The 64,953-nt window shown below is 42.9% G+C and overlaps 3 protein-coding genes and 1 long non-coding RNA gene across 9 annotated transcripts; 1 reads left to right on the top strand and 3 right to left on the bottom strand.

Moving 5' to 3' along the window:
• Positions 1-4,557: 4,557 nt before the first annotated feature.
• Positions 4,558-17,590, bottom strand: apaf1 (apoptotic peptidase activating factor 1). 4 transcript variants are annotated; one of them, XM_058078302.2, is made up of 27 exons: positions 17,434-17,589; positions 16,764-16,944; positions 15,801-15,990; positions 15,536-15,733; positions 15,037-15,226; positions 14,822-14,934; positions 12,291-12,422; positions 11,824-12,062; positions 11,113-11,280; positions 10,900-11,031; positions 10,722-10,835; positions 10,466-10,650; positions 10,275-10,401; positions 10,074-10,199; positions 9,866-10,006; positions 9,665-9,790; positions 9,435-9,581; positions 9,237-9,365; positions 8,511-8,636; positions 8,302-8,445; positions 8,116-8,241; positions 7,913-8,038; positions 6,307-6,438; positions 6,107-6,232; positions 5,900-6,025; positions 5,473-5,619; positions 4,558-5,409 (listed from the first exon to the last, which is right to left on the bottom strand). In XM_058078302.2, exons 2-27 carry the CDS (start codon positions 16,905-16,907, stop codon positions 5,260-5,262), a joined length of 3,804 nt encoding a protein of 1,267 aa, XP_057934285.2. In that variant the 5' UTR covers positions 16,908-16,944; positions 17,434-17,589; the 3' UTR covers positions 4,558-5,259. The 4 variants fall into 4 exon arrangements, 2 of the variants coding, with proteins under 2 accessions (XP_057934285.2, XP_078643402.1); XM_078787276.1 differs by having other exon boundaries at positions 15,536-15,728; positions 16,764-16,952; positions 17,434-17,586; XR_013625102.1 differs by lacking the exons at positions 4,558-5,409; positions 5,473-5,619; positions 5,900-6,025; ... (8 more) ...; positions 9,665-9,790; positions 9,866-10,006 and having other exon boundaries at positions 10,179-10,199; positions 10,466-10,645; positions 17,434-17,590.
• Positions 17,591-18,026: 436 nt separating this feature from the next.
• Positions 18,027-24,694, bottom strand: tcp11l2 (t-complex 11, testis-specific-like 2). Of its 2 annotated transcripts, none has more exons than XM_058078304.2 (10): positions 24,571-24,694; positions 22,673-22,841; positions 22,462-22,594; positions 21,148-21,268; positions 20,836-21,059; positions 19,898-20,034; positions 19,643-19,815; positions 19,398-19,579; positions 19,144-19,316; positions 18,027-19,080 (listed from the first exon to the last, which is right to left on the bottom strand). In XM_058078304.2, the coding sequence occupies exons 2-10, from the start codon at positions 22,827-22,829 to the stop codon at positions 18,821-18,823; spliced, it is 1,560 nt and encodes a 519-aa protein (XP_057934287.2). In that variant the 5' UTR covers positions 22,830-22,841; positions 24,571-24,694; the 3' UTR covers positions 18,027-18,820. The 2 variants fall into 2 exon arrangements, with proteins under 2 accessions (XP_057934287.2, XP_078643397.1); XM_078787271.1 differs by having other exon boundaries at positions 22,673-22,859; positions 24,571-24,668.
• Positions 24,695-25,059: 365 nt separating this feature from the next.
• On the bottom strand, positions 25,060-33,344 carry scyl2 (SCY1 like pseudokinase 2). 2 transcript variants are annotated; one of them, XM_058077414.2, is made up of 19 exons: positions 33,182-33,344; positions 32,094-32,290; positions 31,859-32,016; positions 30,725-30,869; positions 30,487-30,636; positions 30,187-30,408; positions 29,988-30,104; positions 29,780-29,905; positions 29,044-29,220; positions 28,929-28,940; positions 28,725-28,847; positions 28,536-28,649; positions 28,333-28,465; positions 28,137-28,255; positions 27,559-27,659; positions 27,407-27,476; positions 27,247-27,333; positions 27,041-27,163; positions 25,060-26,959 (listed from the first exon to the last, which is right to left on the bottom strand). In XM_058077414.2, exons 2-19 carry the CDS (start codon positions 32,268-32,270, stop codon positions 26,375-26,377), a joined length of 2,739 nt encoding a protein of 912 aa, XP_057933397.2. In that variant the 5' UTR covers positions 32,271-32,290; positions 33,182-33,344; the 3' UTR covers positions 25,060-26,374. The 2 variants fall into 2 exon arrangements, with proteins under 2 accessions (XP_057933397.2, XP_057933398.2); XM_058077415.2 differs by lacking the exon at positions 28,929-28,940 and having other exon boundaries at positions 33,182-33,343.
• Positions 33,345-34,751: 1,407 nt separating this feature from the next.
• LOC131132290 (uncharacterized) lies at positions 34,752-36,016 on the top strand. Its single transcript, XR_009130344.2, has 3 exons — positions 34,752-35,252; positions 35,351-35,456; positions 35,568-36,016. It is a non-coding gene; the product is annotated as an uncharacterized LOC131132290 (long non-coding RNA).
• Positions 36,017-64,953: the final 28,937 nt, after the last annotated feature.

Raw genomic sequence — 64,953 nt, 5'->3', positions numbered from 1 at the left:
AGCTTGCAATATGCTTAGAGTAATAATAATAGACCATCATCTATCAGCAAACATCCATCATGTATTCATTTTTGGACAAACTTGATTATTTTGATATTATTTTAAATTCTTTTCATCTAAAAAATATGAGGCCCTGACAAAGTTTTGATATTATTAGCCCATTGCAGAACTTCATCCGTTTTCCTGTTGGTGCCCGAGGCTACAAAATGTGTCAATGTGCAAAAGCGTTGAGTCACTTTGAGTCCTCTGACTGTCTTTGAGACATGCAAATGTACCAGTTGTCCCAAAAGTCATCTCGGATTACATCCGGAAGCAACCGTCCCTTGGGCCAATTAACTGCAATGCACCCACCTCCACCTACCCGGTGCTGGAGGCCCCACGGGAGAAACTATATGCAGGAATTCAATTCATGAGAGAAGAGAGTTATGGAAGCATTCCTCTTGGAATGTGATGAAAAATAACAGCGGAGCTATGCAAGCTGCTACTCCAAGCCTTATTTTTTCCAATTTCTTTCCTGTCGCCCTCCTATGGAAGCAAATTATGAGATAAAAAGTCATAAATATGAGATATGATGCCATAATCATTAGAGATAAGTCAACATTTTTGATTTAAAAAGTCAAAATTTTGGGATGAAAAGTCATACTTAAAAGGAAATTATGAGAAAAAAAGTAAATTTTGAGGTAAAAATGCATAGTTATGACATCACAAATGTAAATTCATTCATTTTCTATTGCTTATGCTCACAAGGTTCGTGGGGGTGCTGGAGCCTATCCCAGCTGTCTTCGGGCTAGAGGCGGGGTACACCCTGGACTGGTCACAAATGTAAATGAGATTCATTCATTCATTTTCTACCGCTTTTTCCTCACAAGGGTCGCGGGGGTGCTGGAGCCTATCCCAGCTGTCTTCGTACACCTGGACTAGTCATAAATGTAAATTATAAGATAAAAAGTCAATTTTTAGGTAAAAATACATAGTTATGAGATAACCAATGTAAATTCATTTTCTACCACTTATCCTCAGAAGGATTGCGTGGGTGCTGGAACCTATCCCAACTATCTTTGTACACCCTGGACTGGTCCTAAATGTAAATTATGAGATAAAAAGGTCAATTTTGAGGTAAAAATACATAGTTATGAGATAACCAATGTAAATTCATTTTCTACCGCTTATCTTCACGAGTGTCGCGGGTGTGCTGGAGCCTATCCCAGCTGTCTTTGTACACCCTGGACTGGTCCTAAATGTAAATTATGAGATAAAAAGGTCAATTTTGAGATTAAAAAAATCAATTAGGAGATAAAAAGATAGTTTTTAAGATAACAAATCCTAACAATGAGATGAAAAATATAAATTATGAGATAAACTACGCCTGTGCCGAATGTGTGATGAAAATGAAGGCTCCATTGAAGGCGGCATTTCAACTTTTTTCTCATCATTATGACTTTTTATCCAGAAATTGGGACTTTTGATCTTTATATAGTTAGGACTTTTAATCACATATATTTAAGAGTTTCCTATGTCATGTTTTTTTAGGGGACTTTTATGTCATAAGTACTTCAAGGCTAACAAAGACAATGATAAATAAGAGCAGTGCTTCACAAATAGCGTTCCATTTTCCTGGTTTAATTTTTAAGTACAGTACAATTAAATGAATAAATAATACTACAGTTTCTCCAGTATTTCAAATCCGTTGCATGACGGAAAATAATTGAGAACTGCATGGGAGCAAAGCAAAGCAAGGGTGGAATGAATTTTACAGTAACTATGTCACAGGAGAAAGACCCCCTGGGGTTATGCGGAGATCACATGCTAATATGCTGCTCCAAATGACACAAAATAAGCTTTTCTTCTTGGACAGAGAAGCCCCCCCTCCCCTGTCCCCCGGGCCCCTTTCTCATCAAATTCATCATTTTCCACGGGAAGCCTCTTGGAAGCCGTCCAGAGAAAGCAGCTTAACACGGACATGACCCACGCATGTAGACTGGCATACATTTAGGACTTCATTTCCTGTTTCCTGTAAAGCACACGCATGCAACGCCAAACTGCAAACCAAAAAAAATCTCGATCTCGTTTTTGCATTTTTACCGCCAGGGACATGAAGGAGTCAAATGGGGGCAACTGAGGAGAGAATGGCAACAGTTTCATCAGAACAATAAAGTCTTTAGAGGAGAAAATTACACCCCCCATTTTCTCTTCTGTGTCCCTCCCCCAGCTCCCTGGCTTGGAAGTAGTCATGGGATTTGTCATACAGTCCAATCCGGCACTAAAGGTGAACACAATCCTTGTTGTTTTTAGCTCAAGGGAACGGCCTCCAGCACAGAATCAGACGTGGAACGTAGCAAGGGACTTTTCATGATATTTTACAAACATATTAATTATGCGCTGACAAATAACCCCCCGTCCCTCACAGGGAAGATTCACTACTATTTTCTGTCGACTTGCTAATCATGCTTTGTGTGCAACAACTGGAAATACCGGCAAGCATTTTCGCAAGAGGTGTCTGTAATTTATTTCCTGCACTTTGCCTACCACGCCATCTACTCCCCGTCCTCCTCGTCCACCTCCACCACCTCCTTCTCTTTCTGCTCAATTTTTCTTGCAATCGTGTCCAAGAAAGGAACTGGGTGCATTCATGTGTGGGTGCTGAGGTTTGCAGCCTTGCTTGCACCAAGCTGCAGATCAGCTTGGGGATATTTATAGAACTCTTTAGACACCTCCTGCTCCTGTCAGGGTCACTGTCGGGATTTCCAACACACACACACACACACACACACAGGAAGCAGACCTGTTAGTGGACTGCATTGCAGTGCCAATTTATAACCAGTAGAGGGGAGTGTGTTGTGTTGACACCGTGGGCGGTCAAAGGTCACATGCAGGACGCAGACCTCATTATATGTGTGAGCAGACACACGAACGCATCATTCAGCTGCTGCTGATGTTTTGCTAGCTTGAGTGGTGCAATGGGTGCAGACTTTTCAGGACGGTGCCCTTGGGCCCAGTGCCATTTCTCTGCCTCAGTGCCTCCCTCCCTTCGCTCCTCTCCTGAACTTAAACTGCCGCACTACAGAGAAAAGTTGAACTGCGCCCAGCTTCCGGAGCAAGCAGCACGCATGCATGTCGACTAACTGCCTTTGGTTAATGTAGGTGTTTAATTCCGGCTTCCACATAGGGGAAAAAAAACAAAACTTTGTTCCATTAGCGAGGCATTGTGGCGTTGTATTGATTACTTCCGCGTTAAACAGGATGCCTAACCGCTCTCAATGTGTTGGTTTTTTTTTTTACACCAATACTGACTTTCAATGATAGGGAAGCAGAATGTTTGAAATGGCACCAATGCTGCAATATTGACTCACAATAACAACTGCTTAGGCTTTCACAATGCACTTTACATAGAACAGATAACAGTCCTGGCTGTTGATATATTTTCTTTTTTTTTTACTTTTGTTCCACACTGCTGCTGCAAGAGCACTTTAAAGGGCAGCAAATCACACAAACACTCATCCTGAGAGGGGACCATATGGAGGGGGGGAGGAGAAGGGGGGAATAAAAGGGAGTCTTTTGCAGAGCTTTTGTACTTGCCAACACAATGAAGGCTCTGTGTGTGGGCTAATTACGCCCTCTGGTGGCACACATAAGTTCACGCAAGTGTGTCCTACTTCTTCCTGTGCAGACACTGCCTCCTTGTGGTGGGATTGAAAGTAATTATTTTTCCATTTGCGGTTTTAAGTCAAGGAAGATTACACCCCTAAAGTTGGGGAAAGTTAGGACAATTAATTGAACAAATTTAGTTGGTTGTGTTTTTTTTAATATAGTCAGATTTCAACAATCTCTTTACCCTATTGACGGATACCCCCCTATACCAACACGAAATGGTTTGGTCCACTACCTTCACCGTCGGCCATTATGTCTACTTGTCTGTATTTTTGTGACATCTCCATCAGCATTGTAGTGAATCAAAGTGACTTACCCCCGCCACTTCATCCGGTGAGCCGAGTTCAGGTCGAATTCCGGTGATGAGGAAAGCAGTTTCGCTTATTTGCTTGGATCACTTAAGTAAACAGTTTGGCATCTAAAAAAATATGCGTTGAAAAGAAATGCATTTGGATCACAAATATGTCTCCTCGAAAAAAATGGCTAGGTGTTACATTCTCTCCCGTCGTATCACTTTGCGTTTTCTCTGTCCATAATTGTTGTGTACTTGTCCCACGGTGCATGTTTGTCCGCGCGTGTAAAAACTGTGGTCTTATGTTCTTTTAGTTGATACAAAAAGTTATGTTTTATCTGTTTTTTGTTACTAAATGCTTTTGTTATACCCTCCAACACCGTGGTGTTTTTTATTAAGCTACATTAGCTTGCTGCTGCCGATGTGGCGCCATTTGCCACTTCCGGTCTATTTCTTACTTCCCGTTTAGCAGTGCTAACCAACAGCTGCTAACTTTAGCATTAGCTTCTGGCTGTGTTCTAGTCAGCTTGTTTCACATACTTTTCTTATTTTATTGTACAAATGAAACATTGAATTGCATTAAAATAAAACACATGAAACAGCCTTAAAGTCTGCTGGTGAAGTTTTACTTCGAGTTCTCACATATAAATATGCTAGCTAGCATATTTAGTCATAGCACATGACACATTGATTATTTCAATGGCTCATCAAGTTCATTACACTCACATAGTATCACAACAATATATATAGATCCTGAGCAGGATGAAGGGAATATGGTGATTGGACTTTTGAAGCACCAGTTGGAAGAACACGTAATAACAAAAGCATGTACAAATTGTGTCCTTATTTGTATTTGGGGTTAAGGTTAGCGTATTGAACATCTCTAATAGATTACAGCAAATAAAAAGGCTCCATTTAAACTGTCATTTCATCATAGAAAACGTGTACAAACAGTTCAGAGGGATGATTATCACAGGCTTTCATTTATCATGAAACCTATACATCATTTGGATAACGATACTCATACAGAAAAAGGCAGCTGTGTAATCACACAATGACAAAAATAAAGAATAAGCACTTAATGACTTGCAGCTGTGTAATCGCACAATGACAAAAATAAAGCATAAGCGCTTAATGACTTGTTGTGGCTCAGAAGAAATTCACAAAGAGTGGAAAAAAACCCTCATGTGCAATTAATGTTTTAAAAAATGCTGTTATTAAGCACTGAATCGCGTCTTAAAGATCCAAAAGACCTGATAGATGTAAACTTTTGTTACGCTGCTGTTGGTGGCTGAATGTTGAAGCCGGTGTTGAAGCTGCTAACTGCTAACCCTCTGAAGGATGTAGAGGATCCCGATGTTGTCGATGGTGACGAACGTGGAGAAGTCGGGCGACGCGTGGATCCTCTTTAATGCGCTCCCTGTCGGGTAGAAGGTCTGCAGGGCTTGGCCTTGCTCCACGTCCCACCACTGAATGACAACACGAAGACGAATAAAAACACTTGCAAGTGTGAGGTGTCCGTGTCAACGTACCTTGACGTATCCACCAGTGGACACCAGGAGAGTGTCGTCAGGAGAGAAGTGCAGGTCGGTCACCCAGCCCCCGTGCAGCGAGTCCATTCCATCCTTTCCGTCTCGTGAGCAAATTTTCAACAAGGAGCCTTCCTTGACGCTCCACAGCTGGCAAAATTACAAATGAACAATTTTTTTGTTTTAAATTTTGAATTAAAATTATTTTTTAAATTAAAAAAAAATTAAATTTTTAAAAATATTTTTTAAATATTATGATTATTCTCACAGATTCACAATTTTTTAAAATATTGGTGGAAAAACACTCTCTCTCCAAGAAAGGCAATTTTTCAAAGACATTTTACAGGTGTGTCCTGTTCGCAGGGGTCTTGGAAGATAATCTCTACAAATAGAGGGTATCTTATTCGGTATCAAGTCTTTGGAAACCTACCCGTATCTCCCCGCCGTCGTCCCCAGTCGCGAGTCGGCGCCCATCCCAGGAAAATCGGCAGCTCCTGACACAGTCTTGGTGTCCGTGCAACGTGTGGAGACACTTCCAGGACTCGCAGTGCCAAAGCTTCAAGCACAGAAGCAACACTCATTCATGTGGAGTATGGCAAAAAAAAGCACATTTATTCTCCACGTCAGTTCCAGATACCTTCGCTGTCTTGTCAGCAGAGGCGGTGGCGAAGAAACGTCCATCTGGGGAGACGTGACAGGACAAGACGGCTCCCCGGTGAGCCTCCACTTCCTGCAGCTTCTCTCCGCTTCCAAGATCCCAAACCTCAAGGAGAGAATGATTACTTCTCATTGTTTTTTTTTTTACATTTTAATGACAAACAGTGTGCAAGTGCTCACCTTGACCGTGCTATCAAAGGACCAGGACAGCAGTCTTGTCTCAGCATGTGAGCTTGAGAGCAGAGAGAAGCCTCTGACCTGCTCCTTGTGGCCTTGCAGGACGGTACACTCAGATGTCTGCCACCTCCACACCTGCATGGGCGCCACACACCAACAAATTTATCAGTAATTGCAACTGTATTTACACTAGACCAGGGCGTGCCCAAAGTGCGGCCCATGGCACATTCTTGGACAGCTGGACAATGTAAGAATGCATAGTTAATAAAACAAGAATATTTTAAAAGCTGAAAAATGACAAAAAGTCATAATTTTAAGAGAATAAAAAATAACATAGAGTTGAAATATTATACAATCAAAGATGTTTGAAGTCACAATATTATGAGAAACAAACAAAACAGCAAATAACACATTTTTTTGGAAATTAGCTTGGGGTTTTCCTGAATTTGTGGATTATTTCCAGTCTTATTTGAAGCTGTTTTGAGTATTCTACTGTGTAAGGTGGCGACTGGCATAAATTGCTTGCAAGAGGAGAGACTGCAATTACCGTATTTTCTGCACTATAAGTTGCTCAAGGCCAAAAATACATAATTAGGTAGAAAAAAAACATACATAAGTCGCACTGGAGTATAAGTCGCACAAGGCCAAAAATACATAATTGGGTAGAAAAAAACATGCATAAGTCGCACTGGAGTATAAGTCGCACAAGGCCAAAAATACATAATTAGGTAGAAAAAAAACATACATAAGTCGTACTGGAGTATAAGTCGCACAAGGCCAAAAATGCATAATAAGGTAGAAAAAAACATACATAAGTCGCACTTGAGTATAAGTCGCTCAAGGCCAAAAATGCATAATTAGGTAGAAAAAAACATACATAAGTCGCAATGGAGTATAAGTAGCACAAGGTCAAAAATAAATAATTAGGTAGAAAAAAACATACATAAGTTGCACAAATGCCAAAAATGCATAATTAGGTAGAAAAAACATACGTAAGTCCCACTGGAGTATAAGTCGCACAAGGCCAAAAATGCATAATTAGGTAGAAAAAAACATACATAAGTCGCACAAGTACAGAAATGCATAATATATGGAAAAAACATACATAAGTCGCACAAGGCCAAAAATGCATAAATAGGTAGAAAAAAAACATACATAAGTCGCACTGGAGTATAAGTCGCACAAGGCCAAAAATGCATAATTAGGTAGAAAAAAACATACATAAGTCGCACTGGAGTATGAATGCTTATTCAGCTACACAAAAAATAAACATGAACAGAAGAGGTGTCTAGTGTTTATGTAACATAAACAAGTTTTTTTCATGTATAAGTCGCTCTGGAGTTTAAGTCGCAGGAACAGCCAACCTATGAAAAAAAGTGCAACTTAGTATAGTCTGGAAAATACGGTAATTAAAAGTCACGTCTTTAAGAATCGTGGCCCATTTTCAGTCCTTGTATTTAATTTCTATGATGATATGTGTCGGTTATCGGTTATGGAGTCATTCTATGTGCATGCATGAGTGCATGCAATGCTGCTGTGCACAGGCCCACTCCTTCTAATCACATGGTGCTTTAAGTGTGAAGTAGGCCCGAGGTGAGCGTGGACAAACCCTGATGGTGGTGTCCTCCGATGATGTGATCAGCGTTTGGCCGTCGTGAACAAACTGGCAGTGCAGCACGGTCCTGGTGTGTCCCTGCAGGGTGGCAAGCACCTTACCAGAGGGTATGGCCAGCACCTGGACAGAAGGAACGACCAGGAAGTGTTACTCTGTACTCATTTGAATATGATGTTTTGTTTTGTTTTGTTTTAAACCTGCACGATGCCATCTTCTTGACCGAGAGCCACAGCGAAGGGCTGCCGACACAAGCATGTACATCGTATACGCGACGCCTTCTCCTCCGACTGAAACAACAGCACGCCTTCCCTGCCGTCACGTACCTGATACACACCCCACGTAAATATACCGCAGTGGCACCTTTGAATCTGCTGCCGACTCACCTGCAGCCTGTTGCAGTTGTCTGCAGCCGAGATTACCACTTCCTCAGATTCCACCCCTCCTGCTTTGCCCTCACGGAAGTAAACGTCAGAGTCCCTCTTAAGGCGCACCGCTGATGTGGTGTGCACCTTTTTGGTCTCCCATAACTGCAAGGAAGAGATGTTTCCATTTCTTCACGATCATGGCGAAGCACGGTTTAGCACGTCTTTACCCTGATGGTGTGGTCGTCTGAGCAGGAGAGGAGCTGCGAGCCGTCGAGGGAGAACTGGACTCGCTGGACCCAACTCAGGTGACCGCTGCAGTCGGCCATTTTCTTATTGGTCTCCAAGTCCCACAGCTGGAAGAGACATGGATCACTTTTAGTTGTCTAACTGTGGGTCCTCCACGGGCCTTTATCTCTAATCATTTTACAACCTTTTGAAATAGTAATGTGGCTGCACAGCGGTCGAGTGGTTAGCGCGCAGACCTCACAGCTAGGAGACCTGAGTTCAATCCCATGCATGCGTGGGTTTTCTCCGGGTACTCCGGTTTCCTCCCACATTCCAAAAACATGCTAGGTTAATTGGCGACTCCAAATTGTCCATAGGTATGAATGTGAGTGTGAATGGTTGTTTGTCTATATGTGCCCTGTGATTGGCTGGCCACCGGTACAGGGTGTACCCCGCTTCTTGCATGAAGACAGCTGGGATAGGCACCAGCACCCACCATGACCCTCGTGAGGATAAGCGGTAGAAAATGAATGAATGAATATTTTGTTGAATAAACTAAAGGATTAACCACCATATTTTAGAAGGTCATGATCAGGTTTTCTATGCTCTATCTAAAAAAATATTTGATTTATAAATCCGAGGTCACAAAAATTCACTTATCACGGTCGGGTCTAGAACCAATTAACCAATTAATCAATACTGTGATACTATGGATGGTGGTGTTGTACCTCCACCGCGTAGTTTGAGAATGCGATGGCCAGCAGGTTGCTGGTGGGACAGGCGTGGCAGTACTGCACCATGCTCAAACGACCCGGTCTGATCTCCAACAGCATCTGCGACGTCTCCACGTCCATCACCTGTCACACACACACACACACGACATTGAAGCACAATCACTATGTGGAAGCAATGTGCACAACGCTCACCAAAACGGCGCTTCGGATGGCGCACACGACACGCTTGCCATCGCCGGTCCAGGTGCTGCACTTGACGGGGACTACTTCACTGGCGTCTGTGCACCACTGGCACACGTTGATGGTCTTCCACTCGTTGGCGGAGGACACCTGAAAGAGCTGCGTCGGCGCAAAGCGGTAAATTATGTGTTTTTGCCAAGCTTGCAACATTGAAGATTAATTATTGTGACAGTGTCAATCACCTTAACGGTACCGTCGTTGGAGGAGGTGGAGAGATAGGTGTCGTCAGGGGAGAAACAGCAGTGGTTGACGGGCTGGAAGTGGCCAAACATGGTGTTCTGCGAGGAAGGTTTGTTGAGGTTCCACAGCTTGTCAAGAACAGGAAGGAAACACCGTGTCAATTCCCTGAGCAAAACCGTACACGCTGGTGGCGTTCTGAGCACCTTGACGTTCAAGAAGTTGTCATTGGAGCAGGTGGCCAGCAGGAGGCGACCGGTCGTGTTGGTAAACTGACAGTGATTGACCTGCTCCTCATGTTCCTCCTCAAAGGCTCTCAGCAGCATAGCGCGCTCCACGTTCCACACCTGAGACGACGCAAAGAAGGTTCCTTCTCACAAATAAAAGTTAAGAGTTAAAAAAGGGCGGCTTTACCTTCACTTTACGGTCGCTGGAGCAGGTTGCCAGGAGGCGGTCATCGGGGGAGAAGGCGCAGCAGAGCACCTCGTCATCGTGGGCATGAATTTCTGTGAGCTTCTCGCCAGAAGTGCTTCGAAAGACCTGAAGACATGTGGGATATGACATCATATAGAAGAGTACAGACTTCCTGAATTGTCGTTTCTTCGACTCGGATACCTTGACCGTCTTGCTGGCGCCGCAGGAGGCGATCTTGGAGCCATCGTGGGAGAAACAGGCGGCGTAGACGGAACTCTGCTGAGGTTGGATCACCAAACGGGATAGACTCTCCACGCTGTTCTTATTTCTACACATACAAACTTCGCTAAGTATCACAAGTGGGTCAAAAACAGGCTTTCTTCCTCGCTTACAGCCAATCAAAATAGAGCTTCCCACTTCTGGCCTGGTCCCGTGCCTTCTGCAGAGCCTGCTTGTAGACCTCCGAGGCCTGCGGCTGTGACAGAGCGAGCTGGAGCACATCGGGAAAGGGACGCTGCTCCAGATGGTGGCCGCTCAGGGACAAAAACTCCTGGAAGTGACCACGCGCTTCGCTGTTCTGATAACGGGGACATGTTTTTTTAAAAAAAAACACTCTGTATTTACTTTCATACATATTATATTTAAGACCTTTTTATCCAGAACGGGTCCATAGTCCACAAAGTCATTAATCAGGTGAGCTGGACCCAGTATCTTGGCCTTGACTGTGACCCAGTCCAGAGAGAACATGAGGGTGAAGAGCTCCTGGATTTGAAGAGGAGTTGTTATCATCATATATGGATGGCGTGTGTGTGTGTGTGTGTGTTACCTGGGAGAGGTTGGCTTTAGCCATGTGGTAGGTCAAGAACCGTATCCAGTACAGGCACTCTTCATCTCCTGATGTGGGCGGAGCTTTGCTGTAGTGCTGCTGGTACTGACGCACCACCTTGGTGTGAAGGTTCTGAAGCGGAAAAACACACACACATATGTTAATAAAATCCACATCAAGACTCACAAACAAAGACTTGACCTCCGTTCAGACCTCTAGTTGGGTGCGGTTCTGCTCGACCAGGAAGTCCAGCTGGAGGTCGTGGAGGTAGTACAAGTACGGTCTGTTGTGACTGTCCACAAAGAGAAGAGATTTGTTGACAAATTCCTCCAGAATGTCCTCCACCTCCTCCGGCTCCTGGTCCCACAGGACCGCCAAGACCTGGAAACACCGACAAAGAGACCCAGAGAGTCACATGGATGAAAAAAGTGGACCTAGATATGAGCATTCAATCAGTAGTATGAAAAATGTTTAGGCGTCCAAAACAATTATTGGACCCATATGAGGGAATTATGATGTCATACTGATACATGATAAATAAATAATACCGATAACCAATCGTTTTAAAACTGTGCAGGTGAGCAAATCAAGCACTCATTTTTTCTCCTACTTTTCACAAAAACATCAAAGGCCAAAAAAAACAAGCTGTGTACTAAAAATGGCCCCTGGGCTGCATGTTGGACACCCCTGATGTTGAACATTTTATTGTTATCGTGTCCTTTATGAAAATGACTTTTCATCTGACCTGGAAATGTAAAATTTTTTTTTAATTATATTTATTTATTTTTTATTTATTATTATTATTATTATTATTATTATTATTATTAATAATATTATTAATATTATTATTTATATTATTATTATTATTATTAATATTATTATTATTATTATTATTATTTCATTTTAGCCTTCCTGAGGACTTACCTTTGCAGGAATCTTGACGTCCTTCTCTAACACAGCGAGGTCCTTGTACAGCTCTCGATGTTCGTCCGGAAGCACCTCGATGCTAGCGGACATGGCCTGGTCCAGCGCGTCGTAGTCGTACGAGGACGACTTCCGTATACGCTTGAACTGCTTCTGCTGAAGCTGGGCAAGGTAGTAGCGCCAGCGGTTGGGTTTCTCTTTGAGCAGAGCTCCGATCAGCGAGACCACCAGAGGAGAGCCTGTAAGGAGAAATTAGCAATAATTATTAGCAGATTTTCTATCTAGCGATCTAGCTTCTTCTGCTTATCCAAGGTTGGGTCGCGAGCACAGCAGCCTAACCAGGGAAGCCCAGACTTCTGTCCCAGCCTGGTTGAGTCTACCCAACATGTCCCGGGTCTTCCCCCGAGAAACTCCTTTTGGCCGCTTATACTTGCATTATTAATGCCAGATTTAATATATACAATTACCTTTACATTCTCTCACAATGCTCCGAGCCTCCTCAGGTAGTCCCTCAGGTGTGCTTCTCGTGTACAGGGCAAGAATCTCCAGTGCCTTTTTGTCATCCAGGCCGCTAGCAACCTCTACTTCATACTTAGCTCCTGGGAAAACAGTGTCGTAAAGACGTTTTATGGTAACGGTAATGGTTTAATTTCATTTGAACATGCATCAGATTACAATTGAATGCATCCCATAATCAGTTCACAGTTCCACATGTCCAAAAGGAGTAGGAAGAAGCAAAGCTTATTAAATCCTACCCCTCCATCTGGTACTTTTACAACCAGTAACTGTTACATTTGTTCACTTCCTGCTTTCCTAGTATATTTTTTTTAATGTATTTTATTAATTTTTATTTATTATGTTTTTTATTTTTGTATTGATTTTTGTCACGTACCGAAGTAATGGTAATGGTTTTATTTCATTTGAACATGCATCAGATTACAATTGAGTGCATCCCATAATCAGTTCACAGTTCCACATGTCCAAAAGGAGTAGGAAGAAGCAAAGCTTATTAAATCCTACCCCTCCAGCTGGTACTTTTACAATCAGTAACTGTTACATTTGTTCACTTCCTGCTTTCCTAATGTAGTTAAAGTTTTTTTGTTGTTTTTTTTGTTTTAATTTTTTGTCATGTACCGAGTGTACAAGGTGATATGACCATCCAATGACAAAATGGGTACCATAGTAAGCGTCAATATATATATATATATATATGTACAGTGAAGAAAATAAGTATTTGAACACCCTGCTATTTTGCTATTTCTCCCACTTAGAAATCATGGAGGGGTCTGAAATTTTCATCGTAGGTGCATGTCCACTGTGAGAGAGATAAACTAAAAAGAAAAATCCAGAAATCACAATGCATGATTTTTTAACAATTTATTTGTGTGATACAGCTGCAAATAAGTATTTGAACACCTGTGTATCATCTAGAATTCTGACCCTGAAAGACCTGTTAGTCTGCCCATTAGAAGTCCACCTGCACTCCATGTATCATCCTGAATCAGATGCACCTGTTTGAGGTCGTTAGCTGCATAAAGACACCTGTCCACCCCATACAATCAGTAAGACTTTAACTTGTAACATGGCGAAGACCAAAGAGCTGTCCAAAGACACCAGAGACAAAATTGTACACCTCCACAAGGCTGGAAAGGGCTACGGAGCAATTACCAAGCAGCTTGGTGAAAAAAGGTCCACTGTTGGAGCTATCATTAGAAAATGGAAGAAGCTAAACATGACGGTCAATCTCAATCGGAGTGGAGCCCCATGCAAGATATCACCTCGTGGGGTCTCAATGATTCTAAGAAAGGTGAGGAATCAGCCCAGAACTACACGACAGGACTTGGTCAATGACCTGAAAAGAGCTGGGACCACCGTTTCCAAGGTTACTGTAGGTAATACACTAAGACGTCATGATGTGAAATCATGCATGGCACGAAAGGTTCCCCTGCTTAAACCAGCACATGTCAAGGCCCGTCTTAAGTTTGCATATGACCATTTGGATGATACAGAGGAGTCATGGGAGAAAGTTTTATGGTCAGATGAGACCAAAATAGAACTTTTTGGTCATAATTCCAATAAGCGTGTTTGGAGGAAGAAGAATGAAGAGTACAATCCGAAGAACACCATCCCTACTGTGAAGCATGGGGGTGGTAGCATCATGCTTTGGGGGTGTTTTTCTGCACATGGGACAGGACGAGTGCACTGCATTAAAGAGAGGATGACTGGGGCTGTGTATTGTGAGATTTTGGGGAACAACCTCCTTCCCTCTGTCAGAGCATTGAAGATGGGTCGTGGCTGGGTCTTCCAACACGACAACGACCCGAAGCACACAGCCAGGAAAACCAAGGAGTGGCTCCGTAAGAAGCATATCAAGGTTCTAGCATGGCCCAGCCAGTCTCCAGACCTGAACCCAATCGAAAATCTTTGGAGGGAGCTCAAACTCCGTGTTTCTCAGCGACAGCCCAGAAACCTGACTGATCTAGAGAAGATCTGTGTGGAGGAGTGGGCCAAGATCCCTCCTGCAGTGTGTGCAAACCTGGTGAAAAACTACAGGAAACGTTTGACCTCTGTAATAGCAAACAAAGGCTACTGTACCAAATATTAACATTCATTTTCTCAGGTGTTCAAATACTTATTAGCAGCTGTATCACACAAATAAATTGTTAAAAAATCATGCATTGTGATTTCTGGATTTTTCTTTTTAGTTTATCTCTCTCACAGTGGACATGCACCTACGATGAAAATTTCAGACCCCTCCATGATTTCTAAGTGGGAGAAATAGCAAAGTAGCAGGGTGTTCAAATACTTATTTTCTTCACTGTATATATATATATATATATATATATATGGCACACCATGACTGGTTGAAGACTCTTCATCCTTGTATTTAGCAAACATCAACTGCTTGTATTGTTTCTTGAATTGGCTCGTTTTAGAAAGTAGAACTTGATGAACTTGATGATGAGATGAGCGGAGGCAAGCGGAATAGAGCACATACCGCTAACGGAGTCAGCCAGGCTTCTATTTCTGGTGGTCAGCAGTATGCGACAGTGGATATCAAATGCTTTCAACACTGTGCCGTCCCAGATATCATCAAGAATCAGAAGAGACCTGGAGACCCACAGGGGGAGTGGGAGGTGGGGGGGATACACATCATTCAAAACTCAGAATTCTGCCGTTATTGCAAGTATTCAAGCATGAGTGAAGATTAACCTGGGGTATCTGCGCAGCATGAGGAAGCGCAGGCGCTCCTTGGCCTCGTCCAAAGAGGTGGGAGGCCGGTGGAGGACTTGGGAATCCAGGCTCTGCTCCAGGCGGAAGCACAACGCTTGGATCTTCACCAGCAGGTCGGCTTTGTCCAGCTGGCCGATGGACAGCCAGTGGACGCCTCCTGGGAAGGACTCTGTACATGGACACGTTTGTTGCTCACTTTTTGTCATCTATGGTGTCCATAGAAATTACTCTCACATGATGACGCATTTTAATAGTATTATTATATTATATTATTCATTCATTCATTTTCTAATGCTTTTCCTGACGAGGGTCGCGGGGGGTGCTGGAGCCTATCCCAGCTGTCTTTGGGCGAGAGGCGGGGTACACCCTGGACTGGTCGCCAGCCAATCACAGGGCACATATAGACAAACAACCATTCACACTCACATTCATATTATTATTATTATTATTATGGTGTGTCCAACCACCAATTATTCACCTTCAATGAGTCGCTGGTCTCTGACAGCTTCAGCAGCTAGAACAGATTTACCCGACCCGGCCATTCCGAACACCGTCACCCAGCCGGGTTGCTTTTGAAGTTGGTAGAGTTTCTCCCGGATCCGGTTGACCAGTTCTGGTCGGCTGACAAAGACCACGGGCCTCTGAGGGACCCCGCCTTCGCTGAGCACTGCCTGGACTGTCACAAGAGGAAGGAATTAAGATGACACATGATGTGACGCCGCAGTGTGAAGTTGTTTTCTCACCGTCGGATAAGTAGCGATCTGAAGAAGCCTTATACAACTCAGGCGAGGCACCGGGAAGGCCGCCGTGGAGCAAACTGGCCAGATCGTCGTACGCCTCCTTGACCAGGGCGTTGTAGAAGGAAATGAAAGCATTGTTGTCCTTCTTGAGGAGCAGCTCCAGCAGCGCCACCGCCTGATCTTTCCTGGTTGGCTGAATTTTGTCATTAAGATTCAAGAATTAGTCACAAATTTGAGTAAAACACAAATATGATCATGGAGAGCAGGGGTGTCCAAACTTTTTCCAGCGAGGGCCAGATTGTGAAAGATTTTGTTGGGCAACACATGTAAATATGCTAAGATGTTGTACACATATATTTCATGAAAAAAACTGCATCTATGGTTTGTCATATACGTGAAAAAGCCTTTTATTAGTATCTATTCCAACTTTTTTCTTAAATAATCTTTGTAAATGTTCTTTTCATCATATTGACTCTATTCCCATATTTTGACTTTATTCTTACGACTTTTTCCCCTACTAATTTTCCATTTGTTTCTCTATATTATGACTTTTATAAAATAACATCTTTTATTAGTATCTATTCCAACTTTTTTCTTAAATAATCTTTGTAAATGTTCTTTTCATCATATTGACTCCATTCCCATATTTTGACTTTATTCTTACAACTTTTTCCCCTACTAATTTTCCATTTGTTTCTCTATAATATTATGACTTTTATAATATAACATCTTTTTTCTTTGTTATCTGAACTCTGTGCTAATAAAATATTATTTTTACGTAATATTTTGAAGTAATATTACAACATCATGTCATAGAATTCTAATGAGACTTTTTTTCTCTTAGTATTTTGACTTTATTCTTGTTGCTGTTTTTAAAAATATATATTTTTAGAATGTGGATGGGTAAAAAAAAAAAATAGCCCCCGAGCTGCACTTTGGACACCACTGATGGTGAGTTTGGCCAACCATGGTGCTGATGCGCTCCTCCTCCTCCCCGGTCAGCACGCCGTCACTGATCATGTGATCCATCAGGTAGGAGGGCTTGATGTCCTGCTCCAGGTTGCGGCGGTAGCGAAGCAGGCAGCTCCGGGAAACTTCTTCCAGCACCATCTCCTCCCGGTGCACGGAAGCAACGCAGGAAGTTCACCGTTAATACTGCAAGGTCATATTGTAGTGTTATCTGCTTGCAAAATGGGATTCTAGTCACACAACCATTTGGTTTCATGCAGCAATTTTATATGTATAGTGACAAGTTTAGCAACTTCCGGAAGTTGTGTTTTCTAAGTATCACAATGAATGAAAAACCTAGCTAGCTATACTGCAATTAAAGGCAAACAAATTTCATACATATCTTAGCATTAAGCGCTAACAAAATATCATGTAGTGTAACAAAATACACGAGGAAAACCATGACTACGCATATGCGAAACAAGTAGTGGTAACTTTTTTAAATTGTTTGCATCTTTATTTGATATAAGTCGACTTATCCCCTCAATATAAACTGTCCTGTCAAACAAAAAAATGAAACAAAACTGAATTATCATTCATTTTACAACTTAAACCAACACTTCTTTCTACATGTCGAGACACGTTCTCTGAAAAGAAACAAAGAAAGTAGCCAATGACGGATACTTACGAATTTCTTATTTTCTCAGCTGGGAAGGTTATTTATAAAACTCAATATAGCTCTAGTTGTAAATGACTATATAACAAAAACAAAGAGTAAAACGAAATTATACTACTCGCCATTGCAGCCTCACACCCAATTCTGACAGCCTACTTCCTGGTTCAGAACAACAACAACTTGCCCGGCGGGAGATTGACCAATAGTGTGTTAGTAGTAAATCACGTGATGTATGAGGTAATCCGTTTTCCTTGTTTGTAACTGGGCAGACTGTGAGGCCTTTAAAGACTGTTGGAAATCAGGAGGCTATTTACCAATTATATTATATTGAAATTAATATTCATTCAAACAAATGAACAAACCTTTTTTACGACATATTATCATTCAAAATTATGAAATCCCTCCAACTGACTTTATGATTTACGTCCATATAAAGCAGAATAATAATAGTGAACAATCTTAACAGTATTGTTATGGTTTTTACGAGTACAAGTAAACGTACCAGAGCTGCCTGGAGACAGGAAAGGATGTTTATCACAGGGTATTATTGCACTGAATAGGCAACATTAGGGTGAACTAAATGAAAGCCCACAATTTTGTGTGTTTTTACTTATTTTTATTATGTTAACTGTATTACAGAATAAAACAGTAACAACTTCCCACATATTTTATGTAAACATAGGTAAATAATTGCTTTTCTTTGTGCATCTTTGAGTCCACATTGAACACAGAATCCCTCGGAGTTCAGCACCTTTTGGTTCAATCAGCCACTGCGGAAATACTGTAACAGCTACAGTACCACATCAAGTAACGCAAAATCCAACCAGTCACACCAAATCGATATAACACAATCTGAATAAGATGACGTACACCTGTCAGACAGTCCCACAATTAAACAAGCAAAAATGATAAAAATGCATTCATGCAGACAAATATATATTTTTAAATCCCTAACATAGTTTAAAAAATGGCTCCTTTAAGAAGCTAAAGGAAGAGCAATTAAAATATGAATTCCATGAGGAGGGTGCTATGTTGTTTAATAGTATCTCTTTAAATTGTCCTTGCTATACTTATTATATAAAACCTTTAATAGTCATAATTTGTTGTATGTAAAGAATCTGAAACGCTACTGTGCGGCTCTTCTAAATATAATATCTATATTCTTATTGGATGTAAGAAATGTACCAAAACCCTGCCCTTTTACTGTCAAATGACTAGAAATATGAAAATTCTAGAATATAAGTTTAAAAAAACAACAAGAAAACGGATTAACGTAACACTGCAGTACTTCCCACTGCTAAATTGTAGTTTTGCAGCTAGCTGAAAGGACGGAAGTCCGGTTTGCTGTTCTGGTGTGACTAGTAAAAGGACGAAAAAATACGCTGCACGGAGACGAGGTTCAGTTGGAGGTTACGGGGTCCTGAGCAGAGTCCTGAGGAGGAGAAGCTGGCGGACTGCTGTTGAACATCAGCTTCCTGATGATGTCGGCGTAAAAAGGTCCATAGACGGCCTTGTTGTAGTGGACCAGGGAGATGAACTTGGCTGCCAGCGACGCTAGCTCAGTGCGGATGGCGGCCAGGCCGGCTGGTGTTTGTTCAAGTCTGGCTTGGGGTTTCGGGTCACAGATGAGTACAGTGAAATACTGTCGGACGCGGTCCTCTGCGGGGGCACACAGGACACATTAGGACCCGCCAGTCAAAAAGGTAACTCGACAGAACGTACCAACTAGAGTGCGGATGGGGTTGTCTTTCTGGGCAATGCTGCAGATCTGCCCCGTGAGTGTGGCCTGGAGCTCCGGAGTCAGCGTCGGGTAGTTCCTCTCCGCCAACGACTTGTTCAGCTCGTTGCAGATCTGAGCGCTGACGCCCACCAGCGCCTCCTCCAGGTTGAAATTCCTAAATACGGAGAAAACAGGAAGAAACTGAGTACCGTACGCCACCGCACGGCCGACATGGGCGCCATCTAAGTGTACTCACGGGTTGTGCATGTCGTCCAGCAGCACGCTTGTCATCCTCTTGAGACGCTCCGACAAGGGCGACAGACCCTGGATGGGCCCCCCGATGGTGCTGTAGACGATGAGCAGCACCTCGTTCACCGCCTGGTACTGCCTCAGCTGACCCTGAACCTCCCGCAGACGCATCTCATCAGTCATCCAGGTCTAAGAGAACCAAAGCAATTTCAGTGCAAGATCTTTTCAATGCATTACAAAGAAAAGTCAAACCTCAGGGAGCGGGTGCTTGCTGGAGTCCCATGAGAGCATGTGGAGGAAGGCCACATTGAGGACCTGAAAGGGTCCGGGCACCCATTTCTGTCCTTTACTTCGCTCGCTTGTCTCCTGTGTGAGCAGCTCCTCCAGAGACATTTTGATCCAGGCGGTGGTGTTGTCCAAAGCACCTGGAGGAGGTGGACTCGGGTCACTTGTCGCGGTCAGGAGCTGAGGAGAAGGCCCGAGGAGAAGGAGTCGTGGCTCACTCACCAGGCGTCTTGTCCAGGATGCTCTGGAACTTGGCCCTCTCGTATTCGATGCTCTGCTTCTGCATCACGGGCCTCATGTTGTCAATGGTGAAGTTGACCATGTCGGCCTTCATCAGGTCCAGCACACGGAAAATCTCCCTAGTGTGGAACGTTTAAAAACTTGACATTGTACTCCCACGGTCACCTTCACACTAGTATTACACAATATAGTAGACATAATTCGAGAAAATTTGCCATTCAAAAACATTCTTCCGGACGAGTAGACAGGAAGCGACGTTGGGGATTCAGAGTTGAGTTTCAGCTGTCTGGTGCTTGTGTTACTAGTGACACCTAGTGGCCAGTGTAGACTACAGTTCCTCAAAGCCTTTAATGCCTTAAACTATATTGGTATTTTACTTCATGTCGCCATTTTTATGGAAATGGTTTAATTAATTTAAACATGCATCAGATTACAATTGAATGCATCCCATAATCAGTTCACAGTTCCACATGTCCAAAAGGAGTAGGAAGAAGCAAAGCTTATTAAATCCTGCCCCTTCATCTGGTACTTTTACAATCAGTAACTGTTACATTTGTTCACTTCCTGCTTTCCTAATATAGTTTAAGGTTCATTCATTCATTCGTTTTCTACTGCTTTTCCTCACGAGGGTCGCTGGGGCGCTGGGGCCTATCCCAGCTGTCTTCGGGCGAGAGGCGGGGTATACCCTGGACTGGTGGCCAGCCAATCACAGGGCACATATAGACAAACAACCATTCACACTCACATTCATACCTATGGACAATTTGGAGTCGCTAATTAACCTAGCATGTTTTTGCAATGTGAGAGGAAACCGGAGTACCCGGAGAAAACCCACATGAAATAATGTAAAATTTAAAAAAACGACCAATTACTGCTTCGTACGGTCTTTACATGACGTTGCTCCTTCTGTTTTCAGTTACCTGAACAGTGCCACGATGTTGTCCGTGCTCTCCCGCAGCTTCTTGATCTCCTCATCCCTGACGGGGGCGCACAGCTTGCCCATCACTGTGATGACATAGGAGGCCAGGCCCGCGATGTCCACCGCATCGTTGTCCACCTGCTGTCGGATCAGTTCCATATCCAGCACCTCTGTGATCTGGGTCCGCATGCGGTTGGCTCCCGGGTTGAGGAAGGACAGTAAGATCTGTGCGACGAGGGGGGACGGATTGAACGCTTTGAATGGATGGGGTTAGCGTGGAGGTGATTTTGGACTACGAGCAAAGCAAAACAACCTCTCGGATTTCCTGCAGCAGTCTGATGGCTTGCTGGTACTCTGGCGGGTCGTCGTTCAGCTCAGACTCCAGGACGTCCCAGAAGGCCTTGTGGACATTGTCACGCACCCTCTTCAATAAGCTGCACATAGACGTGAACACGCATTCATGAAAGAACATGTTTTTCTTAACTCTAAGCAGTTATTGTAAGTTTTCTTGCTAAATTATATTTTCAGAATGAATAATAATAATAATAAATAAAAACAAAAAATAAAAAAATAAAATAACAAAATAATAAAAAAATTAAGATATAATAAAATAATAAAATAATAAAATAATAAAATAATAAAATAATAAAATAATAAAATAATAAAATAATAAAATAATAAAATAATAAAATAATAAAATAATAAAAAACAAAAAAAAGGTGTGGGCCCTGAATGTCCCCCTGGCCACACTTTGGTCATCCGTGCCCCAGAATATTAATGTTTCATCTGTGCTTTGTGTATTGCTACATAAAGTCATTTTCACTATTGCGCAAGAGCTGTAAAGACCTTCTTTGAAAACTAACACCACCAGTTTTGCCGGTTTCTACCGGCTGCCGCACGCAGTTGGTTTTATACGGCGTGTCGCTGGAACGGTGCCTACACTGCGAGCCTGGACAGGAGATAATTAGCGGCCCTGACTTGTGCAAATATTTGCAAGTGAATGTGAGCCCAAGTCATGACACCTTTCCCTGACAAAGTGACATGATGATGATAATACTCCGTTCCAACGCCATATTCTTACACTCGCACATGCGTATCACACTGATGGGCAGGGTGCATTCTGGAACAGCGGCGTTTCAACCTTGTCATTTTCGAATGGAGGTCTACCACTGGCTGGTTGAATGGTTCGCCCTAAACAAAACCAATACACAAAACTTCTTCACTGAAGTCTCTGCAAATAGTACTTGAATTTTCTTATATTTCAGTCTGCAACATTATGTTGCCGAATTATGTGGTCAAAACTCTTTTCTGTATTTTCAATCTTCAGTAAAGCAATTGACTGGACTCTTTGCTCTTTTTTGCCTTGCTCTTTTATGCGGTGCTCGAGTCCCACTCACGCAGGGGTGGTACCCTTACCCTAGGTTGATAAGTGGCGTGTAGGTTTGTGTCTGTATCTAACTGTATCTAAGAGGAGCCAGATCAGAAGACCCAGGTCAAGTCTCTCAACTGGCCTCGGAGCACCTCGGGAAGTCTGGGCCTCTCTAGTCTGGCCCCGCAACCTGACCTCAGCCATAGATAGAAAGATGGCTAGGTAAGCCAAAGTCTGGTCAAATGATGTGCTAATTACCTGTCCTCGGGTAGTCTGTGCGGCTCCAGTTGGAAGTTGCGGTTGACGACGATCTCGTGGAACAAGCTGAGATTGGAGAGGTCCCTCGCCGATCCCATGACCTCGTCCAGGGTCAGTGTTTTAGGCGGGCTCGCTGGGGAGACAAAGAGACGGATGGCGGATGAAACAAGAACGTGTCTACTGAGGGACAGAAGAGGGCGGGGACGCTCACAGGAGGGCGTGCAGTGCTTGCTGGAGCCCTCGCTCGTGAAGCTCTCGCGGGAGCAGTCCATGTCGCTGGCCGACGCCGTGCTGTCGCAGCGCTCCGACGACGACTCCCCGTCGTCGCTGCTCGAGGTGGAGGACGGACGCTCGTCGTTCAGAGGCATCTTGGCTTACAGCTGGGGGGGTGGACACAGCTGCAGTCAAAACAATTGAATCATGACACCTAGGTGGGATGAAGGGTGTCTCCATGACAACGCAGGAAAATACAGGTCTCCTCAACCAAGCACAGGCTCTGGCCTTTTTCTCGGTAGTATTCAAGTGTGTCCCCTAGTGGCCGTGAGTAGTTTCAATGATGATGTCAGAATAACGGCGCTACCGCCAATGCATGAAGCTCTGCTATATATAACATATATAAAATATACACAACAGAAAACACAGATATTTGTAGGAAATCTACATCGATGAGAACTAAAAAAAACTGGTCGAAACAATAATATCGGTATTTGTATCCGCCCACCTTTACATCAGAGTGATGCTATGTCATGTGATACGTCTTTCCACAATCTCACCTGGGATTGCTTGTTTTCTTAGATTGACTAAATTTAGGCAGGTGTCTAATATTATCTACCAAGTGCACACTGGCAGGGTGACCTCCCCCAAGGACAGTTGTGTTCCTGGTCTCGGTTATCTGAAGCCAAAAATGAATGCCTACTCCCATTTTGTTTAAAGATAGTACGTGAAGAGGGGTGTGTGTGTGTGTGTGTGTATGCTTGCTGCCTTCATTACATCATCCGCGCCAGCAGATAGCTGGGTCACAGGATAAAGCAGCAGGCCAATTTTCACGGATTATCCAGACAGATTCCGGAAAACTGACATTGGGATTACGTCTATCAGCCGCTGTCCCTTCCTGACAAAGTGGGTGACAGAAGGAGCGAAAAATACCACATTTCTCAATTTAAAGTTGACATTGACTATCAATCCATCCGTCCATTTTCTGCAGCGGAACAGGTTTCCCTGCTACATTGTTATTTTTCACAGATAATAACCAAAAACAAAAGAGTTAAAATAACTACCTCCTGAATCCAGGAATAAGAATATCATGATATACAATTCCAGTGAATCCCCACACATTTTGAGATTCAGCCCTCTCAGCTGGCCAAAACATGTTTTTTTCGTGTTAGAATGCAACTTTATTCTCGTAAAATTACAGCTATTTTTTCATATTCCAAAAGGCCCACTATTAATCTTATATGAATGAAATAAATGTCAATACTATCTGAAAAATGTGATACAATGTTATATTTATTTTACTCGGGTATTTTACGTTCAAGTGTACGAACAAAGACAGCCTCTGAGGTTCTCATTGCTGCAGCACAACGTAAACAAAGCAGGGGGTTCGAGGAGGCGGGGCTTACAAAACACGGACATTCTCCATTGGCGTGCAGCTCCTGTCTATCATCCCTAGATGGAAACTCTTTGGTTCCATGGCAGTGCACATGCATCAAAGAATAACCACACACGGCCGAGTACCAGGTACACGTGACTTGGGCCGAAGCCCAAAACAAGAACATGAACCAGAACATTTCTGCAAAATAAACCCAAAGAACGACATCTGTTACTTTCATAAAACTAATACAGCACTTTTATGGCGCTTTATATACACTCTTTGCGTAATTTTTATGGTTGATAATATTGTTGTTGTAGTCGTGTTTGCGAGTAACAAAACAAGTGTAAGTGATGAATTTTGGGTAGTCTTGTGAGGAAAACAAACGCCCCCAGCTGCTAATGTGACGACTGTAAACAAGCAACACCGTTAAAACAAAACGAGCGCTGCACGCGACAATAAGATACAATAGTATAGCATATGTATTCTGTATGTATACATACATTAAAATGTGTTCTTACCTTATTAGAGTCTCTTGAAATGAGACTGGTGAAGAAACGGTTGGTTTACGAAGTCAAGTTTGTCCGTTTCCTGTTAGAATGGTGACGGTTTAAAGGTCCTTCGTTCCAACAGAGGAGCTCGAGGACAAACGGATGAAAACATTTTTGACACGCGGGGGTGTGTAGTTCAAGACTACGCACAATTAATAAAAATTGACGACAAAAAATTTCCGAATAAAGCATATAAATCAAATTATTAAGCATTAATGCAACTATAAATGTAAATACGTGGATATAATTTGATCAGATAAAGATGGAGTAGGTGGAGTTCGTTGAGTGACTCCCCCCCACTAAATTAATTGGTACGCTCCGCCTGGCTTCATGTGGGAGGTCTTTGTTTACGGATGTGACTTCACTAAAGGATCAATTTACACGTATTCGATGACAATGTATTAAAATATGCATTCACCAACAAAACTTTTTAAATGAAATAAATCCACTACAGTATCTTTTTTATCGTTTATTGTTAGTTTCGTCATTATTCTGCTTTCCAGATATTTTCAAAAGATGCAGATTGTCACTTGTGTGATATGTAACTGTGATATGACTGCAGAAAATCCATATCCATAACATCTATGTACACGTGTGCAGATGTCACGGTGTTAGTCGTAAATAATGAGCACATCGTAATGACTGTGTACTTTACTTTATATGTAACGCTTTTCTTTTGATTGAGGCCCTTCCTCAGGTCATCATCATCATGGAATCACACAACACAAACATGACAGCAGTAGCATATGTTGACATATTCAGAGGAACACAACATGACCGCAGTGCATTTTCATTAAAAACCCAAGATTAAATAGTGAGCAAACTGCATTAGGCAGTTAAATGGATGCTGTCGGTCAGTGCAATCCCATCAGAAATCATTATTATTGCACGATTCACTCTAAGGCCTCCTTTTTTTAAAAACTCTTATCACACAAAAATAAAACTGCAGAGGCCACTTTTTAAAATCAACAGCATGTTTACACTTCTTGATATCATCGACACAGCTCCTCAGACTGCTGAAAAGTGCAGAAATTGAAATATTTTGTCATTTAAATGTGAAAAGTAAGTAATTGTACACTCTGGTTTGTGTGTGTAAAACAGGAATTATTTGAAGAAAAAAAATGCTAAAAAAAAATAAAAAAGCACGACAAATCAATACAAGTTGACCCTTGTAAGGCACAACAGCCTACGCACTGTTTCACCTTGTACATTACCCTCAGCATGAGCATCTCGCTCTGAGGAACACTCCGTAACAGGAGTCAGTCATACTGCAATAAAAAGGAGCTGAAATGGATCCTAAAACACAAGTGAGAGAATGCAAGCTTCGGATGATACAGGAATGATGTTTAAAATAACAAAATTACTGGCGCTGCAGACATTGTTGCCATGGAGATAGCCTGTCAAAAGAGCTTCCTGATTTGTCCAAGGGGGACTTCCTGGATGCTACACGTCCGGCTACCTCACCCCAGACATGCGGACCGTCCTCTTAATAGTCTGAAAGTTGGAATAAGACGAGTCAGAATCATAGAGTATCATTTGTGATTTATGTCATCGAGTAGAAAAAGAGTAGGAAACCCACAGCTTTGTATATAAGACAGCATATAAGAAGAATTTGTCCTTGTAGTCAAATAGAAATGGAATCAAGAATGTGCAGAATGTGAGCGAGATCCTAAATAGACACAGCAAAAGACCCTTGAGTGAATTTTTTTCCCAATTCAACTCTTCACATTCAACCGGTGTCACCTTTGCAAGAACCTGCTCCTCGTGTTCCCTTTCAGCCGAATAAGTCTTTCAGGTCATTGTTGGCAGACGTGCTGTGCTTAAGCCCGCTTTGGTTCATGCTCACGGGAGTCTGAGAGAAGTTCTGCGGGCTGAAAAAAGGGTTAGCTTGCATGCCGAACCCGCCCATGCCTGCCGAAGCGCCTTGCATTGTAGTCTGAGCGTTCTGGGCCGAAGCAAACTGGCCGAGCCAAGGGGTGTGGCTTCCGGGCGCCGCCTTCGGACCCATTTGGTTGAGCGTGACTTTGGGTTTGTTGGATGTGAAAAGGCTGTCGAGAGCCGACAGGTCCGGTCCTTTACTCATCTGCCCGGCGGGTGCTTGATTGTGCGCGAGGGCGCCAAAGTTGGGGGCGCTGGTGGTGGTGGCCATCCCGGCGTAGACGTTGGGGCCTGGAGGCCGCATGCTCATTCCCATGCCCGCCGCGTGGAAGCCCATGCCGGGATTGAAGCCGTTGGACACCGGGGCACCCACAGGGAAGGCGGGGGCACCTTGCCCCAAAGATGGCCGAGGCTTGTCGGCCATGGACATACTGTTTAGAGACGCCATGTTGTTTAGGAGACTGCTGGTCAGATCCTTTGTCTGCAACACAGAAGACAAGCCAGTCAAGGAAGAGTATTTTGGCGAACAGAAATACGGTTGTATTTCGGGTGGCGCCTTTGCCTGTGAGTTGGTCCCGGCGGGCGGTTTGATGCTCTGCGGCGCCAGCGGCTGCTGACTCCTCAGTTTGGCCGCCTGCTCTTGTTCCTTTGCAAGTCGCTGCTTCTCCTCTAGTGTCAGAGACATCTGAAGTAGACACAGAAAGGGCAGAACGTCAATTAGGTGGACAAGGTTCAAATACCACAAAAGGTTGAATCAAATCTCTGTACCCTATTGGGCTGTGGGGCCACCGCCGCCGCCGCCGCCGCCCCATTCTCCTTCCCGTTGACCCCTGCGCTGCCAAAAATGTCATCGATCTGAAAACAAATCCAGGCTGAATGAAGCACACCTTTGAAATGCAAACAAGAGTCTTTATTGCTCTTGACTAACCTGGTTTGCAGAGGACGCAGGGATCTTGGTCTCCTCTGTTTGCTTCCCTGTGGTGGAGATGTTCAGACTCCTGATAGAAGGGAAGGAAGAACAATTATAGAAGAAGAAGGAGGAGGAGGAGTCTTTTGGTGCTTATTGAAATCATGTGACACCTCTGCTGCTCCTGCATGATGTGCAGCTGCTCCAGCTTGGTCTTGTGCTCTGCCTCCATGCGGCTCAGCATGTCTCGGATGACCACCATGAAGGAGTTGAACTGGAAAACAGGTTGCGATATGTCTTCGAAATGCCTTCGGGGCGAGAGGCGGGGTACACCTTGGACTGGTGGCCAGCCAGCCAATCACAGGGCACATATAGACAAACAACCATTCACACTCACATTCATACCTATGGACAATTTGGAGTCGCCAATTAACCTAGCATGTTTTTGGAATGTGGGAGGAAACCGGAGTACCCGCAGAAAACCGACGCATGCACGGGGAGAACATGCAAACTCCACACAGAGATGGCCGAGGGTGGAATTGAACCCTGGTCTCCTAGCTGTGAGGTCTGCGTGCTAACCACTCGTGCAGCCCCATGTAAGGATTATTGCATTTAATTAGAAGACATTTTATTTACGGTTTAAGTACTGAAATAAACTGAAAGTACTGAAATAAACTGAAATAAAAAATGAAATAAAGCAGAAAAACAGTTGCAAATACAGGACATCTTCCTAGGAACAACAAAAGGCTACCTGGTTAAGGTTGAGGTTGTTGTCGATGCTGAGCGACACAAGATGCGGAAGGCTCTTGCTAGCCAGATTCTCCTTGGGGATGCCCAGCTTCTTGTGACTGAAGGTGCACTTGTAGATTCCTGCAACGAGAACAGTCTTGTAGTCTGCCAGGAACGCGATAATGATGATGATGAGGAGGAGGAAGTGCTGCGCTCACCCAGGATCCCCATGAGCACCGCTGGCTCCCTGGAGGGGATCTGCTGCAGGAAGGGGAGGATCTCGTCGATGACAAACCACTTGTCGAGGTACTCCAAGATCTTTCCCAGACACACCAGCGAGTTCACACGCACCTGAGCGGCGACAAAGTGGAAAAAGTCCAAATGTGTATGTGAATTGCGATAAGTGGCTAGAAAAACTCACTGCGAGCGAGGAGGTTTGCAAACAGGCGGATTTGATTCGAGGAATGAGGGCGTTCTTCATGGAGGGATACTCGATCAGGTTGGCGAACGTCGGGATGATGTTGAGGCACAGCTCCTGGAAGAAGTTAGAAAATGGACACGACAGTGTAAGTCAACACAAACATATTCCGAAGACGCTAAACGGCTGCACCTGGATCTGCACGGAGGGAGCTTCCAGGGCTCTGTAAACCATTGGCAGCACACTGTTCTTGATGTCCTCCGGTGGCGTTTTGGTCAAGAGGAGATCCATTTTTTGCAGGAAGATGAGCAGGATCTGGGCAGGGACACAGTTATGAAAGGACAACTTGGACAAGACTCAACTACTGCATGTGGGCGGACATAGCTGTTGGCCTACCATGTTACTAGCCTGAAGAAGCATGGGAAGCATCACAGAGAAGACAAGTCTGACATAGTGATACAGCAAGGTTCCATTTCTTTTCTTTTTTTTTGTTTGTTGTTGTTGTTTATACCTGGATAGGCTCCTGCTGCTTGAAGACGGGCGTGAGGTCGGGCAAGATGAGGCGCACGTATTCCTCTTTGGTGCACTCCTCGGCGATGAGCAGGACGTTGGGCAGCACGAAGGGAACCATGTCCGGGTTGACAAACTCTGAGGTGAGCGACGGCAGGATGCGGTAGATCACCACCCTCTGGAAATAAGACCGATGTTTTGATTTGGAGTCGCCAATTAGACTAGCATGTTTTGGGAACGTGGGAGAAAACCCACGCATGCACGGGGAGAACATGCAAACTCCACACAGAGATAGCCGAGGGTGGAATTGAACCTGGGTCTCCTAGCTGTGCGCTAACCACTCAACCGCCGTGTTTCTATATGCCAAAATCATCCCCTGTTTTTAGGGACCTTCTGCAAAAAGGCTTGTTAAAGATCATTTCTTTGGCGAAAGCATCTTCTGGTTTTAATGCCCTTGAGCAAAAACACAAAGGCACACTTCATAAGAGGACCTTTGATTGGCATTTGAATGGAATGGAATGAGTTTGTTGTCGTTCTAGAGTAGTCGATGGTTTTGACATCCCTTTGGAAGCAGTTAAGATACGTGAGTAAGCTCCTATCCTTAGACAAGAACCAGGTCTGCGCGCTAACCACTCGACCACCGTACAGAGCAGTATTTACAAAGTTTTTTGTTTCGTGTACCCTAACAGCCTTCTGTGTCTTATTTTAAATCATGATCACATGACCAGATATGTTACCTTGGGGAGTTTGGGCAGGACTTTTGGGAGGCCTTTGTAGAATTGGGACTTTTGGAGGTTGTCCCTCTGGAAGAGTGAGTCAAAGTACTGGAGTGTCACTGCGCCCACGTCATCGAAAAACGGGATCTGGCATCCACACACAATTAAGAGAAAAATGTCAAGACACAGTCATGATGATGATGATGATGTGTCATGAGAGGACGTGCACCTTAGTCATCTGGTCGGCGTCTGGTCGGACATTGGGCGTGACGCTGAGCAGCATTTTAACATGGTCTCGCACTTCCTCTGGTATCTTACTCAGCAATGCTGGACTGATGTTAGTGAGCTATGATAAAAAGGAAGCAAGATTATAATAGTGGCTAAGTGTTCCGTCGTCATCACCCCCCCCCACATACACACACACACACCTGGTCAAGCTGCCTGCTGAAGCTCTTAAAAATGTCGTGCTTGTTGACTTGGAAAACAGGCTTGCCCTCATTGAAGACGGCGTGCACGACCACGCCCAGTGAGTACATGTCAGAGGCCGTGTCACAGCTGACTGACAGGATGTACTCCGGGGCCAGGTACTCGGGGTTGGGGAGGCAGAGCGGCGGGAGGTTGGGCTCCCATTCCTTGCATGAGTACTTGGGCTGCAGTGGAGGTTGAAGACAGGGTAAATTTGCACGGGACTGATTGGCGCAAAAGAAAAAAAAAATGTAAGAACTCACCTCCGCGTCAGACGGGTTGCTTGTTGAAATACTGAAATCGAAACCCATTATCTTCCACGAGCCGCTCTTATTGAGGATAATGTTCTCCGGGCACAAGTTGCCGTGGACCATTTTGACTCCGCTGTGCAGGAAGGACAAACCCTCCGAGATCTAAAAAGATTTAATGGACAGCTTTTGAATTTGATGGCATTTCAGCCACACACACACACACAAAAATATCGATTGAATACTCACTCACCTGTAGCAGGCCGTACTTTGTCTCCACGTCATACAGCTTATACTCCTTGATGTCATTGGGCACCGGGTTGGGCAGGTTGTCCCACTGGCCGAGCACGTTGGACAAACTGGCGAAGACGGGCTCCGTGCAGAAGGCCAGACAGTCTCTGATGGTGGGATAATGAGTGGATGGAAGAAACTCTCATTTTGGCGTCAAGAGTCTTTCCAAAATCTGATTTTTTACATCCAAAACCATACAATAGTTTATTTGACGCCACATCATGACTTTCAAGGTACTATGGCTTCCTTCCACATTCCCAAAACATTCTTGTTCGGCTACTTGGAACTAAGGATCGACCGATACATCGGCCGGCTGATAAATGGTAATGGTTTAATTTCATTTGAACATGCATCAGATTACAATTGAATGCATCACATAATCAGTTCACAGTTCCACATGTCCAAAAGGAGTAGGAAGAAGCAAAGCTTATTAAATCCTACCCCTCCATCTGGTACTTTTACAATCAGTAACTGTTACATTTGTTCACTTCCTGCTTTCCATAATACAGGGCCGATATTTGCGTTCTTTACTTGAATCGGTATCGGTTGATAGGCGCGTGGGTTCGCTGATGTATTTTACCGCCGCATGATTAACAGACAGGCATCTGCCGGGCAGCTTTGTGATGCCGGAGGACCCTGCAACACACGCAGTCGCTGTACCCCTCCCACACTTTATCAAGAGTGGTGAATCACAACAAAGGTATGTTTTCAACTTTTAAGTTGGGGGGTGCGTCTCACTGCGGAGGAGCAGTCATCACATTGATATTTGATAAAACTTAAACTACGACAAATGTTTTGCTTGAGACCTGTAATATTTGTTATCGTTGTCATTTTTTTCATGTAAATTGAGGGAGCAAAAGCAGTATCGGCCACAAATATCGGCCTAAGCTAAATCGGCCATCAGCTAAGGGTGATGGAAAGAGTGATCCCTACTTGTAACCTCTAAATTGTCAACATGTCTGTATTTGCCCTGTGATTGGCTGGGGACCAGTCCAGGGTGTACCCCGCCTCTCACCCAATAGACAGCTGGGATAGGCTCCAGCTCAGCCGTGACCCTAATGAGTTCAAGCTGGATGGATGGATATGTTTGTGTCACCTTGACTCTTCCAGAGGATGTTGCACCGTCAGGAGGCGGGGGTGCCGCAGCCTCGTCAGCTGTTGTACCCCTCGCTTCAGGGAGTCGATAATTTGGTCCTTGTCAAATTTCTGGTACTTGTCGATCATCTTCTTGTCAAACACAAACACAGCCACTTCCTGGAGAGGACCAAACACATGTCAAAGTGTAAGCTATAAACACGTAAATGATGGACGGTTTATGTTCGACGTATAACCTGTTTGGTGGACTTCTTGGTGCCGTTGTAGATCCTCCAGCACATGCCTGGACCGCCGCTGGCAATGTGTCGGCCCACCTCAAACTCCCGCGTCACAGGGTTGCCCATGACTGCACTGGTGACGTCGGCCGTCACTTTGGTCACCGTGCTTTTCAGCTTGTTCAGCATGGACTCCATGTCGAAGGCGGACCAGGAAGCTGGAAGGAAGCAGGGGAATGTTAGCATCACCAGCTAAACTGTACACTCAGGTTAAGGGATGATTTTTTTTCTGTGTTAAACTGGGCTTTTGAAATACCTCAGGCGGTGAAGAGGTGTTACTCAACAGGAAGTCGGACAAAAGAACACAACTGAACACATGTTGATGTCACTGCACGGCACTTTGGATACATTGGCGGTAGATGAAAATATATTTTGTACACGTTACAATTAATTGGATGAGATTGAGAGCTGTGATTCAACACTGAAGCAATGATTCAATTACTGTGTCATCACATTTCCAACCCTAATTGCCAACAACTAATTACATTTTTTTTACTTCATAAGCAATCTGATGGCATTTAAACATCCCAAGAATAGGTTTATGCGATAATTATTTACATGTTGTTTTCTAAATTTGGACGTTCTAAAGTCCAAGTGGAGCGATTAAATAAACAAATCACATTATGGCTGGTTAGCTAGTGGCGCAGGCTAACTGTTAGCTTTCAGCATTGGCTGGCTTAAAAGGCAAAATATTCATGACAGCTCGGTCTGCTTTATCACATTTAAACACAATGTAAGCAATTACTTGATATCTAATGCATATCGATACCGACTGTATTTATCTGACAATTTAATCAGTAAACAGTAAACTGTATGCCCCACTAGCTACATTGATGTTAGCAAGGAATAACCCTTCTAATCTCATTTTAACTCATCCATATTTGTCATATATAACATTAGACATTCATTCTGCTTGGTGTTGTGACTTGCGATTCAAATAATTCAGTGACGCTAACTAGCCGACAATGCGCAGTCCTAACACCACAGTCATAGCAAGAGTCCCGTTCGATTGACAAAAAACACCAAGACCAAATATTCCCGTAACTTACATTGATAGGACGTCTTCAAGTGATTCCCCCTAAAAAAAATAAAAGCAGACTCCAAAGGAGCGCTGTCACTGAAGACTGTGACTCACAGCGCTCATGTTTTCAAGTCGCATACGGAATTAGCTAGCATGCTAGGCTAGCAAGAGCATAATGCTACTTCCGGGTTGAGTCGCGTACGTCGACGTCACGTTTGGCTCGTGGGTATTTTGCAATAATTCCGATATAATGTATATAATAATAATAGACAATTGTAAAATGAGGACACACGCCATGTTCAGTACATTTAATGTACATATTTGGTCAACACAAAAGGCTAATTTCAACGAAATTACATTTAGAGGAAACATTTACCTGCTTATTTACTGAATCATTTACTTTTTTAAAGGAGTCAGGGTAATTTGGCGTGTCTCTATTAGAAATATACTGTGAAATATTATAATATTAAATTTAATAATATAAATAAAAATAAATATAAATATTTATATACAAATATTATAATATTAAATAAAAAACATATTATATTAATATTTGAAATATACTTTTATAGTGATTTACTCTGCATTGTTATGGCTGTGTACTTAACAATGCCTCAATGACACAGCAGTTAATTCCTATTGTGTTTAAGTGCTATCTATGAAGAAAAAAAATTGAGAACTTTAGATTAGTCAATTGCATCATTTTATTGACACCAATAAACTACACACCGGCAAATGTCCCATGCACAATTCATGACAACACTCAACGCATCACCCATTACAAGGCGACACACTGGAGGGCGACTTTCACCTCTATTTTGAACATCAGAACATGGCAAATGTTTTATTTATAAATGCATACATATCTCTATGCAACTAATATATTTTTAAAGGGGACCTATTATGCTTTTTCCACATTTCTGACCTATAAATGTAGTTAGAATGTAGTATTCTTGTGTTAAACGATGCCAAAGTTTCAGATAATGATGTTTGCGCATTTGGAAGTTTGGGATGGCTCAAAACACAAGGTTTAAAAAGGCGTGGTAAAACTGCCCTTTTGTGACGTCACAGAGGGGTGGACGTCCTTATATGGTTCATAGGTAGGAGGCACTTTGGGTGTTTGACCAATCACAGCGGAGTGGGCGTGCATGGAGGCAAAAGAAAAATACATAATACACAGTAAAACAAATTTAAAGGCAAGCAGCAGACATTTAATCCTGCCCAAGATGCAGTGTTTTCTTTGATTCTTACATACGATAAAATTTATGGCCCTGTTTTTCTGAAGACTTTTCACAAATGAGAGTACACAATGCACAGAACACAAACTCACGGTGTCAAGATAAATAGGAGAGAAAACATATGTAAATACACACATTATATTCAAATACACAGCGTAAATACATGTCCATGCACACTGAATGACCTAAAACACATTGGCACGCAATGTCTGCTGACATTACATCATTAAGTTACAATAGAAGTCTGAACGTTTGCGTAAAAGTGTGATGCCCCTCCACACCACTACGTGGCAGTAACGACACAAAGGACAGCCAACGAAGTGCATCATGGGTAAGACCTTTGGATAAAACCAACGTGTTGCTGACGCACTGCTGTCGTTGAAGCTACGAGGTTGTGTAGATAGGTCGTCCTGGTATATTTTTTTGTAAGATAATATAAATCTATTTTTTCTGACAAGTGTTATCGCCACAAGATTGAGATGTGCATTGAAACGATGGATGTGAGCAGCGCTAAACACATGGATGCTCTTCGGCTAACTTTGAATACAACAACAACCAAGCTCCGCTGGACGCAGCTGCGCATGGCCGCCGAGGAGGACGAGACCTTCGGATCGTGTCGAGGCACCGCGCCGAAGCAGAACACCAGGAAGCGCCAACGACGGGACGGGCGACGGGCAGTGAGATTCATCGGCGTCCCTTACAGCGTGGAACAACGGGAGGACAGACGAGCAGCGGCCTGTACGCGACGACTTCATCCCGGAGCAATGGCGCCGGAGAACACCACGCAGTACTTGATAAGCGAGCACGAAGACAACATGGCGCCGAGTAGCAATGACTCCCAGAAACCAACCGCCTCGCTCGGTACACCGTCGCTTCTTTACGGCGAATGCCTTTCACCCAGTCGTGTTTACACAGCGCTGGATTCAGAGTATTATGAAAATTGTCTTGCCTTCCAACAGAGGGACTTTGAGGACATGTTTGGCCCATGTTGGTAACCCGGATGTCGGGGAATGACGTGGCCTCGCACTCCTTCAAGGCGGAGGAACTTTTTTCCTGCGGGAAAAGGTGTGAATAGCGCATTTACACCTTTTTTTTAATTTAAAATGTTACCGAGTCGAAAGAAAGCACTACTGCTTGTGTGTGTCGCACGATTCATGGGCTGTATTTGTCTCACAGTGGCGCACTTGGACGCCGCCCCGCCCAGTCAGGGAGCGCTCCCAAGCCTCCCGCCGCGCTGGCCCGACGAGCGGACCAAACGCACCTCAGCTGTGGTCTGGCCACTGGTTGCAAGTCAGGTAACACTGGGCAGGTATTTGTTGCACTGCTTTGTCCTTCATGGTTCCATGCGACCTCTGTCACTGTCTGAGAGTTTTCCAGGTCAACCCTGTCGCGACTAAAGGCTCTGCTGCGGGAGACCCTGGAGCTCGGTCTTTCCAGGACTGATGAAAGGTGACCTTTTAACATAAGACTTGCAGTCTTTTTAAAAAGACTCATTGTACACGCGTCTTGTACCTTGGATCCATTTTGGATTGTTTATATTGTATTCAAATTTGGTTTGGATAGATGTGGAACGTGTTGATTTTTATAAATGAATGTACAAATAAAGGCGCTTGATGTATACTAAAGGTTTTTTGTTTATCCTGTTCCAAATTATCAAACATTGAAACTGAAATTATGCAAGAAAACCGTAAGATTGCACATGTAATTTTATTTCACACAAACTATTCTACACTTTTACTGTTTTTTGAGGAGGCGGGGATTTTGCCCGTCAGCCACAATGTAAAAACTGCCTCACCAAGAAATTCTTAGGATATTAATCTACCAAACGGTAGAGATGTTATTTTGTGGTATATAAAAATAACACTTATTACCTCAACATACCTCATTACAACTGCTGTATTTGCAAGCAAGGAAATATATAAGTATATTTGCTACAATGGTTTGAGTTTAAACACGAGAAGGCCAGTTATTTCTACAATAATGGCAGATCTATATGTATGAATTTGGTTTTATTTTATTCCAACTAATGATGTTCAATAACATTGACTTCATTTCACTACACACCATAGACTGACAAATCAAACGGAGCATGTTTTAATAAAGATATTACACGTATAATTTATTTTTCTGTTACAAAGTCTATCCGTCTATGGAGGCCTCTATCAATCTCATGTAAAGAATATTCCAATTTTCTCATTGTTGAAATGCTCGTTTTACATGCTTCTCGTTTCGATTCATGATCACTTGGCAAAATGGAAAAGAAATTAGCGGTAGAGTTACACTAGCAGTCGCCTCTAAAACAACAGAAGTCAAATGTGTGGTGCTTTTACCCCCATCTTATCACTGGGACTGCTAGCATACATGCTAGCTTAAAACCACATCGATTTCAGTGGCATGGTTAGTAACTTTAAACAAAACAGCAGCCCTAAACGACCAAGTATATGTTTATGGTTTGTGTATTTTCGGGGAGACATATATTGTGTTTAGGTTTTAAAACTCACACAAAACGCCGCACGCAGTCAGAAGACCTTCGAACTGTGATTAGCTTCCATGGCTGCAGCTACAGGCAAGTGCAGAGATAGCCAGAATGAAACTACGTCTCACTCTGCTCACGTTCAAGCTTTGTTCCTTCTCACGGTTTAGCCTTAAAATAATATAGCAACCAGAGTGCAGCTCTTTGTTGGAATGCACGAGCTATGATCGTTCGGGTGTCAGGCACCACAAAGAAGTGGAAAAACACTTACTGCCCTCTAGCGGTCCAGCTGTCTAGAATTATACCCTACAATGCAATCATAATAATCGTTTCCCAATAGTTATCAGCAAATTGTGAAAAACAGAACACAAAAATATATGAATTATTCTCTAGGTTTTTCCATTAGTTTTACACTTTTTACATAAAAAGTGGTAATGCTTGAAATAGAGGAATATATGTGTATCACTTAATAAATACTACAAAAGTAATACTACAAAGGACAGTGCCCTGACTTCCGAAGGGCAGTTATTTTTTAAGTTAGAAATAGGAAGTTGCTTTTCCTCTTCCTGGTGTTGCTGCAAGTTGTGGCTTCTTAAATGAAGATTTTTCTTTTTAAAAACCATACACATTACTCGACAAGTTTCAAATGTAAATCCAATCATGATATCCAAATTAAAATGCTCAAGATAAACAGACATGAGTTACTTTTATTTCCAAATGTTAAAAGATAAAAGAAATGATGATCCATGGAAGAAGCTACAGAACAAACCCCGTCGACCGACCACCTCAAATCAAGACTGTTTGTCAAGACTGTGGCAGTACTTTAAACTACCACATGATGGCAGTAGCGCCTCGTGTTGACAAGTGGAAGGTAATACCAGAGAGGGTCGGTGTGATTCCAAAGCGGAAGTAAGGTAAAGTAGGCGTTGGTTGGTGTTTCGAGGTGTTCTGGGGCATCTTTGATGACGTCTGTGTGACGGCCTTTGATGGGCGATTACTGCTTGTCGCTGCGGTAGTATGTAGATAGCATGTGGTTAGCCTGTGGTCACCATGTGGTCAGCACGTGGTTATTATGTGGCTAGCATGTGGTTAGCATGTGGTTAGCAGGTGGTTAGCAATGTGGTTAGCACGTGGTCACCATGTGGTTAGCATGTGGTCACCATATGGTTAGCATGTGGTCAGCATGTGGTCACCATGTGGTTAGCATGTGGTTAGCAGGTGGGCAGCACGTGGTTATTATGTGGCTAGCTTGTGGTCGGCATGTAGTTATTATGTGGTTAGCAGGTGGTCAGCACGTGGTTATGTGGTTAGCATGTGGTCAGCATGTGGCGAGCACATGGTTAGCAGGTGGTCAGCACATGGTTATTATGTGGCTAGCATGTGGCTAGCAGGTGGTCAGCACGTGGTTATTATGTGGCTAGAATGTGGTTAGCGGGTGGTCAGCACGTGGTTACCATGTGGTCAGCATGTGGCTAGCACATGGTTAGCATGTGGTTAGCAGGTGGTCAGCACATGGCTATTATGTGGCTAGCATGTGGTTAGCATACCTGAAGCTTCCCTGCGTTTGTGTGCACTGGCAGAGTGCCGCCATTGGGAGGATTAATGAATGCGCCTGCAGAGCTGCCACACCATCCATCAATTTGTGATTGGTGCAGGCAAGACCCCCCCACCCCACACTCCCACTAACCCCTACCCTATACAGTCCAGGTGACACAGCTGTGTTTCTAACTATAGTCCATACCAAACATCCTCCAGTTAAATTCTTCCATCCATGAAAAGGAAGAGAAATGACGTTCCATTGCGGGTCGTTCCTTTTAACTTCAATCCAAAATGACAGAACAACAAACGTCTTCCCACACAACTGTAAGTTTTGATTGTGTGTAGATTTATTTTAGCAGCGGTGTGCTGGCGCTAGAAGCGTTACCATGGCAACCGCCTGCACCACAGGGTCAGCTCATTTAAATGAGAAGGGTGCATTGTCAGGGCAGAGGCGCAATTTGTTTTGCGCTGACCTTCATGCCGAACGGCCATGTTAGCCCACCTGCGCTCGGGGGACCAGACGATTAGGTACACCTAATAACAGCCAGCGCTCCACTTGCTTAACACAGGTGACTGACCAAGACGCTCTGCGGAGAAAAAGCATAGGATGGAAATAGATGTGGCACAGACGTCCCTTTTAGTTATGTGACAAATGAGCGGGGGCCGTCTCCCAAAGGGGCGGGGCCCCGTCTCCTTGTCCCACTTTCCTCTATTTCTGTTATTTAGCCTAAATAAGTTCACCAAAGAAGCTCAGTTTGTGTTTGTGTGTGTTGTGGATCCAATGTTGGGTCCCATTTGGTGCATTGCAGCCGCCCTATTCCGGCGTCCTTGCTGGTGTTTACTGTGAGTGTGTGTTTATGTGTGTGTGTGTGTGTTTATGTGTGTGTGTGTGGACGAGTCGACGAGTAAACAGCAGATGCCCGCTACCTGAGCACCTCACCTCGCCAGAAGTGAGCAACCATCCTTTTTTTTCTCTCTCTCTCTGCCTAACAGGGACACAGGTGCGTGCGTTACGGCTCTCTTGTAAACCCGCTGACCTTTGGGCTCAACCTTGCGCGAGGCATCTAATGAGGCGGGACTGCCTTCTGAGACCACCGGATAAAAAAATAAATAAAAAAAAATAAAAAAGAAACGTCAACCGCCATCACTCTCCTTTGCACGTCACACCGCATTACGCTGTGCCCGCTAAAAATAGACCACGGGTCCAAAACCTTTCAAAAATATGAGGAGGCCGAATGTGCACTGGTTGGACGCTTCATTAGGTACAGTGGAATACAATTAAGGATACATTGAAAAAAAATGCATGGGTGTTAAGTGGTTTGCGCCAGGCCACACAGCTAGGAGACTTGGGTAAACATTCCCAAAGCTTCTTTGTTAGCTTCTTTGTTAACTCCAAATTGTTCATAGATATGAATGTGGGTGGGAATAGTTGTTTTGGAATATGTTGCTGTGATTGGCTGGCCACCAGTCCGGGGTGTAGCTGGGATAGGCTCCAGCAGCATTGGTATAGAAAATGGATGGATATTATTATTATGTTTATTCTTGTAATATTATAGCTTTTACCCAACCTAATTTTCCAGAAATTGCAACTTTATTTTTTGTTTTGTTTGTTTCTTTATGACCTTTTTTTTCTTTAATTGTATGTTTAGAGAGTGCTGAGGGCCAACAGGTTTGACCACCACTGCTGTAGAACATTTTTCAGTATTCATTCATTTTCTACCGCTTATCCTCACAAGGGTCGCGGGGGTGCTGGAGCCTATCCCAGCTGTCTTCGGACAAGAGGCGGGGTCCACCCTGGACTGGTGGCCAGCCAATCACAGGGCACATATAGACAAACAACCATTCACACTCACATTCATACCTATGGACAATTTGGAGTCGTTAATTAACCTAGCATGTTTTTGGAATGTGGGAGGAAACCGGAATACCGGGAGAAAACCCACGCATGCACGGGGAGAACATGCAAACTCCACACAGAGATGGCCGAGGGTGGAATTGAACTCGGGTCTCCTAGCTGTGAGGTCTGCATGCCAACCACTCGCACACCGTGCGGCCCCACATTGTATTGTATTGCCAATTAGTCTAGCAGGTTTTTGGAATGGCTGCACGGCGGTTGAGTGGTTAGCCTGCAGGCCTCACAGCTAGGAGACCCCAGTTTGATTCCACCCTCAGCCTTTTGCATGTTCTCCCTGTGAATGTGTGGGTTTTTTCCGGGTACTCCGGTTTCCTCCCACATTCCAAAAACATGCTAGGTTAATTAGCGACTCCAAATTGTCCATAGGTATGAATGTGAGTGTGAATGGTTGTTTGTCTATATGTGCCCTGTGATTGGCTGGCTGGCCACCAGTTCAGGGTGTACACTGCCTCACGCCCGAAGACAGCCGGGATAGGCTCCAACACCCCCACGGTAGAAAATTAATGAATGAATGAATATTTTGGAATATGGGAGGAAACCGGACTCCACACAGAGATGGCCGAGGGTAGAATCGAACTCGGGTCTCCTAGCTAACTTATTTTATACTATGACTCATTGAATATAGAGTCGTTAAAATAAGAGTTTACCAGCCAACTTTAACTTTCACAGTCTTTTCATTGATAGCGGCTCCATTTAAGGTCCCAATTTACTCGGTGAAATATGACAAGCAGCAGCGGCAGATGGCTCGTTTCCATGGGATTCAAACCCTCTCGGCAATTCATTTCATTTTGTAATGAAAATGAACAAATTGTTTTTCTAACTGCTCTCCATTTGTGGCATTTTAATTAAAACACCCCCCACCCCCAAAAAGCTTCAGGCCCATTCACTCAGACCTGTCAGTATAATATCGTAAAAAAAATGAATTGGCCAGAGTTGTTTCCAGTGAGCGTCTTATATGATGTAGACGCCGCCTGTCAATACGGGGAGAGCTGTGAGTTTTGGCAGCGGCTAAATGAGACCGAAGGAGATCAATACAGCCGACAGGACAATGTGAGCCCGAGCCGTCCCACCACTACACTCCCTCCACCCGCCAAAACCAAGCAACACCTGCCACCAGACACGCGGCCTGTCAGCTATTTGTCACCCAGTGTACACACGGGACACAAAGTCAGACATTTGTCCTTCCGCCAGTGCATGGAAATGTTTGAAACGCATCCGTAACATCCATCCTAGGCGATATTTCAGCTTCATAATGCCCATGAAGGCTTAAACATAGAGAACAAAAGCAGTATTATTCATTATGATGGTTATCATCGGCCATGCAGTACCACTTTTTATCATAAGAGGGCGACAGTCAGCGCAACTCAAGCTACTACTTCCTGTTTACTGTTTGCCACATATCACATCAACCACTTCTGGCCCCAATTTGGTCTAAAAATACAATTAAAGAAAACAATATTTTACACAAATAAAGACTAAATGTTAGGGCAATTAAGTCCTAGTTTGAACAGAAAAAAATAGCATAACATTTAAAAATAAAGACTAAAATATGTTTTTGTTTTTTTAAAAAGTCATAATAGAAGGAGAAATAAACAAAACAGAGAATTAAGTAGCAATTATAGGAATATTAAATGAGGTAAAATTATGACACAAGCATAAGAAAGTGACTACATGAGAATAAATAAATTATGGATTAATTATGGGTCTTTTAATATGTTTTGATTGTCAACAGTTTATTTTGTGTTTTTTTTAAGTCATAATAGGAGAAATAAACAAAATAGAGAATTAAGTAGCAATTTTTAAATAAATATATATTATATTATATATATATATATATATATATATACATATAGATATAATATAAATATAATAATAAATATATATATACTATAAATATTAAATTAGGTAAAATTATAACACTACCGTAAGAAAGTGACTATATGAGAATAAATAAATTATGGAATAATTATGGGTGTTTTTATATGTTTTGATAGTCAACCATTTATTTTGTGATTTTTTAAAAAGTCATAATAGGAGAAATAAACAAAACAGATAATTAAGTAGCAATTTTTAAATAAATATATATTATATATATAAATATAATAATACATATATTTATAATATAAATATAATAATATATATATATATTAAATGAGGTAAAATTATAACACTACCATAAGAAAGTGACTATATGAGAATAAATAAATTATGGCTGAATTATGGGTCTTTTAATATGTTTTGATAGTCAACCATTTATTTCGTGATTTTTAAAAGTCATAATAGTAGGAGAAATAAACATAACAGATAATTAAATAGCAATTTTAGCAATATTAAATGAGGTAAAATTATAACACTACCATAAGAAAGTGCCTATATGAGAATAAATAAATTATGGATTAATTATGGGTCTTTTAATATGTTTTGATAGTCAACCATTTATTTCGTGATTTAAAAAAAAACCTCGATAAAGAAAATATTTCGACCAAAAATATGCAATGCACAAAAAAAATCGATATAGTGAATATACTGGATATAGCCAGGCTTTCCTGCAGTACCGTGTTCTGCCAGAGAGGGCCGCATTGAGCACAATTACCATGCAGGTCAATTTTGATAGAATGCGCTTTCCTGTTCACTTTTCCAACATTTCACCCTGGATTTTTGGCATTCCTGACAAAAATTCTGCAAATTGTTTATAAGCAGAGCAATCATTGTCTAGATAATCTACACAAAAAGCCTCAGGGATCAAGGCTGTGCAATCAACAACACTTAACACTGTGTGTCCAGGCCCTGGAAGAGGGGAGGAGACGGGAAAAAAAGGGAAAATTGATTTTCACTAAATTATCCGCAGTAAAGGATGACTCACTGTCTCGCCGCCTTGACATGAAAAAAAAGTCTAAATGTCGGAAGAGCAGCACAAAAAAAAAAAACAATCCTTGCTGCACACTTTGCAGGGAAAAGATGAAGATGGACCTTCAGCACCACGATGCTTGAGTCCGTCTTACCTCTTAGGAGCACTTCACCCTGCAGAGTTTTGTTGGGAATTGGTTTTATTGAGCGTGCAAGTGGGGGAAGGGCGGCCGTGGGAGGCCGACTGAGGGAATGAGCTGTCTCGGGGAGGCAGGTTGAAGCGGCGTGGGCGGGCGATGACACAGATGGGAGAAGAGGGCATCCGCCGAGGGCCGGGAACACTGTGTGGCACGGCGAGGGAACGGTAACCATGGCGTTAATGGATCGGGGGTGAGGAAGTCACATGCAACCTCGCTGTCATTCCAGTCAAACACGAGTGATGTCACAACCGCGTGATGTCATAAAACGCTCCAAATAACCAAAGTCTGGACAGATGTTTGCATTAGTATGGTCCCTTTCATTACACAATGATGAATATGTATGGCTTTTCCGTGGAAGAACGGCAGCGTTAAGCACCTTCCAGCTCATGTATACCGCGCTCCACCCCCCCTGCAGGATGAGTCTCTGGGTCTCCATGCCTCATCTGCCTTCTTGACCATTGGAGAACTCCGAATCTAAGAAGAGGAAGAAGGTTAGCACGGAGACCTCACAGCTCGGAGACCCGAGTTCAATTCCATCTCTATGTGGAGTTTGCATGTTCTCCCCGTGCATGCGTGGGTTTTCTCCGGGTACTCCGGTTTCCTCCCACATTCCAAAAACATGCTAGGTTAATTAGCGACTCCAAATTGTCCATAGGTATGAATGTGAGTGTGAATGGTTGTTTGTCTATTTGTGCCCTGTGATTGGCTGGCCACCAGCCAATCTGTGTGGAGTTTGCATTAAATTAAATTAAATTAAATTAAATTAAATTAAATTAAATTAAATTAAATTAAATTAAATTAAATTAAATTAAATTAAATTAAATTAAATTAAATTAAATTAAATTAAATTAAATTAAATTAAATTAAATTAAATTAAATTAAATTAAATTAAATTAAATTAAATTAAATTAAATTAAATTAAATTAAATTAAATTAAATTAAATTAAATGTGGTTTGCGTGCAGACCTCACAGCTAGGAGACCAGGGTTCAATTCCACCCTCGGCCATCTATGTGTGGAGTTTGCATGTTTCCTTCCGTGCATGTGTGGGTTTTCTCCGGGTACTCCGGTTTCCTCCCACATTACAAAAACATGCTAGGTTAATTAGCCACTCCAAATTGTCCATAGGTATGAATGTGAGTGTAAATGGTTGTTTGTCTATATGTGCCCTGTGATTGGCTGGCTGGCCACCAGTCCAGGGTGTACCCCGCCTCTCGCCCGAAGACAGCTGGGATAGGCTCCAGCATGAGGAAAAGCGGTAGAAAATGAATGAATGAATGAATGAACAATCTCAGTAAACGTGGTTGAACATACGGATATCTGACTCCAACCCAATACAATAGATTTCGCTAATGTGACTCTCAACCCCCCCCACCCCACCCTTTGCCGGAATACGTGGTGTCTTTGCTCAGCACTGCGGCGTTCTCTCACATCTCCCTGGTCCGTTTCCCCTGACAACCGTATCCACTATTCATGATTATGCAAATGATATGGCTCCCGCTTTGCCAAAGAGACACTCATAAACATGACACTCCTTAAATCGGCCCCGTGTTTGCCTCTCCCAAGTGGCCGTGATTGCCGTTCGATGCCGAGGCTGGAGCGTAATTGAATGACACGGCTCATTAATTTCCCCATATTTGTACAAAAAGTGAACACAAGTGTACGCAAACACGTGTGGGTGATGGTTCAGTTCTTCGCCTTAAATTCCCAGCCTCCTACTCCGACTGAGAAAAGTAGACTTGACTCGAACTTGGAGGCAGGAACAAACCCATTTTGTTGCTTTTTTGTTGCTTATGTTCACCGTCCATGTTCAAGTCCAGTCTGGAAAACCTTATAGTCATTTCTCTGGGACTCCAGCAAACCACAGCGAGAGCCATTATCCACACATGGAACCGTGGTGAACCGTCCCAGGAGTGTCCGGCTAACCACAATTACCCCCAAGAGGTCACAAACAACTATGCCACTGTTTCTATGTTTTGTTTTTGATAATGGCTCTCACTGTGGTTTGCTGGAGTCCCAAAGCCTTGGTCAGTTTGTTACACATTATTCTTGAATGAATTAGCAAAAGAGTGAGTTTGAGAGTGAGCAAAACATCAGTCACAAGCGGACCCCATCCCGACCCGCCATCAGGAACCCTATTGCTACAGCACTGCTAAATCCAAGTCCAGTCTGGAAAACCTTATAGTCATTTCTCTGGGACTCCAGCAAACCACAGCGAGAGCCATTATCCACACATGGAACAGTGGCGAACCGTCCCAGGAGTGGTCGGCCAACCACAATTACTCCCAAGAGGTCACAAACGACTATGCCACTATGTTTTGTGGATAATGGCTCTGACTGTGGTTTGCTGGAGTCCCAAAGCCTCAGAATCATTCAGCATATGAGTCAGTTTGTTACACATTATTCTTGAATGAATTAGCAAAAGCGTGAGTTTGAGAGTGAGCTAAACGTCAGTCACATGGCTCTCACTATGGTTTGCTGGAGTCCCAAAGCCTTGGTCAGTTTGTTACACATTATTCTTGAATGAAATAGCAAAACATTATGGCCGTCATGTAGAGTATCGAAGCGTCCAATGTACACATTGTGATGCAGCATTATGTTTTCCACAATGTGTGCATAAATGGCACATGCGTGTGAGTCAACGGTGTGTTTGCATGGCGTTGCCGGGCAACACTTTCTCTCTACGGATGTGTGTGTGTGTGTGTTTAGTATAAATGACGATGCAAGGCTGCGTAGTAACCCCCGCATGGCAAAATCATTTTGTTGACTGTGTGGAAAATCCACCTATCACTCCGCCTCAGAGCCCCCGCCCCTCCTTAGCAGACCACAAACACACACCTATAAAGATAGCTGGTGCGGGTTTCTAATTGGACGAGAAATAATTGCATCAGAGAGATGGCGGGGCAGCAGGCAGCAGCAGCGAGGAAAGAGTTGCTTAATTCTGTCTGAGCTGCAAGTCGCAGCCTCCAGTCCCAACATGGGGGCCTGTCTCTTCTAGTTTGAGAGTGTGCGGTGAAATGCCCTGCAGAGGAGCTGCACGCCACTCTGTGTGTGTGTGTGTGTGTGCGCTGTGCACTCACACGCTTGTGTCAGGGAGAGGGATGTAAATCGGACGATTCCATTCGAATGTAGACACACAGGTTTGCGATTACAATTCTACGGTTAATGTTTTTTCCACTTTTCTGAACTATCAATGTAGTTACAATGGTAATGGTAATGGTTGAATTTCATTTGAACATGCATCAGATTACAATTGAATGCATCACATAATCAGTTCACAGTTCCACATGTCCAAAAGGAGTAGGAAGAAGCAAAGCTTATTAAATCCTACCCCTCCAGCTGGTACTTTTACAATCAGTAACTGTTACATTTGTTCACTTCCTGCTTTCTTAATATATTTTTTTATATTTTTTAATGTATTTTATTTTTTTGTATTTATTTATTTTTGTCCCATACCGAAGTAATGGTAATGGTTTTTTATTTTATTTTATTTTATTTTATTTTTAAATTTTTTGTCACATACCGAAATATGATGTGATATGACCATCCAATGACATAATGGGTACCATAGTAACTGTCAATATAGTATTATATATAGTGATTAAAAATGAAAAATAAAATCATTGAAATAAAGTAAAACTTTAATTTAAAAAATGGATGGAAGTATGATTATTTTCACTATTTATTGAAAAAATAATATACGGTTAGAAACCCCACAGTTTTGCATGCAGTATGTTGTTTGTTGCGGGTGGCGACATGTCCCCACATTGTACTATATGTACTATGTACTATATGTACTATGTACTATATATACTATGTACTATGTAAAGGTAAACATTATGCATAAAGGTAAGCTATTGAGTGCTAATCTGAATATTTATTGGATTTGTGCACAGCCTCAAGTTAATTCATGCTAGCAAAAAGCCATATTTAATATTTGACTAAATCGATGTACGCATCGCTACTATCGACATTCCCCTTACGTTTTCCGTCACTTCTACGATGAATGTGCGACGATCCTTTCACCGGATGCTAGCCTCGGTACATGTCTCTAGGATATACGGCTGACGCTAATCGATTCCGGACGCTTCTACCGGATAACCGTATCGCTCCCCGGTCGCATCGTTTATCGTTTACTAGTCAAGGCGGGGGATCTTAACAAGTGTCGTGATTTGGACGTGAGCTGGAGGAGTGATGGACTGATTAGATTCAGCATCCCGTAGCCTACGCACTGCATGGTTATTTTTAGACTACCTTTTTTTTGCCTCACACACAAATCCCCACCATGCAGGAAAGGCGATGCACGGATTCATTGTCAGCTCTTCTTCTTCTTCTTCTTCTCATTACATAACAGAGCTCTTCCTGCCTTGCGAGGGATGTGAAAAGACCAAAAAATCCATCCCTCATCCTCATATTTGTGTCAGTAGTATGTGTTGTCCTCCTCCCATCGATCCCACGCACGTATTGACCGTACCGTATTTGCAAACTTACACAAATATTGCATCCGGGCCTGACACTAAATGAGGCAATTTCTATTTTAGTCACACTGTCACGTAACAGGATATAGATTGATAGGAATGTCTATCTGAGTAATGAATATGTCGTTTGTGCTCTCTCCGTGTTGGCGGTGTCTGCTTCGTCCAGACCAAAAAGTCTGTTCCACTGATTGAAAAGTGTGATAGACCGCTGTTGACCTCAGCTTGTTTTTTTTTTTAAATGTGTCACTTTGACCTCCACAGCGGCAGCCTTATCGTTCACTTTGTCACATATTAACCTCTTCAAAGCGTCAAAGATGGCATCGCTTGAAATATACTTGGATCCACAGGAGGGCGACAGTGAGGCAGTTTCTACTTGCCTATTCATAAAGAAATTAAGCAATTTTGCAAATGATGCACAATCCTGTCAAGCTAATTTTATTGTGTATATTCGCCATTTGGTCATTGTTTGGTATTAACGTTGGCACTATTCTACTTTGATCCACAGGAGGGCGACAGTGAGTTCTCTATCACAGGAATACTTTTTGTTGTCCATAAAATACATCATCTCCAGGCTGTAGCCAAGAAGCTAATTTTGTCATGTACGTCTACTATTTGGTCTTTGTTTGCTACTACTATTGGCACTATTCTACTTTTATCCACAGGGGGCGACAGTGAGGCTTCCTCTACCACAGGAATACTTTTTGTTGTCCATAAAATACATCTTCTCGAGGCTGTAGCCAAGAAGCTAATTTGTCAGGTACATCTACTATTTAGTCTTTGTTTGCTACTACTGTTCGCTTTATTGTACTTTGATCCACAGGAGGGCGACAAGTGAGGCTTTTTCTACCACAGGAATACTTTTTGTTGTTCATAAACTACATCTTCTCGTCCAAGGCTGTAGCCACAAGCTAATTTTGTCATGTACATCTACCATTTGGTCTTTGTTTGCTACTACTGTTGGCACTATTCTACTTTGACCCACAGGGGGCGACAGTGAGGCTTTCTCTACCACAGGAATACTTTTTGTTGTCCATAAAATACATCATCTGCAGGCTGTAGCCAAGAAGCTAATTTTGTCAGGTACATCTACTATTTGGTCTTTGTTGCAACTACTGTTCGCTTTATTGTACTTTGATTCACAGGAGGGCGACAAGTGAAGCTTTTTCTACCACAGGAATACTTTTTGTTGTTCATAAAATACACCATCTTGTCCGAGGCTGTAGCCAAGAAGCTAATTTTTGGTCAATGCTTTGATCCACAGGAATGGCTCTAGTTATCCATCTAGAAGAACAACAATGGGCCAATCGCTAGCTTGGAGAGAAGTGCTTCAACTGGGTGAGTGATGCAACTCAATCCTCATGCTAACCTAGTTTGCAAACCTAGTTTCTTAGTCGCTATATTGATGTTTCCGGCTATACACCGCCCTCTATCGGCTTGGAGGATCCAATTAAAACCTCATGCACATTGCTAACCTCCAAATTCCATGAATTGTGCCACATCCTGTCAAGGGCTGATGTCTAGAAGCTAATTTTATCGTGTATATCTGCCCGCCATCAGCACACACACATATACTGTCACATACACGCATACCAGCATCCTTAGGGAGTCAGTTTGCTAAGTTTGGGTCCCGCTAAGTCTTGCCGAGAAACCCAATACCGCCCTCATTGTCCCCGGGAAGCTAACACCTCACATGTGACATTTGAAGCAAGATGGTGCCAGAAGAGGGAGGAGCCAAGCTGATTTGTAGCTGTTTGTTGCACCCGGCCGCGCTAATTGTAAGACCGCCGCCTTTGAGTCGCCGAGCGCCAAAGTAAACGTATAGCGAGGTGTGATGGCTTTGACAACTGGAAGGAGCACCAAGGCGAGAACTTTGGCTGCAATTGTCTCGGGGCAGGTTAACTTGAAGCAGGGTGACATTGGTCCAAAATAACCAATAGTCGCTAGGCTGTGGTGTTGGGGGTGTGGCCAGGGGGTGTGGCCAGGTGATGCCGCATGCTACGCCTGTCCACTAAAAAGCTCACATGTCACATCCACATGTGTCGCAAGGCAGAATACTTAAGGTCGCCCCAAGGTCTTGTGAGTCTTCAACGCCGGTGTAATATTTATTGTGTACGCGGAAATCCCTCACCACTTCGCACCTTGCTTTTCGCAGATTCACTCGGCTCTATCGAGATTTGTCAACATTATATTAATTCATAAATCATTGCTGTTTTGTGGTTTAAAATGACCTCAATGAAATGACCAAAATGACCAAAAATAGCCTCGCTTCAAGAAATTGTATGTTTTAAATACAGTAAAATACAAATATGATGCATTCAAAGACGCTGTGATGATATGTTATATTCTGCACTGGTCACTAGGTGTCAGTGATGTTACATAAATAAGAATATAGCCATGGCAGGAAGTACTGTACAGAAATCAGAAGTGAAAAAAACACAACAAGAAACCCCCAATCCTAACCTAATATAATTATAATTATATAATATAATAATAATAAAATATAATAATTATTATATTACATAATAATAATAAATATAATAATTATTATATTATATAATAATAATATAATATAATAATAATATAATATAATAATAATAACTCTTTTTTTATGTATTATATGTGTTATTTTCTCTTATTATGTCTACTACATTAGTTAATGGCTGTGTAAAGGTGACTATAGGGGTGTTGTTTTATGTCTAGAGGGCTCTAATGATGTTAAAAATCTTATCTAGACGGCCATTTTTCTATGGTTTTCTATGCTCGAACTCCAAAAATATTTAATTTAAGGAACGCTACTTGTATTTGTCGGGCAGGCCTAAATTCACAAAAATAACATTTAACAAAATATATATTTAATTTCTATTATACAGTAGTAATATTGTAATATTTCTTAATATTTTGTGGAATTTTTTTAGGATTACAGTATAGTTTTTTAAATATTATTTTTAATAATATTATATTTGTTTTTGTACTTTTAATTCAAGTGTGATATCATACTCACAATTCTCAACATACATTGCATTTTTTCCAGAAATGTCTTTCTTCATGCTTCTGAATTGCTAGTATAGCCTCATGGATAGGTGTGTTATAGCGCCCCCTGTTGCTTCGGCATTGTACCTGCCAGCCTGTGAGAATGTTCTGCCCTAAGAAGGAAGCCATTGCAGTGTTTTAATGAAGTATTGTGTGCTTATTTTGAGAGCATAAAGTGGCCAAGTGTGTTTTCTGGTAATCCATCAGATGACGACAGCGTCGCCGAAAGCTGATTTAAAAGCAGAGGCGGAAATGAAAACACACTGTGCCCCGGCGAGCCATCCTCCCAGGCTTTTAGTCGTCTAATTAATTGCTTGGCTGATGACAGAAAACAATTCCAGCATATAATCACCAATAAATTAGTGTTTACTACAAAGTCGGAAGGCGGTCGCTTCTTAAATTACACTTTGCAACATTCAGGGCGTGTGTGACTGTCGATTAGTTGCCTCGCCGCCCCGGTCCTGAGGCTGTTGCTATAGAAACTGTCTACATATTCCCCACAACCATTTCCGGCAATTACTTGTATTACAATAATACTGCCATTTTTTTTTTTTTGCTTTGGTCACCCAACTTTGGTGCAGCGTCTGCGATTATGAAATCAAGATGGCACCTCTTAATTCATTTAGTTCATCTCAGAGGTGGCAAAACAGAAGCACTTACACTTCCAAAATGTCCTTGAGAAAGGTCAGAGGGATCATCGGTCGGGCAAAGTGCTCCTTATTCCCGAGCAAAGACGCAGGAGTATGCTGCATTAGTGCCGAGCCTTCACAAAGGCCTTTTGAAAAGACGCCGCATAATCGAGTGACGGCAGCGGCGTATAAAAAGAAAAAAAGCTCACTTTGTTATTTTCCAAGGTAGCTGCGTCTTTTCATCAGACGAGAGATGCGTCCTCCCCTCCAGAGAGCCAGGAATAATGCGCTGCTCTGTCTTTATTAGGAAGATGGCTTCCATTCACTGGCTGAATGCCTGCCCTGATTGCCGCCTGAATAAGTGCAACAGGCTTGATTTACTGGCCCACATTTGGCCTTACAAAAAAAAACGGGCCCCGCGTGTGGCGCAACGTGCTCGAACGACGTGTGGCCTCCCCCTTTGGGAGACTTTGAAAACATCACTTCAGTTTCCATAGTGGCAGTCCAACTGGCTAGAATGGATACTAGATGCTGGGGCTGATGGCACAGGACGCTCATCCACTTCCACGGGGAAGATGGAGACCTTCCCAGCTGAGAGGAGGAGCACAGACGCTCACATTGGAGTCTCCATTGCATGATTTTGGAGTGTGGGAGGGGGTACCCATAGAAAAACCATGGAATGGATGGGCGGATGGACGGTTGGATGGACGGACGGACGGGCGGATGGTTAGACGCATGGTTGGATGGATGTTGGATGGATGGATGGACGGACGGTTGGACGGGTGGAAGGATGGATGGATGGATGGATGGATGGACGGTTGGACGGGTGGATGGATGGACGGTTGGACGGGTGATTGGATGGATGGATGGATGGATGGTTGGATGGGTGGATGGATGATTGGATGGATGATTGGATGGATGGTTGGATGGACACATGGATGGATGTTTGATGGACAGATGGATGGTTGGATGGACGGATGGTTGGATGGATGGATGGACAGATGGATGGTGGACAGATGGACGGATGGATGGCTGGATGGATGGCTGGATGGACGGATGGATGGACAGATGGATGGATGGTTGGATGGACGGACGGATGGTTGGATGGACACGTGGATAGATGTTTGATGGACAGATGGATGGATGGACAGACGGATGGTTGGATGGACGGATGGATGGACAGATGGATGGTGGACAGATGGATGGATGGATGGCTGGATGGACAGATGGATGGATGGTTGGAAGGATGGATGGTTGGACAGATGGTTGGATGGACGGATGGATGGTTGGCTGGACGGTTGGATGGATGGTTGGACAGATGGTTGGACAGATGGTTGGGTGGACGGATGGTTGGATGGACGGATGGTCGAATGGTCGGATGGACGGATGGAAGGATGGACGGATGGACGGATGGACGGATGGACGGATAGACGGATGGATGGATGGACGGATGGTTGGATGGATGGATTACAGAGCATTTACCATGCTAGCAGAGAAAAGCAACAGGCAGGCCCATAGAAAATGTCTACTATTAAGAACCTACCTTGCTCAATACTTTTACTCCACATATTGAGTAGTAGTACACGTTTCAAATAGAGTTTTCTCCCTGAGGTCTTATTTCTCCTCCCCCATGTACAGGCAGGTGGCGTCCATTTATTTCCTCATGAACACAAATGCACCCCCTGCGAGGTCACCCACTGGTGAATCCCCCAGCAGCCTGTGAAGTGACATCATGCTAGGAAAGGCCCCGCCGTTTATTGATTGCTGCCATCTATTCCCCTTTCTCGCTCGCAAGCGTCATGGCGACATGTAAAGACGCACGCGGCGTGCAGATTAGCAGGCCTGAAATAGATCAACCTTCTTTTGTTTTCCATTTCTCTCTGGTTGTCTGCTCGATTTCGTTCGACCTACGATCTGAAATGAATTGTGCAGTAGTATGTGTTAGTTTGTATGAAAAGGCCGTCACCGTCGTATGTCTCCTTTGGATTCAATGTACTCGTCTGTGAAGGCAACACCACAAACCATTAAATCTGGATTGGCCTTTGATTTGGATCCTTGACTGTCAGCCACCGTGTGGATGGCGTGCGGCTCGGTAGCGTTCCTTGACAATAGCTGCTGTCAGAGACAACGCCGTCCCGTCCTCTTTGTCTTCACGCCTTGCCTTTCGGAAGCTGCTGCCTTTCTTTTGCCTTCGCTTCTCTTTAAGGCTGGTGCTGAGGTGGAGTGGTAAAAATAGAGGGGCGCTGGCAAGACATATTTTGTTTTCTTTCTCCCCTTTTTTCTCCTGGGAAACTGCAGTATTTTGCCCTTCCTACCTGGCATACTCGACTTTTAATTGTTTCCCATATTTAATAAAAGCACAACAGTGAAAACACAGATTCTCTTGGCTGCAAAAAGACCAGAAAGATGGATGGATGGTTGGACGGATGGATGGTTGGATGGTTGGACGCATGGTTGGATGGACAGATGGATGGATGGTTGGATGGGCGGTTGGCTGGATGGATGGACGGTTGGCTGGATGGATGGATGGTTGGACAAATGGTTGGATGGACTGATGGATGGGTGGTTGGATGGACAGATGGATGGATGGACGGTTGGATGGATGGATGGATGGTTGGATGGATGGATGGATGGTTAGATGGACACATAGATGGATGTTTGATGGATGGATGGACGGATGGATGGATGGATGGTTGGATGGATGGATGGATGGATGGTTGGATGGACACATAGATGGATGTTTGATGGATGGATGGATGTTTGATAGTCGGATGGATGGATGGATGGATGGACGGATGGACGGATGGACAGATGGATGGATGAATGGATGGACGGACAGACAGACGGAGGACAGATGGATGAATGGATGGATGGACGGATGGCTGGATGGTTGGAGGGATGGATGGATGGATGGATGGTTGGACAGATGGTTGGATGGATGGACGGGCGGATGGTTTGATGGATGGATGGTTGGATGGACGGACGGACGGACGGTTCGATGGATGGATGGTTGGATGGATGATTGGATGGATGGTTGGATGGATGGATGGATTACAGTGCATTTACCATGCTAGCAGAGATAATCAACAGACAGGCCCATAGAATACGTCTATTATGAAGAAAGGAAGAAATGGCGTGGTGGGCATGGAGATGAAAGTGACAAAGTGTTTTCACTTGATTTTGTCATGTGGATTGTTGTGGATGACAAAGGTCCAGTGCCTTGTGATGAAACCTGCTGTCAGCGGGAGTGTGTGGGTGCTGTCGGCTTTAAGCGCATCATCTGTCAACACACACACACACACACACACAAAGCTATCCTGTACTCAGTTTGGCATCCAAGGCCAGAAGAGAGGGAAATGTAGTGCATTTCTAGCTACTTTGTAGTTCTGTTGTTATCATTTTGCCATGTGTTTACTGAGATTGTTTTTAAAGGGGAACTATGATACTTTTTCTGCTTTTCTGACCTCCAAATGTAGTTCGAATGTTGTATTCTCGTGTTAAACCATGCCAAAGTTTCAGCTAATGAGGTCTCGCTGACTCACTGTGACGTGGAATACATTTTTTGGAAATCCAAGGAAATCCAGCTGGAATAGGTGCAGATTCCGGGAGCTCTAGAAAGCTTCCTGTGCGGGTTATCGTGTGTAGCTGCTCTATAGGAGTCCAACAACTTAACACAAGGGTCCGAAAATGAAGATAATAGGTCCCCTTTAAATAGCCACGGTAGCATAGCATTAAAACAAAGTAGAAGTACTTCATCACTTTGACACAAAATCGTATTAAATGTCAATCAAACGTACTGCAGCAAAAACAGCGGGACATAAACGGTGTTGTTATGACTCGCCATGCTCGCCCAAATGAATATTTCTGCACTCTGATGATATCTTCAAGCTAATTTATCACCTGTCTTCGTGTAACGACGCCGCGCTAGTCCTCGCTAATCATTTAACTTCATCCGTCCATCATGAATCTTGCTTTGATGCACAGGACAGCCGGCATGCTGATGTGCTTAAAGAAAAGAAATCTAAAAATAGGACCAGGATCTTTCCTCGGCTAAACCGGAAGCGGCTATATTTAACTCCTCCAAGTCAGGTTACTATGACGGATGAGGGGCGTGTGCGTCCCGTATATTGCATTAGCTGGGCACTGTTATAGACTCCTCTCTGGACTCAAATGAGGTTTTGGAGATGAGATGGATAGCAAGGCTCATCTGGATGAGTGTAATCAAACAACCAAGTGGCTGGGAGTCTCGCAGGGGGATGCTGGACCACGTAGAAGAAAAGTCTCATGTTCGGTCAGATGATTCCGTCACTGCAAAAAGATTGGTGGCTTACACTCACGCTGGATGACTGACATCTTAGTCCAGCTGACGTGGCGAGGGATGCTGCACCACGGGATTGTTCACTTGGCCTCGTCCTCCTCGTGCTCCTCGTGCTCCTCGTGCTCCTCGTGCTCCTCGTGCTCCTCATCCCGCTTGTGTTTAGGAGACAAAGTAATTGAGAGAAATCAGATTACGTTAGATCAACACAAAGGATTATATTGCTGGGTCAGATCTCGGTAATCCGTACCAGATTACATTTTTTAAAAGGAGCCTCCGCCATGATGGACGAGCCCGGGGATTGAGCAGCCGAGGGTGGCGTCTGAAGATGATGGGAATGGTTTGTGACGTAGGGGGTGGGGGTGGGATCGGGGTCACGTGAGGACCCATCCTGAAAAACAATTCGGTCGTCACTAATCTGCTCTTTTTTTTTTTTCCTCCCTCTTGGTTTTATTGTCGTACGGAAGCCCGTTTGCGCCACTGAAAGAGAAGAAATGCTGAGTCATTATAAGGAGATGAAAAGTGGAATGGTGAGGGACAAACTGCTCATGTGCAGAGTGTCATGTGACAAAAATGGCAGTGAAGACATGCCCGTGATTTCCACTTTATCTCCTCCATAATATCTTATTGTTGACTTCATCTCCTTATTTTTATCTCATAATTAGGACTTTATCAGATACTCATGTCTTTTTATTTCATCATTTAGACCTTTTTTTTCATAATTATGACTTTTTATCTTATAATCTTATTTTATTAGGACTTTCCAATCTTGTTGTCACATGACTTTCCAATTTAAAATGATTATTTATCTCGTATTTTCAACTTTTTGTCTCATAATTATGACTTTTCTGTTACGGTTGCGCTTGGCGGTGTTGCGATACGACCCCAGGATGCAGAGAGCCGGACCAAAAGTGCAAATAAAAGGTAGTTTAATGCAAAAAAATGGCAGCAGCAGGAAAACGCAACAACCGCTACACAGCAAAGACTATTCACAATGAAACCACAACAGAAGGAGCACGCACCTGAACTAAATAGGGATAATGAAATTAGAAGCAGGTGTGTGAAAAAAGCAGGGGTAAGGAAAACGGAAGAGAACAACAAAGGAAGTGGATACCAAAATAAGGGCATGGAAACTGGAACAGAAGGAAAGAAGGAAACTAAGAGCTGTCACGAGGGGGTGAAGCCCGCTCGTGACATTTTCATCACATGGTTGGGCTTTTTATCTCATAATTGTCTTTTATCTCTTTTATCTATCTCTTTTATCACTATTTAACTCATAATTCTGACTTTCATATCTCATTTGGACTTTTTTAGCTCATAATTATGACTGTATATCTCGGAATTTCAACTTTTTATCTTATAATTATGACTTTTTATGTCATAATTAGGACTTTCCAATCTTGTTGTCACATGACTTTTCAATTAAAATGATTATTTATCTCGTATTTTACATTTTTTGTCTCATAATTATGACTTTCTTATCTTATAGTTGGAATTTTTATGACTTTTCATCTCATAATTGGCTTATCTCATCATTTTCACTTTTTAACTCATAATTATGACTCTCATATCTCATTTGGACTTTTTTTTGCTCATAATTATGACTGTATATCTCGGAATTTCAACTTTTTACCTTATAATTATGACTTTCCAATCTTGTTGTCCCATGACTTTCCAAATAAATAAATTATTTATCTTGTATTTCCAACTTTTTGTCTCATAATTATAACTTTCTTATCTCATAGTTGGACTTTTTATGACTTTTTATCTCATAATTGACTTTTATGTCATCATTTTCACGTTTTAACTCACAATTATGACTTTCATATCTCATTTGGACTTTTTTTTGCTCATAATTATGACTGTATATCTCGGAATTTCAACTTTTTATCTCACCGTCATTCTGACTTTTTAATCTATAATTTTCACTTTTTGTATGTCATAATTGACCGTTTTACCTCATCATTTTTGCCCTTTGTTTCATAATTATGACACTTGACTTTTAACTCATAATTATGACTTTCATACCTCATTATGACTGTTTGTCTCATGACTTTCCTATCCCAATTATGACTTTTCATCTCGTAATTTCCACTTATTAATTATGAATAATGGGATGTTTTCCCCCCGCAGTGGCGGAAACTCCATAGAGTCCAGCATTTGTCACTGAAAAAGAATAAGTAGCACGTATTAGCATCAGCATTTCCCAACGGATTCCAATTTCCGTATGTACCGTATGGCTTCCGTGATATTGCACCTACGTTTCTTAGTCCCGCCTCCAACTGGATTGCGCTGATGTCATATCCTACGCCGCTTCCAGCCACTCGGGGGCATAGTTGTGCAATATCAAGGCCTCACTGCGCTATAGTTTCATAATGTTCGTGTTAATAACACACAAGAGGGCCATCTTCTTCACTCCTCTGCTGAAGTTTCCGGGCTGATGTCCAAGTTGCTAACTTCACGCGATTCATCAAGGCGGGCTGCGGAAACACATTCTCCACGTTCTCGTCAGCATCCTTGTGGGAGAGGCCAGAGTGGGTTTCACGTCTCAGCACATTAGTGAGCTGGCCGTGAAGGCGGCATGTGTGCACGCCCGTCTCTCATGACGGGAAGGGTCCGTGCGTGGGTTGCGACTCCTGTAATGCGGCTTTCATCGCCATTCACGTCACATTGCTCACACGCCTGCAAAATATCCGAATAGGAAGACGTTGAAATGAGGACATGGCCCATGTATTTCGTAGAATCATTCGTCAGCTAATTAACTAGGAGGGTATTAGGACATGAAGTTGTTATGCTAAGTGTGTGTGTGTGTGTGTGTGTGTGTTTTGCCCGGAGCTGTGTGTAGGGCTTAGCCAAGTTCACACCTCACCGAGCGTCAAATGGACAAATCAATTTGAAGGCTCATGGGGAAAGAAATGTGTATGTGTGTGGGCGGGGTTATGCAAACGGCGTGCACGCCACGCCACACCATTGATTGCAAATGTGAACGCGTGCAGCTGCATTAGCTTATTGCTGGATTAGGCGGCGAGGGATGCTGAATGTTGAGCTGAATGTGTTTTCATCCTGTAATGTGAGCAGAGTGTTTGTAAACGTTGGTCATGATGGCGTTGTCGAAGTTGCGGCGAGTTTGTGGTCGTTGTGGCGCAGACGGGGGGCACTAATCCCTCCTTTATCGCGGTTAATTGCTTCCAGACCCGACTGTGATAAGTGAATTTCCGCATAGTAATGGTAATGGTTTAATTTCATTTGAACATGCATCAGATTACAATGGAATGCATCCCATAATCAGTTCACAGTTCCACATGTCCAAAAGGAGTAGGAAGAAGCAAAGCTTATTAAATCCTACCCCTCCATCTGGTACTTTTACAATCAGTAACTGTTACATTTGTTCACTTCCTGCTTTCCTAATACAATTTTAATTTTAATTTTAATTTTAATTTTAATTTTAATTTTAATTTTAATTTTAATTTTAATTTTAATTTTAATTTTAATTTTAATTTTAATTTTAATTTTAATTTTAATTTTAATTTTAATTTTAATTTTAATTTTAATTTTAATTTTAATTTTAATTTATTTCTCCTCTCTTGTAGAGAAGTATTGGATGACATTTTTAGCTAATTGGTTATTTTTAGCCTTATGCATTATTTTAGCTGTTTGAAGATGAACTACATCAGTAAGTTGAAGTATTTGTGATTTTAGAAATAAGGAGTTAGTATGTTCTCTGTAGGCGGCATTATGAATTATCCTTACTGACCTTTTTTGCAGTACATTTAGCGAGTGAAGATTGCTTTTATAGTTAATTATTATCCCATATTTCCACACAATAAGTAAGATATGGTAGAACCAGAGAGCAATAAAGAGCGTGGAGTGATTTCCGATTGAGAACAAATTTTGCTTTGTTCAATATTGAAATATTTCTCGCCACCTTATGTTGTATATTTGTAATATGAGGTTTCCAGCTCATATTTTCATCGATTGTGATCCCCAGAAATGTATTAAGTAGTAGGATTCCTTATTTAGAAATGAAATATTTTCATAGTCAGAAATGCTAACCCCCCTCCCAACCGTCCTGAGACAAATCTTACAGGGTGGCGCTGTCACTCAAACCCGGCTCTTTCATTGACCTGGTTCATTCCGACTCCCTGCCTTTATCGTTGCTGGTATTTGTGGATCAGCGTTTACAGAGAATAGACTCACTTTGATGAGTCAAAGCCCCGCCGGAGGAGACTTGTGATCTATTTTGGTTGCACACAGCACGGGACTCACGTGCACGCTACTAAAATGCCCTTGATGCGTTGCCCTTTGTGTCACAGAGGGGAGGGAAAGCTGCACATGCATGCATAATGGGAGGGTGGCGCGCTATTTGGGAAGTTTTTATTTTAATTTTTCTCTCGGTAAAGAAATATTCTTGACATTCTTCTGTGTCGTTCCCTCTGCCCCCTTTCATACATTGATGTAGAATAATGTAGCTATTATTATGTGGAGTGTTGACACTCCAGCAGTGACGTTAGCTCCACAGTTAGTTTCATGGCCGATGACGCACAATATTTTTTTTTCTAAAACCTTTCAATTCTTGTAATATATCTTTCTGAAGAGAAGAATTGACTTTAATTCCTTTTATTTATGAAATATAATTGAACAGCATTTGAGGTCTTATGAAATATGCCTGTCCTTCTCCAGGAGAAGCTTTTTGACTTTGTTGTAAAAGTCCGCCCTATTTTCCTGTTTGAGGTGACGCTGCGTATTATTATGACCACATTGCTACTTTTCCCCACTGCTGATCTTTTTTTTGTGTTATTTAATTCCTGGAATGTGGCACGAGCCAATAAAAAATGAGCTGCAGGCCGGAAATGGCCCACGGGCCATAGTTTGGACACCCCTAGGATTTTTTGAAGCTGTGGTTGTAGGCTGTTATGCTGAAGGTTTTAAGTGTTTCCAGTTAAATTTTTGGGGCTGCACGGCGGTCGAGTGGTTAGCACGCAGACCTCACAGCTAGGAGACCAGGGTTCGATTCCACCCTCGGCCATCTCTGTGTGGAGTTTGCATGTTCTCCCCGTGCATGCGTGGGTTTTCTCCGGGTATTCCGGTTTTCCTCCCACATTCCAAAAACATGCTAGGTTAATTAGCGACTCCAAATTGTCCATAGGTATGAATGTGAGTGTGAATGGTTGTTTGTCTATATGTGCCCTGTGATTGGCTGGCCACCAGTCCAGGGTGTACCCCGCCTCTTGCCCGAAGACAGCTGGGATAGGCTCCAGCACCCCCGCGAACCTCATGAGGATAAGCAGTAGAAAATGATTAAATTAAATTAAATTAAATTAAATTAAATTAAATTAAATTAAATTAAATTAAATTAAATTAAATTAAATTAAATTAAATTAAATTAAATTAAATTAAATTAAATTAAATTAAATTAAATTAAATTGTCCCTTTTTTCAGGAGCACTTTGTAAACAACAGACCACAAGAAAATGAATTAATGAATGAATTATAATATAAAAATTAATAATATATAAAAAATATTAATAAAAAATAATTAATAAAAATAAATAAATATACATTTATATAATAATAATAATAATAATTTATAATCTATTATTATTTTTATAAAAACGTTTAAAACCTTGTTGGTTTTGTTAATGTTATCATTGTCCCCGAGGGACAATTCTGCTTCACCTGCCTCCTTGTGACGGAATTTCTTTGAGACTCTTCTGGTCAGGTGTCCTTTGACCTATCGTAGCCCCCCCATCTTCCAGTGTCTATGTTTGACCCAGGGGTCTTAGCTGGTCGAAGCCGGTCGACACTGAGTCTGAGCAAAGGGTGTGATAAAATAAAGACGCAAGGCCAAAGCAATGGAAAAACACAGCGACTGGATAAGTGCTGTGGTCACGCTATATGGAACATGTGACAAGAAAGGCCTTTATGTAAGTACTGTACATTAAAATGTGTAAAAAGAACAAACAATATGTCACTGAATGGCTGGTTTGACCATCTTCTGGTTCAATCTGTCACCTCCCCATGAGAAGATAGCGACCTACATTTACGTCACAATAAGGAGCGAATAAATGTGAACCGATTCCAGGCTCACTCGACATCTTCATCTTTTTCTTCCTCCACCCCCTGAAGTGTCGCCTCTCGTCTTGCTGGTGCAGCATCACCGACACCTCTCCTCCTCCTGTAGTGTCCAGCTAATGAAACCCGTTAGCGTAAGGAGCTTTGGCTAATCGCCGCAATTTACCAGAGCAAAGAGGCCGACGTGGCGAGGTTACACCTCTCTCTCTCTCTCTCTGCTTACACTTTATTGGCCGTTTCAGCACAATCCCCGCAAAGCTCTGCGCCGGCGAAGATAACGCAGCCTCGCCCTGCGACTCTCATGAATGCATCATGTTGCACGCCTGACAGGAGCCTTTACACCTTCCGAGGGGGCGATTAAACCTGAGTGTGAGCCACACAGCAGGGGGAGAAATGAAACGCTTCACAAGCGGAATTTGGCGTGTGAGCTTATTATGCTGACGTGTGCTATTTTACTCTCATCTAGATATCATCTTGTTGTTATACAACATTTTATAGTAATCGGTAAAAGAACACATCTAATCGCAGTAAAGCGTGTTGTTTTGTCATAATTTTGGCTCAAAGTGTTTACGGCTTAACGTATTGGAGAAAATGTGCCCTCTAGTGGCCGTGAGCAGAATAGTGATTGTCTGCACAGGTGTGTCTTAAAGGGGAACTGCCCTCTTTGGGGAATTTTGCCCATCATTCATAATCCTGATGTGAAACATGAACACATTTTTCTGAAAACAAGTTGATATTAGACGGCACGGTTGTCGAGTGGTTAGCGCGCAGACCTCACAGCTAGGAGACCAGGGTTCAATTCCACCCTCGGCCATCCCTGTGTGGAGTTTGCATGTTCTCCCCGTGCAAGCGTGGGTTTTCTCCAGGTACTCCGGTTTCCTCCCACATAGCCAATTAACCTAGCATGTTTTTAGAATGTGGGAGGTAACCGGAGTACCCGGAGAAAACCCCACGCATGCACGGGGAGAACATGCAAACTTCACACAGAGATGTCCGAGGTCTACGTGCTAACCACTCGACCGCCGTGCAACCGAGAACGGAAAATATGTTTTTAAAAATATCTTTATCAATAAGATCTATATCACAGTCCCCATTTCTCTTTAATTACCATTGTTTGCTCACAACAAGGGTGGCACGGTGGTCGAGTGGTTAGTGCGCAGACCTCACAGCTCGGGTTTTCTCTGGGTACTCCGGTTTTCTCCAACATTCCAAATTGTCCGTAGATATGAATGTGACTGTGAATGGTTGTTTGTCTATATGTGCCCTGTGATTGGCTGGCCACCAGTCCAGGGTGTACCCCGCCTCTCGCCCAAAAAAACAGCTGGGATAGGCTCCAGCACCCCCGCGACCCTCGTGAGGTAGAAAATGAATGAATTAATGAAAGTTAATATGAGCTAGCTCACAATGAACGTCATGGGAAAGTAGCTATTTTGACGCTTTTGGCCTCCCAAAACACACAAAACTCTTCCACTTACATGACGGACTTTGATAATAACTAAGCTACAGCGATATTGTTATATTGTTGTAGCAGCTAACACGCTAACAAGTAGTCTCAGCGTCATTCACAGACGGAAGAGTGGATATATACCGCTCAATTTCGATACAAAGACTCAGCAAGATGCTTGAGACGAATCCTAGTCCATTCATTTGCAAAGAAACTGAAAAACAATTTCAATAACAATTTCTTTTTAAATGTTTTTATTTTGAAAGTAAATGTTATTCACAGGGGGGCATGTCATTGTTTCATCCACTTTGCAAACGAATCAGCACATCAACAGCGATCCCTTTATTTTGTTGCCTAATGAGCTCTTTCATTGGCATCCTTTTTGACGATATTAATATCGGCTGTGTTCCGGGGCCAAGACGATTAAATAGACCCGGAGCGCTATTTCATTGAACAATTAGACGCCTGCTGAACCCAGCATGACATATCAACGGGCTTATTAGCCAAAGAGCTAACAGTGATTACTTCACGCTAATATTATTTTTTTTGCCATCCAGGAGGTTGCGTTCAGGGACACCCATGTTAAGCAGGCTACGGTACAAGTCTACGGAAGTTGCACGTTTTTGGCACCGACTTGAAGGGCAGTTCAAGGTCAAGGTGGTATGTTTGACCGCCCACGCTCGCGCCCTGCTGTCTTTTTATTTTCTTCCAGCAAACTAACCCCCCCTCCCCACCTCCCCATCCGTCTAGCTGCCTCATCCGTCTGTGTGTCTCGCTGATAAGAAAGTGCCCGCCCTGTCTCGGAACTGGGGGAAACCATGGCAACGTACCGTGCCACGTGTTGACATCACAGCAGTTAAATATGGCACCACACCGCCCTGCTCCATGCCACTAGTTGTGCTGCCGAAGATCCTCGGCTGGCTATAAATACATGGTTTCCTTCCCATAATTGCACATCTTACAGCCTTGTTTGGATGGCGGCAGGAACGAGAGACGCCTGGGAGGAAGAGAACCAGCGTGTGTGTGTGTGTGTGTGTGTGTGTGTGTTGGTGGAGATAGAGTTCTTTAACAGACAGTATTGTCAGTGTATCTCGTGACATGCTTGTAAAAATGCATGAACTGCTTCATTTAAGGACGAGAAAGAACTGTGGCCACCACATTAGCTGCCAGCTTCTGCCTTTGCAAATTATTATTATTATTATTATTATTATTATTATTATTATTATTATTATTATTATTATTATTATTATTATTATTATTATTATTATTATTATTATTATTATTATTATTATTATTATTATTATTAATAATAATAACAATAATAATAATCCAACCATACATCCATCCATTGATCCATCAATCCATCCATCCATGCATCCAACCATACATCCATCCATCCAACTGCCCATCCAACCATCCATCCATCCAACCATGCATTCATCCGTCCATCCAACCATGCATCCAACATCCATCCGTCCATTGATCCATCCATGCATCCAACATCCATCCATCTATCCATGCATCCAACATCCATCCATCCATGCATCCAACCGTCCATGCATCCAACATCCGTCCATCCATCCAACCATACATTCATCCGTCCAGCCATCTATCCATCCAAC

The sequence above is a fragment of the Doryrhamphus excisus genome, linkage group LG2 (assembly GCF_037039965.1).
Source record: "Doryrhamphus excisus strain RoL-2023G ecotype Guam linkage group LG2, RoL_Dexc_Guam_v1.1, whole genome shotgun sequence".
In the NCBI taxonomy this organism is placed as follows: domain Eukaryota; kingdom Metazoa; phylum Chordata; class Actinopteri; order Syngnathiformes; family Syngnathidae; genus Doryrhamphus; species Doryrhamphus excisus.
The sequence above is the reverse complement of the archived record's forward strand: the minus strand, read 5'-3'. Positions and strand labels throughout refer to the sequence as shown.

Excerpts from the sequence above, each read along its gene's own strand:
- scyl2 (XM_058077414.2), bottom strand. The coding sequence starts at position 32,270 with ATGGAGTCCATGCTGAACAAGCTGAAAAGCACGGTGACCAAAGTGACG. Across the intron at positions 28,256-28,332 it reads GGTGCTCATGGGGATCCTGG|GAATCTACAAGTGCACCTTC; the intron begins GTGAGCGCAGCA and ends TTCTCGTTGCAG. Across the intron at positions 26,960-27,040 it reads CCGCCGGGACCAACTCACAG|ACAAAGGATCTGACCAGCAG; the intron begins GCAAAGGCGCCA and ends TCTGTGTTGCAG.
- tcp11l2 (XM_058078304.2), bottom strand. The coding sequence starts at position 22,829 with ATGCCTCTGAACGACGAGCGTCCGTCCTCCACCTCGAGCAGCGACGAC. Across the intron at positions 19,816-19,897 it reads CATCCTGGACAAGACGCCTG|GTGCTTTGGACAACACCACC; the intron begins GTGAGTGAGCCA and ends CACCTCCTCCAG. Across the intron at positions 19,317-19,397 it reads CTGGACGACATGCACAACCC|GAATTTCAACCTGGAGGAGG; the intron begins GTGAGTACACTT and ends CTCCGTATTTAG.
- apaf1 (XM_058078302.2), bottom strand. The coding sequence starts at position 16,907 with ATGGTGCTGGAAGAAGTTTCCCGGAGCTGCCTGCTTCGCTACCGCCGC. Across the intron at positions 15,227-15,535 it reads AGACCAGCGACTCATTGAAG|AGTCCTTCCCAGGAGGCGTC; the intron begins GTGAATAATTGG and ends GTCCATGTACAG. Across the intron at positions 11,281-11,823 it reads ACGTCAAGATTCCTGCAAAG|GTCTTGGCGGTCCTGTGGGA; the intron begins GTAAGTCCTCAG and ends CGGTGTTTCCAG.